The sequence below is a fragment of the Phragmites australis genome, chromosome 20 (assembly GCF_958298935.1).
Source record: "Phragmites australis chromosome 20, lpPhrAust1.1, whole genome shotgun sequence".
In the NCBI taxonomy this organism is placed as follows: Eukaryota; Viridiplantae; Streptophyta; class Magnoliopsida; order Poales; family Poaceae; genus Phragmites; species Phragmites australis.
Window position 1 is genome coordinate 20,050 of NC_084940.1, and position 69,075 is coordinate 89,124.

At 46.7% G+C, this 69,075-nt stretch overlaps 8 protein-coding genes across 8 annotated transcripts; 2 read left to right on the forward strand and 6 right to left on the reverse strand.

Moving 5' to 3' along the window:
* The first annotated feature begins 6,781 nt into the window (after positions 1-6,781).
* On the forward strand, positions 6,782-13,234 carry LOC133901299 (phragmoplastin DRP1E-like). Its single transcript, XM_062342609.1, has 16 exons — positions 6,782-7,322; positions 7,382-7,602; positions 7,724-7,787; positions 7,960-8,067; positions 8,582-8,683; positions 9,024-9,074; positions 9,171-9,232; positions 9,854-9,944; positions 10,053-10,117; positions 10,280-10,474; positions 10,555-10,674; positions 10,774-10,844; positions 11,481-11,706; positions 11,994-12,044; positions 12,161-12,553; positions 12,667-13,234. Exons 2-16 carry the CDS (start codon positions 7,474-7,476, stop codon positions 12,799-12,801), a joined length of 1,863 nt encoding a protein of 620 aa, XP_062198593.1. The 5' UTR covers positions 6,782-7,322; positions 7,382-7,473; the 3' UTR covers positions 12,802-13,234.
* An 8-nt stretch (positions 13,235-13,242) lies between these two features.
* Positions 13,243-14,374, reverse strand: LOC133901301 (pollen-specific protein C13-like). Its single transcript, XM_062342611.1, has one exon. It carries the CDS (start codon positions 13,876-13,878, stop codon positions 13,375-13,377), a length of 504 nt encoding a protein of 167 aa, XP_062198595.1. The 5' UTR covers positions 13,879-14,374; the 3' UTR covers positions 13,243-13,374.
* A 160-nt stretch (positions 14,375-14,534) lies between these two features.
* Positions 14,535-15,537, reverse strand: LOC133901300 (mavicyanin-like). Its single transcript, XM_062342610.1, has 2 exons — positions 15,245-15,537; positions 14,535-15,169 (listed from the first exon to the last, which is right to left on the reverse strand). The coding sequence occupies exons 1-2, from the start codon at positions 15,423-15,425 to the stop codon at positions 14,823-14,825; spliced, it is 528 nt and encodes a 175-aa protein (XP_062198594.1). The 5' UTR covers positions 15,426-15,537; the 3' UTR covers positions 14,535-14,822.
* A 22,831-nt stretch (positions 15,538-38,368) lies between these two features.
* LOC133901874 (probable serine/threonine-protein kinase PBL23) lies at positions 38,369-40,716 on the reverse strand. The gene is made up of 2 exons (XM_062343410.1): positions 39,650-40,716; positions 38,369-39,552 (listed from the first exon to the last, which is right to left on the reverse strand). Exons 1-2 carry the CDS (start codon positions 39,882-39,884, stop codon positions 38,504-38,506), a joined length of 1,284 nt encoding a protein of 427 aa, XP_062199394.1. The 5' UTR covers positions 39,885-40,716; the 3' UTR covers positions 38,369-38,503.
* Positions 40,717-41,670: 954 nt separating this feature from the next.
* On the reverse strand, positions 41,671-43,727 carry LOC133901339 (uncharacterized). Its single transcript, XM_062342672.1, has 4 exons — positions 43,586-43,727; positions 43,364-43,510; positions 42,257-42,444; positions 41,671-42,070 (listed from the first exon to the last, which is right to left on the reverse strand). Exons 1-4 carry the CDS (start codon positions 43,684-43,686, stop codon positions 41,895-41,897), a joined length of 612 nt encoding a protein of 203 aa, XP_062198656.1. The 5' UTR covers positions 43,687-43,727; the 3' UTR covers positions 41,671-41,894.
* Positions 43,728-43,839: 112 nt separating this feature from the next.
* LOC133901338 (histidine--tRNA ligase, chloroplastic/mitochondrial) lies at positions 43,840-48,509 on the forward strand. Its single transcript, XM_062342671.1, has 10 exons — positions 43,840-44,214; positions 44,333-44,421; positions 44,593-44,722; positions 44,854-44,946; positions 45,341-45,415; positions 46,073-46,190; positions 46,822-46,964; positions 47,480-47,608; positions 47,900-48,060; positions 48,171-48,509. The coding sequence occupies exons 1-10, from the start codon at positions 43,840-43,842 to the stop codon at positions 48,307-48,309; spliced, it is 1,452 nt and encodes a 483-aa protein (XP_062198655.1). The 3' UTR covers positions 48,310-48,509.
* A 1,134-nt stretch (positions 48,510-49,643) lies between these two features.
* LOC133902262 (glucomannan 4-beta-mannosyltransferase 1-like) lies at positions 49,644-52,411 on the reverse strand. Its single transcript, XM_062343877.1, has 2 exons — positions 52,097-52,411; positions 49,644-50,957 (listed from the first exon to the last, which is right to left on the reverse strand). Exons 1-2 carry the CDS (start codon positions 52,409-52,411, stop codon positions 49,644-49,646), a joined length of 1,629 nt encoding a protein of 542 aa, XP_062199861.1.
* A 3,708-nt stretch (positions 52,412-56,119) lies between these two features.
* LOC133902060 (transcription factor RAX2-like) lies at positions 56,120-57,894 on the reverse strand. The gene is made up of 3 exons (XM_062343637.1): positions 57,462-57,894; positions 57,157-57,286; positions 56,120-56,832 (listed from the first exon to the last, which is right to left on the reverse strand). The coding sequence occupies exons 1-3, from the start codon at positions 57,595-57,597 to the stop codon at positions 56,133-56,135; spliced, it is 966 nt and encodes a 321-aa protein (XP_062199621.1). The 5' UTR covers positions 57,598-57,894; the 3' UTR covers positions 56,120-56,132.
* Positions 57,895-69,075: the final 11,181 nt, after the last annotated feature.

Below are 69,075 nucleotides of genomic sequence, written 5' to 3' on the forward strand. Positions count from 1 at the left end.
CCAACTCCGGGGAAGCTCCGATTTGGAGATCAGATTTCGGGGTGGGCGAATGCGCTTGAGGTGAATGAACCTGCATGGAATCTTCTCCGGTGAATAGGATGAAGGGGATGAACTTAGGAAAGCCTTCAGAAAGCTCAGAGAAGTCCCCATTGTCGATCTCCAGTCATTTGGGTTGTCCTCTCCTTCGGTTTGGGTGAAGAGAATGAGTGAGAAGTGTGAGAGAGTGAGAGAGGAAGAGTGATCGATTCACTTACGTCAAGCCTATGAGCTCTGGCAGTCGGACCGTGAGAAGTACCGATCGGATCGTGAGAAATCCATGTGGCAAGCCTATGTTGCTGCCCCTGGTGGTCAGACCACTGGAAGCAATTTCCCATGTTTTCTTTCTTTTTTCTATTCTTCTTCTTCTCCAAAGTATTTAGGGCTTTCCTAAAGAGCTCTAGACCATCTCCTAAGTACTTTTGAAACACGTTTGAAACTTAATTTAATAAATAAACATGTAAAAACAATTTCCATGATGATTATGCATGCTTAATTACGTGATTAACATTTTCGGATGTGACAGTGCTACAGCCAACAACACTGACAGACGGTACTTAATCGATCCAAGCGATCTATAGCATCCGGGTTCCTCTCCTGACCTACCCCTAGCACCGCCCACATCTTGTCTCATCCTCATAACTCATACATCCCAACCTCATTATCAATTCTTTTGTGAACAAGTAAATAAGCCCTAAGCTCATGAACGATGGAACATTCCACTGCTCGACTTCTACCGAAGGCCTATGCATTGCTAAGAATCTCGTATCATTTTTAAGTAAGACATTCTTATGATTATACCCAGGCTACAAGGATAAGGATCATCATCAAGATCAAGATAGAAGTAATGCATCAACATATATTCTACCCATATAATATGACATTAGAATTCTAACATGCATAACATACATAAGCATAATTTATCAATTGAGACTTCACATGATCCAAAATATAAGGTGCAATATGCTTAGATGCTTGCCTTGCTGCTTAGGTGACCGTTTGATACTGCATGCACAGCACTCACATAACTTCGGAAGTTCAGTGTCACCTTCTGTCGGTGACACAGGAACCAGGGGTCCCCGAGTCCCGAGGCCAGATCAGCAGGTTGCCGCGTGGTGCCCTCCCGCGGGGATTATCTCCGCGAGGTACGAGAAGACCAAGTCCCGGAAGAGGGTGCTCGGGACCATGAACAGTGGTCCCCGAGTACCCGAGTTCCCCGATGACCCGAGAAGACAAAGTGCTGGGAAGAGAGTGCTTGGGGCTGCAAACAGTGGCCCCCGAGCACTCAAGTCCCCCGACGACAAGGAAATCTAAGTACCGGGAAGAGGGTGCTCGGGGCTGCGAGCAGTGGCCCCCGAGCACCCGAGTCCCCAGAGGACCCAAGGGAAGTCAGTTCCGGGAGAGAGTACTCGGGGCTGTGAACAGTGGCCCCCGAGCACTCTGTTCCCCGAGGACCAAGAAAGGGCATATCCGGGAGAGAGTGCTCAGGGCGGCGAACAATGGCCCCCGAGCACTCGGTTCCCCGAGGGTCTAAGAAATCCTTCACCGGTGGCCCCCGCAGAGGTCCAGCAGTGAGGTGTCAACTGGTGAGAGGCCCGATGCTACATTTAAGAGGACGTGTGGCCTGTCACCTCCAACTGTTCCCCCCACGCGTGCTGTCAGTCCCTGCCACGGCCTGGCAGGGAGGCGTGGGGGCATTTAATGCACGAGTCCCATCGCGCGACATCCAGCGCGCCTCGGGATAACATCACGAGGCCCAAGGCGCCCCACCTGCCGCCCTGCTGTGTCAGGCTTGCTCTGACCGGGCGAGCACGCCGGGCTGCTCGGTGGCTGCCCGATGGGCCCTCCCCGCGGCGCCCGTTGAAAAACAGCATGATGACTTACAAGACCGGACGGGGCGCGTTTTCAACCCTCCCCATCACCTCGCGCAGCAGCCCATGATGGTTGCTTTCCATTTATGGCGCCTTGGAACTCATGCCATCCCTTTCTAGGCATGCTACCGCCCCGTCTGGTATTTAAGCCGGGCGGGCACCCCGGAGAAAGGAGGACTGAGTCAAGTGGAGGCCGGTAGCCAAGTGAAGCACAGACAAGACAGACGAGCACCGAAGAACAAGGAGCACGAAGCTCTAGACTAGACAAATATTCTTGTAACCCAGTAAACACTCAGAGAAACATTCTCAGAACATTTATAGCATACACACAGGAGTAGGGTGTTACGCTCAGTGCGGCCCGAACCTGTCTAAAAATCCCCTAAGCATTTACTACTTCCTGCATCCGATCCTTCCACTCAACCTGCACCGCATTTACGCCCATTTATTTCACCCGCAAAACGAATTTAGAATCATCCCCCCGGCCGAATCTCAAAGGGGGTCCCTCCGGATCCTTGCTAGAGGAGTTCACCCTCCGACACCTTCGCTCACTTGAACCGGCGGTGCGACACTCTCTAAATAAATCACAAATGCATTGCATAGACAAGTGAATGAGGGAAAAGTGTGCATATGATGCATGCTTGAACAATAACGAAACGTCGTGTTTCGAAAACATTTGCAAAGGAACGCTAAACAATTCGGGTTGGAAAAGTTTTGAACCTCGGATAAGACATCCTAAGGTCATATAGCTTTGCATGGCTGGTGGTCAGACCAACGTTGTGGCGGTGGTCAGACCATCGGTGTGCAGAGAGTTTTGGCCTCTGGCGGTTACACCGGCGGTATATTGGCGGTCAGACCGGCCCTAGCGGCAATTTGACTCCTGACTATGGGTTTGCTTAAGGTTTTGATCTCCAAACTGGCGGTCAGACCAGCATGAGCAGCGGTCAGACCGTGAGTCCATGGCGGCAGCACCTTTGTGAGGTCACAGGCGAAGGCTCCGGCGAGATTTTCTACCATGAAGGGTACCAAAACACTCTAGGAGACTAATGGAGTGCTTCTAGGGTGGTTTGGATAACATTGACCAAGCCAAACTTGGAAAGCTCCATGGATGGGATTTAATCTTGGGTTGAACTTGAGTCTAAACGAAATAGGGATCGATTAGAGCTCCAAAACGACAGGGAATCGATTGGGGAAGGCTCACCTTAGCGTAGGGAAGCTTCCTATTGGAGGGAATCACTCCGGGGAAGCTCTGATTTGGAGATCGGGCTCCGGGGTGACATATGAGCTCGAGGTGGAAGAACGCGCATAGAAACTCCTCCAACAAAGAGGATGAAGGGGATGGACTCAGGGAAGTCCTCGAGGAGCTTAGGGAAATCTCCTCCATCGATCTCATGTTGTTGGGGTCATCCTCTCTCTTGGCTCATGCGAAGAGAATGAGTGACAGTCAGAGAGGAAGAGTGATCGATTCCTTTAAGTGTCACTACGCGCTGGTGGTCAGACCGCGAGAGGTACCGATCGGACCACAAGAAATCCATGTGGCAAGCCTATGTGGCTTCCCCTGGCGGTCCGACCGCGGGAAGCAATTTCCCACATTTCCTTTCTTTTATTTTGCTTCTTCTTACTAGATGGCTTTTAGGGTCTTCCTATCTATTCCTAAACAATCTTTATTCGTAAAAATACTCAAAACAATAATTACGTGCATGAAACATAACACCATGATGATTATGCATGCTTAATTATGCAATTAACATTTTGGGACATGACGTTATATTTTATAGGGGTATAATGGGGGACTTCCAAAGCAAGAGAGGAACTCAGTAATCTGGCCATAACTGTCGATCTGCAAATCCAATTTCGGACCACTTTGTCACTCTAAAAAGCTAACAAAAATGTTATTTTGGAAATCCATAGAACCCATTTGTTGGTCCTCGTGAGGTTCTAACTAAATACCTATATTTTATTGGGACATAATGGAGGAGTTCCGAAGTAAGAGAGTAGCTGAGTAATCTGGCCATAACCATTGATCTGCAAATCCAGTTTCAGACCACTTTGGCACTCTGAAAATCTAAGGACGATGTTATTTTGGAAATCCATCAGGGCAGGTCTAACTGTCTCCGCAATGCACCAAAAATACCGAATTTTCAAGATAATATCGTCTAGGGACCCAAAATTGGCTTGGGAGCTTGTTGTACCGATTTCTTTGATTTTTTAGCACCACAAGTGTGTTTCGAAGCACTTACTGGATGGGAAAGTAGATTTTCTTGACAAGAACCCATGTGTTGGCCTTCGCGAGGTTCTAACTAAAAGCCTATATTTTATGGAAACATAATGGGGGAGTTCCGAAGCAAGAGAGTAGCTCATTAATTTGGTCACAACCGTTGATTTGCAAATCCAAATTCAGACCTCTTTGGCACTTTAAAAAGCTAAGGAAGATGTTATTTGAAAATCCATAAGGGTAGGTTTGACTGTCTCCGCAATGCACCAAAGATACCGATTTTTCAAGGTAACGTCGTTTAGGGTCTCAAAATTATCTAGGAAGGTTGTTGTACCGATTACTCTAGTTTTCTAGCATCGCAAGTGTGTTTCGAAGCATGTACTGGAGGAGAAAGTAGATTTTCTAGATAAGAACTTGTGTGTTGGTCCTCGTGAAATTCTAACGAAAACATATATTTTATGGGGACGTAATGGAGGAGTTTCAAAGCAAGAGAGTAGCTCATTAATCTGGCCATAACTGTTGATCTACAAATCAAATTTTGCACCACTTTAGCATTCTAGAAAGATAAGAAATATGTTATTTTGGAAATCCATAAGGGCAGGTCTAACTGTCTGTTCGAGGCAGCTAAAAAACTGATTTTTCAAGATATCATCGTTTATGGCCTCAAAATTGCCTTGGTAGATTTTTCTGTACCGATTTCTTTGGTGTTCCTGCATGGCAAGTGTGTTTCGAAGCACTTACTGGATGATAAAGTAGTTTTTCTAGACAAGAACTGGTGTGTTGGTCTTCGTGAGGTTCTAACTAAAAACATAAATTTATAAGGATGTGATAGGGGACTTCCGAAGCAAGATAATAGCTCAGTAATATAGTCACAACCATTGATGTGCTAATCCGATTTTGGACCACTTTGACATTCTAGAAAGCTAAGAAAGAAGTTATTTTGGAAATTCTTCAGGGAAGGTCTGACTGTCATCGTGAGGTACTAAAAAACAATTTTTTTTAACATAACGTCGTTTAGGGCCTCAATGTTGGCTTGGGAGATTTTTGTTCTGATTTCTCTTGTTTTTTGACATCGCAAGTCTGTTTCGAAGCACTTACTGGATGAGAAAGTATATTTCCTAGAAAAGAACTGCTTTGCTAGTCTTCGTGAGCTCCTAACTAAAAGCATAACTTTTTAGGGACGTGATGGAGGATTTCTGAACAAAAGAGTAGCTCAATAATCCGGCCATAACCGTTGACGTGCATATCCAATTTTGGACCACTTTGACATTCTAGAAAGCTAAGAAAGATGTTATTTTAGAAATCCATAAGGACAGGTCTGCAGTGAAAAGTCATTTTTTTCCAAGATAACGTCGTTTAGGGTCTTAAAATTTCCTTGGAAGATTCTTGTACCGATTTCTCTGGTTTTTGGGCACCGTAAGTGTGTTTCGAAGCATTTACTGGATGAAAAAGTTTATTTTCTAGAAAGGAACTGGTGTGTTGGTCTTCACGAGGTTCTACCTAAGAACATAAATTTTATAGGGACGTGATGGGGGACTTCCGAAGTAAGAGACTAGCTCAGTAATCTGACCATAACTGTTGACATGCATATCCGATTTCGGATCACTTTGACATTCTGAAAATCTATGAAAGATGTTATTTTGGAAATCTATAAGGGCAGGTTTGACTGTCCTCGTGAGGTAGGGAAACACTAATTTTTCAAGATAACATCGGTTAGGGACTCAAAATTGGCTCGGGAGATAGTAATCAACCTGTTTAAATTCCTTTAAGATATGTTAGGTTTAGTCGGTACAAGTCTAGGTTGGTCTGAAAATTATACAGTAAATATCATTATCGTTGTTAGAGTCGGTATGTGGTCCGTATGTGGTTTGCGTTGGTAGTAATCGGTTTGTTTAAATCCTCTAAGGCATATTAGATTTATAGTCGATACATATCTAGGTTAGTATGAAAGTTCTACCGTGCATGTCATTGTCGTTGTTAGAGTCAGTATATGGCATGTATGTGGTTTGCACGAATAAAATTGTCGTTTGTCTGATAATTTATCATTTAACTATTATGCCATCTATCGTTTCCATTATAATAATTTTTGGTTAACAAAAACAATTGAGTACAAAATTCTAAGTCCATTAAATAAATAAAAATTGTCGGAAATCGGTGTACCGACAGACCTGTCAGTAATCAACGTGCCAATAGGCCTATTGGCACATTGATTGCCCATACAATTGCTGCTGACAGACTTAAGTATAGGTAAAGGGGACTTGTCGGCACACTGCGTGTCGACAAGTCCTATCGGCCAATAATATGTGTGCCGACAGGCGCTTGACCCTTTTGTTACGTAAGACCATATCGGTTGTCGGCACGTAGAGTGTCGATATATATCTATATCTGTAATTTTATTAATTTACTAATATTTTTATAATTTTTTAATAAAATAATATTATTTAAAAACGGCCTCCAAATGCGAATGGTCCCGCGATAACAACAACCCGGGAGGCTTGTGTATCCTGTGCTGTTTCATTTCATCAAGCTCCTGATCTTTCTCTTGTGCAAGGCCCCATTTCCCAGCCAATTGACGACAGTTAAAAATAGATTTCGCTTATTTATCATCCGACCCTACAGTCATAGACGCAGATAGCTTATTTGTGATTGATTTTGGCTCAAGTTTTGGATGACAAATGAAGGATTTTTCCTTTCCCAGCAGTGGCGTAGACATTAGATAAGAAGACGCTCCAAGCTGAGAATCTCGCATCTGCCCCATGTCAACATTCCTGTGTACCCTGCAAGCCACTATGGGGCGCTGCCAAGTCCTCCTCCAGCTCGACCACGCAACCATCGGCGGAGAGGGCGTAGGGGAAAGAGACAGGCGACGATGGGGGCTGCAGCGGAGGGGTGGGCGATGAGGGCGCCGGAGCGGAGGAGGCGGGCGTAGAGGGCCTTGATGCTGCTGCTGGTGTCGGCCTTTACTTTAGGCCTCAGTCAGTCCTCTGCTCTGCTCTGCTCTGCTGCCTCCAAGTTGTTCGTCATGGCGGCGGCGGCGGCGAAGCTCTTGCTACTGTATGGGCCGAGCCGGGCCTTCGGTCCAGGCTTTGGGTTTTGGGCTGGTGGAACAAACAAAGTTGGGCCGCCTAGCCTGCGGCCTGCTGGCGTGCTGTGGAATTCAAAGCGCCACCGCGGCGTGGCCTCGCTTCTTCCTTGGCTGCGAGGTTTTCTTCTTCTTCTTTCCTCCCTCCTGACGGACCGGCTGACTCTTCTCTTCTTCCAGTCGTCTTTGCCGCCGCCTCCTCTTGCCCCTCCTCTTCTTCTTCTTCCCCGCCACGCAACAAGCCAACTAGGTGATCGAGGGGGACGAAGACCATGGACGGCCTAATCGGTCTGATGAACCGCATCCAGCGCGCCTGCACCGCCCTCGGAGACCACGGAGAAGGAACCGACCTCCCCACCCTCTGGGAATCCCTCCCCACCATCGCAGTCGTCGGGGGCCAGGTCCTCCTCCTCTTTCTCCTTCGCCGATCATCCTTCCATGTTGCGGTTTATTTAGTTACCACGTGAGTAGTTACTAACTTACGACTAGTAATAGCTGTTTAATTCGTGTTTCGTGCAACAGAGTTCTGGCAAGTCCTCCGTGCTTGAGAGCATTGTTGGCACCGACTTCCTTCCCCGTGGATCTGGTCAGCTTCTTTCCTGTGTTAATTCCCTCTTTCCCAAACTCTTCAGTACTCTCTTTTCTTCTATTCTATTCAATCCGATCCAATTCAATTTACAGTACAGGAGATAAATAATCACAGACAGGAAATATCGTTCTCTGCTATGCAATTATCAGCTCTCTCTATATAATTCTAGGAATCGTCACGCGACGGCCATTAGTGCTGCAGCTGCATCAGGCACACAATGGAGCTCAAGAATATGCAGAGTTCCTACATTTGCCAAGCACTAGGTTTTCAGACTTTGGTGAGAACACCCGGCCTCTTTCTTCTATAAATCCATCATGGATCAAAATTACCACATCATATGTCTCTTGTTTTGAAGCCTTCACAGATTTTACGAGTTCTGTTAATATTTCGTTTCAGACATCACTTCATTCCGTCGTCTGTTCCCCATGAGTCAGCCCGGTTGCCTTGGATAATTGTTAATTCAGGAACTCTTAACATGATAGCTGAAAATTATTATATACATTATCACTTCTGGAGAGAGCCTTTTTCCTGAAATGAACATGGTGCCATGTCTATATTCATTTATATTTACGGCAAAGTAGCGTGCAGTGTGTAAAGTTCAGGTCTCTGGATTGGAGCATTCTTCTACAACAACTCATTTACTTCTAAAACTTTTATGTTCAACTGATTCGTATGAAAATTTCAATTTACTGAGCTGAACTGTTTTGTGTGTGCTGTCCTATTTCTTATGCAAAGTGGAAGTGCCAAAATTATCTTGGTGCCAACAATAATTTCTCTGTACTATGATGCAGCCCTTGTTCGACAAGAAATTGCAGATGAGACAGATAGACTGACTGGGAGAACTAAACAAATATCCCCTGTCCCTATTCATCTCAGCATTTATTCGCCCAAGGGTATTTACTTCCGAACTCTTTCATATATCCTATTGTCAATGTGAACCAAGTTGTACCTCCCGTGGGAAATATTTCTCATCCTTGCCAGTCAAATTGAATGATTATATCAATATGTTTCCACATTATGATGCTTCAGACAGCATATCATGCATCGTAAAGGTTTATGGCTGTCCAAATTTCTAGCCTGCTATACGGCTATACCATATACCAACTCATCCATACTGTATCATTTTGTACAGTTGTAGAAGCGTGCTCCGTTTAAATTGGCCCTTTTCAACTTCTGAATGATGTTTTCTTTGCATTTTGGCTAATAGTAGTTTTACGCCTATTATTTTTGCAGTTGTGAACTTAACATTGATTGATCTTCCCGGGTTAACAAAGGTTGCTGTAGGTATGGTCCTTTTCTTAAAAAAAAAAAAAGATACTTGTTGGCAGTTGTGCACCATCCCCACTCTCGACCTCATCTTATTGAACTACTAATACACAGAGGGACAGCCTGACAGTGTTGTTCAAGATATAGAGAATATGGTTCGTTCATATGTTGAGAAGGTAATCAACTGACTGAGTATCACTCTCTTTTAATTACCACATCTTTACAAAGAGAGCACCCTTTGTTCTTGTATAACCAGCAACTTGGTGTCATTAGTATGCAACCTGATTATTTGGTACTGCAACCATTCGCTAAATTAACTGAATGTGCACATGTACATAAAGTGAGAGAGGGTGTTAAGATTTCAATTATTAACTAACTAGACTATTCAATAACTTTGTCCAAAAGGGGTTGTAAATTCTTCCACCATACGCGTGTAATACTTACTAATTAATATATATATAGTCATATATACAACAATTGGGACCTCCCCTACTGCATTTACTCCAAAAAAAAAGGAAAATTGGACCTGCACTTGTAGCTTATCCATATTAGAAGTAGGCACCTATTTTCTTTCAATTTAATTTGAAAAGGAAAATCAGAATTTTGTTAATGAAGTTATTTACTACTAGGCCCATTTCTTGTTGCAATTGTTGCTCTCTATCACTGACTTCATATACATGACTGCATGACCAAACTTCTGATAATATAGTATTCCTAACTATGCGGGGGTTATTTTTACTGTTCAGCTTGATGGTCATTTATGTAGGTCATAATAAGTTATTTTATGCATTTTGCAGCCCAACTGTATCATTTTGGCTATATCTCCAGCAAACCAGGATATTGCAACTTCCGATGCGATTAAACTCGCTAAGGAAGTTGATCCAACAGGTACTAAAATTTAGAGCACATAAGGAAAAGATACTTTGACATTTATGCAACTACAGAGAGCTTTCAGATGTTCTCCATATAATGAAAGTAAAGTTTGTACTTCGTAAGGTGAAAGAACATTTGGTGTGCTGACAAAGCTGGACTTGATGGACAAGGGAACAAATGCTCTTGATGTAAGATGATCTTGTCTGCCTGCTCCAACAGATATACTTGATCGTTGTTAAATCACCAATTTTCTTTCTTGTTGTTTATACCACACCTTTCAGATATCTTTAATGATGACCTTCCATTGCCTAGCCTACCTTGACTGTTTTTATTCTTTTTCCCCCCCTAAGGTTCTTGAGGGAAGAACCTATAGGCTGCAGCGCTCTTGGGTTGGGATTGTCAACCGCTCACAAGCAGACATTAATAGGAAGGTTGACATGATTTCTGCTAGGGAAAAGGAAAGGGAGTATTTTGAAAGCAGTCCTGATTATGCACATCTAGCCAGTAGGATGGGTTCCGTATATCTAGCTAAGCTTCTTTCTCAGGTACCTGAAGTTTCAAGGCCCATTTCTTGAACTTGATATACGAACAAAGCTCTGTAATCTGTAATTTTATCACATTTCAGCATCTTGAATCTGTTATCAAAGCGCGCATTCCTAGTATCACATCATTGATCAATAAAACTATAGATGAACTCGAAACAGAGCTGGACACCACTGGGAAAGCTGTGGCTGCTGATCCAGGGGTTAGTCATTTCTATGCTTATATTATTTATATACTCAAATTGGTGATGGGTGTATTTTCTCTGATCAATTTTGTCTTTAACTGCTTCCATAAAACCCAGGCTCAGCTGTACACTATATTGGACCTCTGCCGAGCTTTTGACCGTGTTTTCAAGGAACATCTTGACGGAGGGTTGGCATTATCCTCATTTCGCATCTCCTGTTTAAAACATGCAGTTGGTCCACATTAAATGTTCTTAATATGTTTTACTTAATGTTTATTATTCCTTTTAAAATGTCAAGGAGCACAAAATAAATCATTCTTATTTTTTTTAACGTATTTCAGCTGCATGCTCAGTTCTTGGACCACATTTTCCACTCGTTATCTATATTTCCCACTTTTTGTTGTGCTTTCTGGACTCTTCTCGCCTTATCTTCTATGTGAACACTATGAAAAAGGAAGTTGTAAAACATGCAGTTGGTCCGCATTAAATGTTCTTAAGATGTGGGAGATATGAACAAAACCAAAAAATTCAAGTTTCTTTTAACAAATCATTTTGTGCTGTAAATTAGACCCTATAGTCATGCTTCTCTTCCACACCCCCCCCCCCACTCCCCCCTGTACCTCTCAACACGCGAGCCCCCAGGCCTGCTCGCTTGTCTTCGAACCTTGCCTTTAGGCATGTTTAATAGACTTTTAGGTGGGCGCTTTGCCCTCACTTGCTTAGTCGGAAAAAAAAATCTTGTAATGTTTTGTGCCCTCTTATGCAATTACAGTATGGTCTGAGCTTTGCTTTGTTTCCTAAACTCTTTGGATGCCTAACTGCAGGAGACCTGGTGGTGATAGAATTTACGGTGTGTTTGATCATCATCTCCCTGCTGCTTTTAGGAAGCTTCCCTTTGACCGGTATCTGTCTGTGCAAAACGTTAAGAAGGTGGTCTCACAAGCAGATGGCTATCAGCCGCATCTTATCGCTCCTGAACAAGGTTACCGTCGGCTTATTGAAGCTGGCCTTGCCTTTTTCAGGGGACCAGCAGAAGCAACAGTTGATGCGGTAAATTGACTACTTTCCATGCTTTACTGTAGTGTTACTAGTTATTGGGCTGATCTTCCATTAGGTGATTAACTGATGTATGCTGACTTTTGTCCTTCAATTAATGGCTACTAGTGTATTTTTTTCCTTCCGTTTTTGTCCTTCAGTTGTGAGTTAAACCTCCATTTTGTGTGTTGCATTGCCTGCCATGGGCCAAATGCTTTTGTTCCGTGCTTGGTGAATTGTCTTCGCTTCTGGTTCTCAGTAAGATATTTTGTATCAACGTCTCTGACAAATCTATGTTCCAGGTCCATGTTGTTCTAAAAGACTTGGTCAGGAAATCCATTGGAGAGACAGAGGTGGCTTCCATTTTCCAATACTCTCAATACTTTGGTGGTTTAACGTGATACACACATTTAATAATTCTAGAAATAAAAGAAAAGGTTGACATGGTATGCATGTTTGCTGATTGCAGCAACTGAGAAGATTCCCCACTCTTCAAGCTGCGCTTGCGACCGCTGCTAATGAGGCCCTAGAAAGATTTCGGGAGGATGGGCACAGCACAGCACTTCGTCTGGTCGACATGGAGGCTGCATACCCGACGGTGGAATTCTTCCGGAGGCTCCCTCAAGATCCAGATGCTAGTAAGGTTGGAAATCCTTCAGCCGAGTCGGTGCCGGTGCCGGTGCCGGTGGACCGCTACGGTGATGGGCACTACAGGAATATCGCCTCCAACGTGTCCGAGTATATACGGATGGTGGGAGACGAACTGTTGAAGAAGATCCCAAAGGCAGCGGTCCACTGTCAAGTTCGAGAGGCCAAGAGATCTCTCCTGAACCATTTCTACGTGCAGATAGGGAAAAAAGAGGTACGAAATTAACCTAGCTAACTTTGTCTTTTACTCGAGTTTATGGTATTTTGATAAAATTGGAGTGATTTTAAAATTTAAATGTTGTTGATCGATGGGATCCGGCCGAGCAGGCAGGGCAGTTTGGGCAGCTGCTGGACGAGGACCCGGCCATGATAGAGTGTAGGCAGCAATGCTGGAAGAGGCTGGAGCTGTACAAATCTGCGAGGGATGAGATCGATTCTGTGGCATGGAGCAGCAGCAGATGATGATGAGGAGTTCGTGACCGGATTAATTTTGCAGCGCTACCTAGCAAGCTTTTATAGGCAGGCACGAACGAGTTTTACCTGGTAGCAGTGCCAGTACATATATAGCAGTATCCATGATATATTAGTCCTAATATATATATATATGGTTGTTGTATTGCACATATATATATATATATATATATATATATATATATATATATATATGTGTGTGTGTGTGTGTGTGTGTGTGTGTGTGTGTGTGTGTGTGTGTGTGTGTGTGTGTGTGTGTGTGTGTGTGTGTGTGTGTGTGTGTGTGTGTGTGTGTGTGTGTGTGTGTGTGTGTGTGTGTGTATGTATGTATGTATTACTCGATCGGGGTCACACAAAAGGATCGGACATGCTTATGATCTTACATCAGAAATATATGATTCAGACAGAATTAATTAATAGTCAAGTCGATCTGGTACTGAGTTTATTCGTAATCTAATAAGCATGGAAATGAAAGAGTTCCGAAGTAATTACTGCTGCTGCGCGCGCTGTGTTGAGGAAGGAAGAAGAGAAGAGAAACTGCACGCAGGGAGTAGGCCTAGCCAGCTAGTAGCTGGGCGCCGTGCGGAGCCCGTAGCTGCTGAGGATCTGGCCGCAGTTGGGGAGCGGCTGATCCTTGAGGAAGCCGAGAGGGTTGGCGCGGCGCACGGTGGTGGCGAGGCCGGCGTCCTGCAGCAGCGCCACGGGCGCGCGGTCGCGGCCCACCTCTTTCTCGGCGCACCCCACGACAGGGCTGCTCACCAGCGCCACCGCGCACACCTCCTCGCTGCCGCGGTTGTCCACCAGCTCGATGCGATATCGCCCTGCCGCGTCCGTCACCCCCTCCGCCGACCGCTCCACCGCGCCGCTCGCGCTCATGAAGTGCCGGCACTCCAGTCGCACCTTGGCACCCGCGATCGGCGTCGTCGCGTTCGTCACGAACCCCGCCCGGCATGTGTCGCAGTACACCGAGCCCTCCACGAAGAAGTCGTCATCCCGCACGGCGCCAACGACAACACTAGCCGCCACCGCCATCACCGCCACTATCATCACGGACCACCGCGCCATCATCAACTATTTATCTTTCTCTAAGTATGTAACTGATCGATCCGTCGATATGATCCAGCGAGATGCTATATTTGTAAGGAACATCCATCCATATATAGCGAGATGATGAGAGCCTGAGCATGCATGGTACCAACGAACGAACGATGGAGAGCAATTGTAGCTACCTTAATTACTAGATCTAGCTCTCTATATATCTTTAGCCATGCATCCGCCTATCTGCTGATCGAATTAAGGATCGCTCGGCCGTCATTATATGTCGGATTTAGACCGACACTGACCATTCAATTCGTTGCACAGTTTCTTTCTTAGGGATATGATTTTGTTGGTTCATGCACAAATAAAACGTACATTAGGCTTTTCACGAGTCAACTATATATCACAAGTAAATGCTTAAAATTAGTACTCTCACTCTTCTATTGGAGAAGCTAGCTTGCTGCTGGGCTGACGCAATGGAGGGTTGGACCTTATTCATGATATTTCCTTTGTCGTTCTCTCCTTTGCCTCGTCATGCATTGGACCTAGCCCTCAAATATCGCGTAGGATTATCTTCCCATCACGATCTATCTAGCTAGAGCGGAGAAAATTAAGATGGGTGGAATTGGAAACCTAGATACATGTAGTGTGATCGGTAGTGTTAACAAGAACGAAGCTGATCAAAATAAAGATACGTGCATACATGCGACTCAATTTATTAGTCATCGTCACCTCTGAAAATCAATATACAGAACCCGAAGGTTGCAATAGAGAAAATAGAGAAGTAACTACATAAAGTAAATGCTAGCTGATCGACAGGTCTCTCTCTCTATATATATATATACACACACACACAGATGATAACTAATTAACAGGAACCGTGTGCTAGCTGTATATATACGTGTCCAGGCAGCAGTCTATAGCTGCTAGCACGTACGTAGTAACATAACATATAAAAGGAATAGGACATTAAACTAGGCCATGAGGGCGGCGGCGAGCATGACGGCGGCGAGACCGAAGCCGGTGGCGGTGGCCTTGGTAGCGGTAGAAAAGGGTGTTGACGGAGGCAGGGGAGAGTTTGCTTTGGGAGCACCGGCCGGGGCGAGGGAGGTGGCCCCTGGCAGGATGCTGATCTGGAGCTTCATGCCGCCGGTGCAGTGGTTAGGGAAGCCGCAGATGAAGTAGCGCGTGCCGGGGGAGGTTAGGGCGATGGCGTCGTTGCCGGAGTTGTGGGTGGCGATGGGGTTGGAGGTGGAACAGGAATCGTAGTCCGCCTTGTTCACCTCCAGCACGTCGTGCAACTGAGGCGAGTACTTGAACACTGCGTGCATGAATACAATTGATCAGTATAAAAATCTTGCTACAGGCTAGGGTAGCTGGAGAGACGCGATCTTACCGATCTGGTCACCGGGGTGGAAGCTCTTGGAGGAGACCCAGTTGCCGTAGTTGGTCTGCAGGTCCCAGGATCCGCCCGGCTCGCCCACGTTGTAGGTCGCCGCCGACGCCATGCCGAACACGGCTGCTGCCATCACGGCCATGACGGCAAGAGCTTCAGATCTGCTGGTGATTCTTGCCATGGCAGCTGCTGCCTGCTGGAAGGGGCGATCGAGCAGAGGAGGAGATTGCCTTGGAGCTTAGGTGGAAGGAATATTATGCACAAGCTGTAGCCAATTGATAAGCTCGTGATCGATTGCATGGTGTATATATAATAGGCTACATACATGGTAGCATATATGGGATCGATGCGGGCGCGCGGTAGGTGACAGATAGATCATCAGCATATGCGTCATCGCAGATGTGTATGTCGTTGTCGATGTGCTACATACTAGTATAAGCTATGATCAGTTCGCATGAAAAGTACTCCATACTACTACTTGGTCATGCATTTCATACACGCACACGTCGTAATCTGGGTGGACCGACCGGGTGAATTATATATGCATGATGTGATTTGAACAAGGCCGTACCTGCGTGTTGGGGTTGTTGGCCTTGCTCGATCGGCTGACTTTTTCATGCATGCTCTGCTCTGACCCCATCACACTACTCCTCGATCTATCTGCAGCTTCGTCGCCCGAGTGTTCGGTACACCGACGACCAACCTAACTAGTGTGCGTGTCCCGTACGTTGTCGATCGAAGACGAGGGATACATACTTTGTGGCCATCGTTCATCAATTGATTATCTGGTTATCATCTACGCATGCATGTATATATGTTTCTTAGCAATTTCTTTCGCTGACCTGATCTGTCTTGAAGTTGTTGGTGTTGGTGGAAAAATTGAGTACACGCGCTACTTTGTAGCTGATCAAGGAAGAGCTAATAAATTATGATGAACCAAAAATCCAGGGGGGCTGCTGTATCATCGAAGCTTCTGTGCTGTTGACTTGACCCTATATATGTAAGCCTTAGTCGCAAAAAGGAAAAAAATGGCGCTAATTTATTTGTGACGTACGTGCATGTAGTACATCGATCACATGGAAAATATATAGCTCATGCAAGTAAACCATATGTTGCATTAATTGAAGCCTGAAAACCTTGGAAACTACATCTGAATGCAACACATTTGACCACGGACTTTTGATCCGATTTGATGCGGTCAACCTCTTCCAAAAACGGGGTTCCATTATTTTCGCCTTTCCTTCCCCCTTTTTTTTTTTCTGTGGACCACGAACACACTTCACAATGAAATCTAGGATTAATTAAGCCTGATACTGAACAAGAGCCCTCTCGGTGTACAAAATAATAGGTCCTCTGCTGGGGGAGTCCACACAAGGGAGTATCAGCTGGCAGTAGATATTTTTTCAAAAACCGTGATCCAATTGCGCGACCAGCCCCCTGGTCACAGAAGGAAGCCCAATGACCAACCTCACTGGTCGCAAGATAGATATTTTATCTTAACATATCAAGTCGCATTAAATGTTATCTACTCAAATATTTTTCTTTCCTTAGGCACCCTCTCCAGCAAATGAAGTCTTGACCAGTGCAGATGGCGTTACAGACAGGCGTGGTGTTGCACGGCAGATGGGGCGACGGGACAGGGCATGCTGGTCGACCAGTGTAGGGTCTGCATACCTACCCAAGCTAGGAGTAGTTGGTTTCATCAGGGTTAGATTGGTCACGTTGTTGGTATGGTCTGTTTGTATGTATACCGCTCCTGCTATATAAAGAGGGGAGGATCGCGCTTGTAAGAAGAGAGGAACACATCTGTAAACAGTTTCATACTATCCATAAAAAATACACAGGACGTAGAGTTGTTATCCCACGAGAGGCCTAAACCTGGATAACCCTGATGTTTTTGAGTTCATACACACACTGAACGCGTCGATCACGCACCCATCGTCCGGTATACCCCGGAAGTATTGTTAGGGATTAACTCTCGACAGTTGGCGCGCCAGGGTGCTGATAACTTGATTGAGCTACCCATGGCTGGATCCACGACAACCGCTAAGTCCCGCTCCGAGGACCCCGGTCGCCGCGAAGTTTTTGTCATGGGGTATGACCCAGATGAGCCCGATGTGCTCCAAGCATGTGACACTGAATCGGAGTCCGAAGTCTCCGAGACTTAACGTGAAGTTTGCATGGCTGACCATGCAGCAGAGGGCAGTGGAAGCCCTCATGCTCCAGCTACTGTCAATGAGCCCCAAGCCTTGCGCCCAAAGGGAAACCGGCCTGGCACCGAACAGGGAAGTGCTCCGATACAACCCCAGCAACTGCAGTGCCGTCCAGAGGAACTCCAGCATAGGGCGCAGTCTATGGTGACATCGTTGTGAGGAATCGTCCAAATAGTATTCTAATTAATCATTAGGAGGATCATTATTCATAATCACAACCTCCATGATTAACCAGAATACCATTCCGGTAGTCCTGTCACGTGTTTTGTGCCTAAGATCGGAACACATGCATTTCCAACATAAGTCATTACAACAAAGCTTAAGAAAGAGCGAATAATTTAAATTATATTACAAGTCTTTAATCATGCAACCATTTACATCAATTTACTACAAAAGAAGCAACTAAGCAGCGGAAGATTAAACCTATTAACAATAAAAGAGCGGCGCCACATGCCCTTAGGCACCGCCTCAAAAACCTCGCCAACAGAGTAGGATGAACTACTCTCGCCCGTCACCATCGCCGATGGGCAGGAAGGAGCCAAACACCACATCTTTCTCACCTGCAAAACCTGTAGAGCAACTGAGTACGAAGGTACTTGCAAAACTTAATCTATATAGGGTACATATAAATAATCCGACTCCAAGGATTATGCATTGAGCCATTAGTAAGGAAAAACCACAAGGTTAAGTAAATTATATACGACCGCAACATACATCTATGTGTGAGCATTCTAAACTTAACCAAACTACCATCAAAGGGTGCAATATGCTTAAATGCTTGCCTTGTTGCTCTGTCGGTTGCCTGAAGCTACCTGCACACAACTCATAGAAGTGGGGTGCCTCGGTGTCACCCTCACTCGCTTGAACCATCTGTTCAACGCTCTCTAAAAGAATCACGGATGTAATGCATAAATAGGCGAACAAAGGAAAAGTACATAAATGATGCATGCTCAAGTAATAGTAGAGCGTCGAAGTTTGAAAACATTTGCAAATGATCGCTAATGGACTAGGGTTCTGAAGTTTGAAACCTCGGATAAGCTAACCTAAGTGCACCTAGCTTCAACAGGCTGGCGGTCAGACCAGCCTTGGGGTGGCGGTCAGACCGCCGGCTTGCAGTAGGTTTTGGCCTCTCGTGGTTGGACCAAAGTTGAGCTGGCAGTCTGACCGCCCACCAACAGTTAAATCGGCCCTAGTGGCGGTCTAACTTTGAATCTGGTGGCTGACTGATCTTTTTCACTGACCTACTGGTGGTCAGACCAACCTGAGCGACGGTCAGACCGCCAGACCTGCTGGCAGAACCTTTGCGAGGTTGTCGGTGAGGATTATGATGAAGCCTTCAATAACAAAGGGCACCAATGTACTCCCTAGGGCTAGGTGAATGTTTTACGTGGTCATTCAGACACCATGCATGGCTTGAACATGTAAAACCTTAAAAAGTAGATCTACATCTAGGGTTCAAAACGGGTTTCCTGACAAAAATCAAAACGGCGACCGGATCAAGCTAGGGAATGACGGGAGAAGGGTATAGGGAGGTTCACCTTGGCGTGAGTGAACTTTCTAGCGGATTGGAATCCTCTGGGGAAGCTTCGATCTCCGTATATGGCTTCCAGAAGGTGACGAAGCTCGCAGAGGGAGAAAAGGTCGGGAAAGTGAATTCGGCGGGGAGAAGAGGGGTAAGACTTGGGGAAGCCCTCTCGGAAGCTCGTGGGGGTTCCCACCTCCGATCTTCGGCCTTTGAACGCGACGAATGGATCAATCCCTCTCTCTAGGGTTTGATGGAGTGTGTGTGTGTGTGTGTGTGTGTGTGAGAGAGAGAGAGAGAGAGAGAGAGAGAGAGAGAGAGAGAGAGCTAATGAGAGTGAGAGGGACAGAGAGACAGGTTGAGGCCTTAAGTGGTGCTTATGCTGTGTTCTGGCGATCAGACCACGTGGGGCTCCGGTCAGATCGTGGGAGCACACCTGGCAAACTCACATGGCTGGACACCCGGCGGTCAAACCGCGGGTGAGCCCGGTCAGACCGTGAGGGGGTTCTTTTGCTAAAATTTTCCTAAGTCTCCCATCACCATCCTCCTTCTATTCTTTTCCTTCTCTAAAGTGTTTAGGGAGCCTCCAAGGTGCTCTAAACCATCTCTAAGGTATTCGGAATATGTTTAACTAGTTTTTGATAGATGAATACGCATAAGCACATGATATAAGGATTACACATGTTTAATTACGTAATTAGCATTTTAGGATGTGACAGTCGTCACATAGGCCGTCACACCATGTAGGCGCTGGGGGCTCCCCTCCTCGCGATATGTCTCCGCTCCGCACTCAACAGCTTGACTACGAGGCCCTGACACCCGCATAGAATCTGCAGATCGTGTGAATGCTTCATAGCCACCCCCGGTAGCAGTACCGAAGGGTTTGCCAGTAGCCCCATGGTTGCGCGACCTCGCCCTCCTGGTTGAGACCACCCAACACCACGTCCATTGAAAGGGCTGGTGAAGGTCGCAATCACCAAGACTCGCAGCAGGCCCCGCGGCAAGAAAGATCTCGTGCTCCCTCCACGGCAAGAAATGCTCGAAGACCTATTTCACGCCGGGATAGCCAACCCACCAACCTGTGTGACTCTCTTCACCAACACGACCTCCACAGCGTGATCCAGGGTCAGAGGGCTGACCGAGAGTAGGGATATCACGCTCAGCGTGAGCTGGAAAAGGGTAAGTAGCCCTACCACTCATCTTCCCCTCGCATGGAGGCATCGGATTCCTCCAACCCATCGCTCGGGCCGCGAGACCGCCGTCTCTCTCCCCGAGCACGTGCCGCCACCCATCAGCCAGTGAACCTCCCCCCCCCCATTACGGGGTGTAACTCCCTATCCTCCCAGCTATGAGATGTGCATTGGCCAGACAAGTTCCGGTTAGTCCTTGGCTCGACCAATCCCGAGAAGTTCTTGCAGATCTATACCACCATGGTGCAGGCTGCAGGAGGCCACGAGAAAGTCATGGACAACTATTTCCCGACCACCTTGACTGGCTCAGCTCGGTCCTGGCTTATGAACCTCCCTCGCGGCTCGGTTCACTCCCGGGAGGACTTGTGCAACCAGTTTTTCACCAACTTTCAAGGGACCTATGCCCGACATGGTGTCGAGGATGACCTGTATCAGGTTAGGCAGGGATAGGACAAATTGCTGTGAGACTTCATCCAGTGTTTCACCGAACGCTAGAATACCATTCCAAGGATCATGGGTGAGTCTGTAGTCATAGCCTTCTAGAGGGAGGCCAGAGACCAGAATATGGTCGAGAAGCTGGCCACCAAGGAAGTCCGAAGCACTACCGAGCTCTTCGAGCTCGTTGACAAGTGCGCGTAGGCCACCGAGGTCTGAGAGTGTCAGATCGACACAAATCCACGGTCGCCATCCGACCAACTCACCTCTTCCAAGGGGGTCGGCTGGAAGGAGAAAAAGAAGAACAAACGCAAGGCAGGACGGCCTGACATCACGACGATCGAGTGGACCAGCCAACCACTCTGGCTCTTCGAGAAAAAGGATAGAAGGAAGAGTCAAGGCGACTGCCCGATACACCAAACCAATGCCCACGACCAGACCGAATGCCTCCTCTTCGCCGATGCGCTGGACACTCTGCAGATTTCAAGGAGCATGTTGAAACCCTCTCCTCCCTTCTTTGGAATCACCCTGGCTCCTCAGCAAAACCATTAGGGCAAATTGAGCTACCTATCACCTTTGGCTCGCCGAGTAACTTCAGGACCGAAAAGGTCCTGTTCAATGTGACGGACTTCAGGACCACTTACAATATGATCCTGGGGCAACCAGCGATGGCCCAGTTCATGGTCGTGGCCCACTACGCTTGCCAGGTCATCAAGATTCCTGGTCCGACTGGAGCCACCACTGTCTTCGGTAATGTAAAGACGACCCTCTACTGCGACAAGAGGAGTCTCAACATGGTCGAGCTGACTCCTGGGTCATAGCCCGAGAACACCGAGCCCAGTGGTCGCCCAGTGAAGGTCCACATCATCGCTAGTCCAAACAATCGGCTCAAGGCTGTTTGCCTCAATGACTCTGACCCATCCAGGATGCTCTAGATAGGGGCCGGCTTGGACCCCAAGTAGGAATTCGAGCTCATCACTTTCCTATGGGCAAACGTGAACGTCTTTTTGTGGAATCCGTCTGATATGCCCAGAGTCCCTAGGGATGTGATCGAGCATAAGTTGTCGGTACAACCTGACACGCGACCAGTAAAACAAAAGGCATGTCGGTTTGCACCTGACTGAAAAGAAGCACTTAGTGAGGAGATCGACAAGCTCCTGGAAGCATGCTTCATCCGAGAGGTGCAGTACCCATAGTGGCTGGCTCACCCAGTCATGGTCCAAAAACACAATGGTAAGTGGAGGATGTACGTCGACTTCACCGGCCTCAACAAGGCGTGCCCGAAGGATTTCTTCCCTCTACCTCGGATCAACCAAATGAGATCCCCGACCAGGTTAAAGGAATCCAGAAACTAACATGATGTATGATGGCTTTGAGTAGGTTCATCTCGAGGCTAGGGGAGAAGGGGATGCCGCTCTTCAAGCTCCTGAAGAAAAGCGACCATTTCTTATGGATGCCAGAAGCAGAAACGGCCTTCCGAGATCTCAAAAGGTACCTCTTGTCCCCTCCTGTACTAACTACTCCTCGACCAGACGCGGAGCACTTTCTCTATGCTGCAGCTACCCCACAGGCCGCGAGTGTAGCCCTGGTCGTTGAACGAGAAGGTCTTCAGCAACCAGTGTACTTCAACAGTGAGGTCTTACACGATGCAAAGGCTTGGTATCCACAGGCTCATAAGCTACTATACACCATGCTGATGGCCTCTCGCAAGTTCAGACACTACTTTCATGCCCATAAAATCAAGGGAACGGGGGCTAGAGTGGTCCTGACCTCATCGACTGCCGACATTCTTAGGTATGTAGTTCAATAATATTTTCCAGCCGCTAACAATATTGTGGAATATGAGGTCCTCTTGTCCAGAATGCGAGTTGCTTCCGCGCTTGGGATAAAATGCTTGTTAGCGATAGGGGACTCGCTACTGGTCGTGAACCAAGTGCAAAAGAAATTTCAGTACTCTGATCCGACAATGACTAGCATACCTCTCCGAAGTGAGAAAGCTGGAGCGACGCTTTATCTTCTTTGAGGTCAGGCATGTCCCTCGCAAGGACAACTTCCTAGAGAATGAGCTGGCCCGTCTAGCTTCTTCTCATGAAACTATCCCAGTTGGAGTCTTTGAAGAAAGACTTACACGACCATATATCGTGGTCTCGGGCCAAAGTGAAGGGAATGCTCCGCTTGGAAACGGAGCACCAAAGGAAATACCATTTGAGGCAACGCATCCTTTGGTGATGTCGAGCTCGGGTGGCCATCATGTGGTCACCCTGCTTGATTAGGGTACGACCTGGATGGATCAGATCTTGGACTACCTTCAGAATCGAGCAGTTCCTGACGATGATGCGTCAGCAGAAAAGGTCACATGGGAAGCCCACAGATACTCCCTGGTAGAGGCATGCCTTTACCATAGAGGGAGAGCTAGCCTTTTACTAAAATGCATCACTCAGGAAGAGGAAAGCACAGTGCTCTCTGATATCCATGGAGGTATATGTGGTAGCTACGCTTCATACTGCACTCTGGTCGAAAAAGCTTTCCGATAAAGATTTTATTGGCCCACAGCCCTCCAGGATGCTTGCGAGCTGGTGAAATGGTGCGAGTCATGTCAGTACCATAGACGACATACCAACTTACCAGCCCAAGCACTGCAAACCATACCACTCTCTTGGTCTTTCGCTGTCTGGGGGGCTCGATATTGTGGGACCATTCACTAAAGCCCCTGGCAGTTTTGAAATCCTGTTCGTAGCAGTCGACAAATTCACTAAATTGATTGAAGTAGAGCCCATCAGGAAGATCACCACCGCAGCAGCAATCAAGTTCAACATGGGTTGGTAGTGCGGTTTGGCAGTTCGAACAACATAGCTACGAACAACGAGACTCAGTTCGCCAGTAGCGCTTTCCAAGACTACTGTGAAGAGATCGGGACCAAAGTATGATTCGTGTTGGTGGAACACCCCCAGAGCAATGGACAAGTCAAAAGGACAAATGGGATGATACTGCAAGGAGTCAAAACCCGAGTCTTTTATTAGCTTCATAGCTACTCAAGACGTTGGGTGGACAAACTCTCACATTACTTTGGTCACTACGAACGACCCCTAGCAGAGGCACTACCGAGACTCTGTTCTTTCTAGTCTATGGCGCTAAAGCAATGTTCCCCTCCGAGATCGCCCTCCAGTCTCCTCAAGTGGCCAACTACTCAGATGGTGACCAGGTGGCTCGACAGGAGGATGACATAAACCTGATTGAAGAGTTCTGTAATCATACTCTAATTTAAGTAGCCCGATACCAACAGAGCCTCAGGCGCTACCATGACTGCCGAGTGCGGGTGCGGACCCTGGTCGTAGGCTACCTAGTCCTAAGAAAAGTTCAGAATAAGACGGGTCAGAATAAGCTCTCCCCCAAGTGGGAGAGGCCCTACACAATGGTCGAGGTTACCCGACCTGGTGTAGTCAAGCTAGCCATAGAGGACGACTGTGAACTGCACAATTCTTGGAACATTGACCGGTTGCACAAATTCTATGTATAAGGCTGCTCGAGTGCGAGTATGCATTTTTTATTTTGCAGGATCTTCTAGGACAAGCGAGGAATAAAGACTTGTAACTTTTTCCAATTCAATAACCAGACTCTTTGTTTTGCAGGATTTCCCGAATGAGAGCAGTCTCCCGACAGATTGTGAGTGTTTTCGATTCAAGAGCTTGACCGCCTGGTTGGCAGCTTTCTCGCTGACCAGGCAGTCGGGGCTAGAACAATTTAGATATAGTACTTTTTCCCTATTTTCCCGTACTGCTAGTTACTTTTCCTGTTCATTTTTATGATGAGTACCAAAACATTGAGAGGGGATTCAAGTTGCCACTCGTGCAGTTTCAAGGATAAGAGCGGTCGGGGGTAACGACCTCGAAGCCACAAGTCCAAACTCGGGTCGAGCGATGGTCACCACCGAAGGGCTTGTCGTGCCAAGGGTTGTCCTAGGCTCCAAGAACCTGACTAGCGAGCGATATGAAAAGCCTTGGTCCCCCCTAATTGTAATGGGCACTCAAAACCTACTCGCCACTTGAACATATGGAAAGTTTACATAAAATCAAGTTCTTACATTACAAAATAACCACTCGGGTATTGCCTGAGGGCTATTTCTAATATTTTCATTCAATATCCCTAGGATCCGAAGATGCCCCTCAGCTTGTCAAACCGGACAGTCCAAAGGAGGGAGCGAGCTACGTACAAAAATGAGTCTGCGAGAGCACCGAGCTCCTCCTTCGTCCTCTGAATCCCGCCAAAGCTGGCAGCAACTACTGAAGCAAGGTCCAGGTCGGGGATACGATCACGGACGCAGACAATGGCAATACAAGCACTAGTGACTCCAACATCGAAAAGGTGGTCACCGACAGTGTCGCGAAGCCTCCGCTCAAGATTGTCGCCCTCCTCGAAGGCTCCTAAAAACCAGTCGATGTGACCAGTCACACTGTATCCAGGAGTTGGGCAGACCTGAATGCCGACGGACCGCAGCAGCAAGTCGAAGGGTGTAAAATCCCGGCTAAGATGATCATAGGAGTATTCTCGTCGCTGGTCGCTCTCTCTGATCATCCGCCCCATGTCTCTATGCGCCGCGAGCAGCTCCTCCAGACAAGCTAACCAAGCAAACAGGCCGTGAACCTCGAAGGGCGGTAGGGGTCAGCTGGTCGAGCCTCGCTTGGCTAGCCTAGGACTACACGTGACTGAGTGGTGGTACGAACGACGCACCTCGCATGTCACTCTGCATGATCTCTCGCTCAACCGTGAACCCAAACTCGCACTCGTCCACCTCTTCCCGACTGCGTTGGTCGACGAAGTAGTGAGTAAACGTGGTCGGGGCTCAGAGCGAGAATGTAACACCCTAATTTTCATTTTTTGCAATTCATAAAAATTTGCTAGATTTTACTTCGAGTTAAACCAATTTTTTAAAAAGGTTAAACCTATTTTCTAAAAAGAAACTCTAATTTGACATAGGAAATATTTGAATAATGTGCATCCATGTTGTCCTTAGACATGTAGTGTAGCCCTTGTTTGAGTTGAATTTGCTTCAAATCCAAACTTCAAATGAATTTAGAAAATCGAATAAAAAAGGAAAAAGATTAAACCTTACCTCGGGCCGCCTTCTCCTCTTTCTGGGCCATCTCCCCTGCTCGCCCCTGCTTCCCTGGGCCGCACCACGCTCTCGAGCCGACCCAGCCGCATGCCGTGCTCCGCTAAAGACGCCCGCCCGATCTCCACCTTCATCGTCTACCACGGACCAGTGGGGCCCGCTTGTCAATATCTTCGTCTCCGAGTTGAAGAAACCGTTGCTGCCGCGTCCGAGTCCGAGTTCGCTGCCAATCTTGAGTTACAGGCCTTCCCGTGTCCTCCCGAGCCCCTATAAATATAGGTCGCCTCTCCCCGAGCAAATCCAATCCAAGAAGTCACCGAGATCGAGCCCAATTCGCTGGATTCGAGTTCACCGCCACTGCCAAACTCGCCGCCTCGATCGTGCTCACCGTTCCGCTGCTTCAGAGCCGTTGAGCCTCACCCGAAGTCGTCAACAGAAGCACGCTGTCGGTGACACAGGAACCAGGGGTCCCCGAGTCCCGAGGCCAGATCAGCAGTTTGCCACGTGGTGCCCTCCCGCGGAATCACCTCCGCAAGGTACGAGAAGATTAAGTCCCGGGAGAGGGTGCTCGGGGCCATGAACAGTGGTCCCCGAGTACCTGAGTTCCCCAATGACCCGAGAAGATCAAGTGCCGGGAAGAGAGTGTTCGGGGCTGTAAACAGTGGCCCCCGGGCACTCAAGTCCCCCGACGACCAGAAAAGCCAAGTGCCGGGAAGGGGGGTGCTCGGGGCTGCGAACAGTGGTCCCCGAGCACCCGAGGACCCCGAGGACCCAAGGGAAGTCAGTTCCGGGAGAGAGAGTGCTCGGGGTCATGAATAGTGGCCCCCGAGCACTCGGTTCCCCGAGGACCCGAACAGTCAGTTCCGGGAGAGAGTGCTCGGGGCCATAAACAGTGGCCCCCGAGCACTCGGTTCCCCGAGGACCAAGAAAGGGCATATCCGGGAGAGAGTGCTCGGGGCTGTGAACAGTGACCCCGAGCACTCGGTTTCCCGACGGCCTCAGAAGTCATTCGCCGGTGGACCCACAGAGGTCCAGCGGTGAGGTGTCAACCGGTGAAAGGCCCGATGCTGCATTTAAGAGGGTGCGTGGCCTGTCACCTCCAACTACTCCTCCACGCTTGCTGACAGTCCCTGCCACGGCCTGGTAGGGAGGCGTGGGGACATTTAATGCACGGGTCCCATCGCGGGACATCCGGCGCGCCTCGGGATAACATCGCGAGGCCCAAGGCGTCCCGCCTGCCACCCTGCTGTGTTAGACTCACTCTGACCAAGCGGGCACGCCAGGCTGCTCGATGGCTGCCCGGTGGGCCCTCCCCGCGGCGCCCGTTGAAGCATTCCATGATGACGAACAAGACCAGACGGGGGCGCATTTTCAACCCTCCCCGTCACTTCGCGCAGTAGCCCATGATGGTTGCTTTCCATTTATGGCACCTCGGAACTCGCGCCCTCCCTTTCTGGGCACGCTACCGCCCCGGCGGGTATTTAAGGCGGGGCGGGCTTCCCGAAGAAGACAAGTCAAGGAGAGCCGGGTGGAGAAAGGTGAAGTTACAGAACAATAGACAGAGGCTTGGTACAAGCGCAGAAGCTCAGATCACCGAAGAACAAGGAGCCCGAAGCTCTAGGCTAGATAAATATTCTTGTAACCAGCAACATCTCTGAGAGACATTCTCATAGCATTTATAGCATACACACAGGAGTAGGGTGTTACGCTCAGTGCGGCCCGAACCTGTCTAAAAACCTCCTGTGCATTTACTACTTCTGCATCCGATCATTCCATTCAACCTGCATCGCATTTACGCCCATTTATTTCACCCGCAAAACAGATTCAGAATCATCCCCCGGCCGAATCTCAAAGGGGGTCCCTCCGGATCCCTGCTTGAGGAGTTCACCCTCTGACACACGCGCTACCGCTAAAGCTTCCCCGCTGCTTATCATCGCCGAAAGACCACCGGAGCTTCGCCGCCGATGAGATCCTGTGAGGTCCGCTGCCCCTCTTCGTTGCCGACCGCCTTCCGGTGTCTTTCCACCCTCGGTAAGACTTCCATCGCGTTCCTCGTGTGTGTCTAGCCATGTTCTGCCGCTCGCCGGAGCGCTTAGGTTGCCGGAGCGCCGTTCCGGTGAGATTCCGGTGAGTCTGCCGCCGTCTGTCCCTCGGCCCTGCCGTTCCCCGCTCCTCCTCGGCCGTCGTTCGCCTTGCGCCGTCGAATCTGAAGCCAACATCCCAGATTAGATCTACTTCATACCGGTTCGGCAACCAATCAGATGATGCCGTATGTCCCTCTTTAACCCAGTCAGCCCTGCCACGTGTGCGCCACCTCAGCACCTTTGCTGATGTGTCAGCCATGTGTAGCCCAGTCACCTACCACGCGTTAAATAAGATTTTCAAATATAAAGATAATTCTAGAAATTCCTAGAAATTGGTAATTTTAATAAGACCCTGTACTTTTCTAAAATAGCATAAAGAGCCCTATCTTTTTACACATAGGTCCCTAACTTTTCCAAAATTACATTTAGGTCCTCTATTTTTACAAAAAAAGTCCCTAAAACTTTTTGTTAATTACAATTAAGTTCTTTTCTTAATTAAATAAGCCATAATCTTGTTTTTAGCATATCTTTTTCCTCGTAGCTCTGTTTTAAGCGATTCTTGCACCGTTATATTCGTTTTCAGTGCTCTTTCTTTCTAGATAGGTTTTGTCTTGTTGTTATTTTGTTTTGTATTTTGTTCTTAGTGTATTTTGTTTATGTGCTTTGCTGGTAATTGTGCGATTAGTTGACAACGCTATGGATCAATTTCAGAAACATCAAGACCAGGAGCAAGAATACCCTAAGCAGCAACAAGGAGAAGGAGAGTGTCCTTGATCATCTTAAACCTATGTTTTTAAATATATTTTTTACAAATTGCATGCAGCGTTTTTCAATATGATGGGTAGTCACCTATGTTAGGGTTTTCCCTAGATTTTTCTTTATCATCTATTGGAACTTAGATGGTTTTTGGTTAGGTGTCTTTGTGGAGTAGATTGCTTAGCCATGCTTTTGGGATACTGTGAAGTTTCATAATCTTGACTAATGAACATATGCAACAATGGTGATTAACTTGTTAATGGTGTAGCAACATGGAACCTTAAGCCTTGAGCAAAGTGGTTTTGATGGTTGTTATGGTTATGATGTTGGTTTAGTGTTTGCTCAAGTAACCTAAGTAAGGACCTGTTCATGGAGCGACAACCTAAGAAATAACATACCAACTACGAGGCTGATATGGGTAAGGCGTGATATACTAGTTAGAGTCTATCCAGTATGTGTTGTGTTAGCACAAAAGGGGGCTTCTGGGTAGGAATTTAACTCACGTAAATCCTGGTGGTGAAACCTAGTGGGCAGACACATACTAGATTAGTCTCTGGTTAGTGGAAAATGTCATTCAATGATTTTTTAGCGGCACACCACGTGTATTAAGTGTTTCGCGAACACGGCAACATGGAGTTCACTGACTCGTAGGGAAAGCTGGACAACCTCTACAGAGTGTAAAACTGTTATAACAGCCGTGCTCACGGTTATGAAAGATTTGGATCCTCACATGATTAGTGGGTTGTGGTTACGGGTTTGGTCATGGTTTTGGTTAGTACAGGGAGTACTAGACGGTTATAGTATGTAAGGTGGGGAGACTTGTATGCTGGGTGATGGACTATTTGGGTTACATTTACTTAATAATTGTTTAATACTTTTTGAGTTCAAATATGTTTTCATTACTCGTATTTACGTAAATAAACCATGAGTTAGCCTATTCTTAATATAAGCATGCATATCATTACTTTTCCACACTTGATGAGTACTTTATGTGCTCACCCTTGCTATCTCCTACAAAATATATGATGCTCAGTGGAACTTTGGAGATTTCTAAGACGACGACCTAACATTTTAGGAGCGTGTCTTCCAGTCGGTGCCCATGGAGTGCTTGGTCGCTGATGCTTTCATCTCGCTGCCGTCGTTTAGATGCTGCCGTTTAGCTTTTGAAGTTGTTTAGGTAAAGTCCTTATTGTAAGAAGTGAACAATTATAAGTTAAAGTATTATTTTTGTTACTTCACCTATGACGTCCTTATGTGTGTTAAACTTCCTGGGAACACATAAGCCGCACTTGGTTTTGTCCGTTAAAACCGGGTGTGACAGAGAAGGTTGCCGGATATTTCTGACTGCACTCTGTCTACAGGCGTGGTCGGGGGCTTAGAGCGGGCAGCTGGTTCAGTCAATTCAGGGACCCTACCACTACAACAGTGACACAGGCTCATCAAAGAAGTTGAAAGCCTCATTCATACAATATACATGCCCAAATTAAAATTCAAGGTTTACTCCTCTTCATTGGCTTCCTTGATGGTCTCCACCTGAAAGATGGACCCCATGTAATCTGCCGGCCCTTGGCACTTCTCTTCCAGCCTCTCCTCTCCTATGGGACCTGCTGTCGCGATCCCCTCATGAACCATCTCAAGGTTGAAGTTGGGGTCGCGGCTGCAATAGCACTTGAGGATGTACGCCGACGTGGCCTTCACCGCATTCTCCACGTCCTCTGACATCCTCTCTGCCAGAATGCCCGAGAGCTGGGCAAACCTCTCCATCAAGACACGGATGGCGAAGGTCCAGCCCTCAGCACTCCTTTCTTCCTTTGGGTTGGGGGCATCCAGCCCGACGCTCCTCAGGGGCCTCCGAATATCCTTAAAGGCTTCCTCAAGAATACTATAGGTCCTTCATTCCTTCTCCTTAACCTCAACATGTTCACCAGTGAGCACATCTTTTTCCCGTTGGAGCTTGGTGTTTCCTTGTTGAAGTAGGAGTCGCACTTTCTTCTCCTCGACCACCCGCTTCTCCAGCTTGGCGCACCGGCCGTTTGGTATAGGTGCTTTTCTTCTAGTATTCAAGGCTCTTTATTTTGGTGGCGTATATTATACCTGGGCCCCAGGGGGAGATGTAAGAAAAATTACCAACAAATCAATTGGAAGATGCTTCTCTAGAGTGTCCCATAGAAGTTTTCCATCTTCCATACGAAAACTGTCAATCCAAGACATGTATCATTTGATGATGCCATGTGAATCACTAGAAACATGTGAAGTGTATGGCTAACCCAATAACGAAATTATTGTAAGGGGTCCCATTACAAAATTGGAAATTTTGAATTGAATCCATTTTCTAATCTATTGTATATTTTTTCGAGAATGCCGCCACTCGGACTTGAACCAGTATAAAGATCTTCATTGCTGTGCAATCCAATTGTATACCACTACTGATAAACCCTAGAATAGGCGATATTCACTAGACCAGTAGCACCTCCTCGAGTAAAGGCTTCCACGGTGGGTTGACCAAAATGAGGATCCCAAATCGCATGCCACCTCCTTCTTGACAATCAGCTTGCGGATGGAGATGAAGAATCGATCGACCAGGGAGAGCAAGTCGGAGGCCGGAACAGGATCTGTGACCGGCTCTACACACCTGGAACTCACAATCAATGCTCCTAGCGTCGGAGCTACACTTGGCTGGGGGCCGATAATTCCTTGCTAAGGCACCAGTGGAGTAGGCAGGGCCAGGGTCGAAGGTGGGGTTAAGGACCTACAGCAACCATGGATCACAAAGTTGAGGAAGAGCTTGAAGGATCCACTCCTAACCGAAGAACTTACCATGTCGGCAGAGGAGTGAGCACAAGTCTGTCAACAAGCCACCAGGGATCGGTGTCCCACAAACACGTTTAGATGTTCCCATGGAACCCGAGTCTTCTGCTGGTCTCTTCCCCACATGCGCGAACACTTGGCCGATGACAGCCCGATCGCCCCCGGTCTGGTCGGGTCGAGGCTGGTCGGGGCGAGGCTAGTCAGAGCAAGGCCGCTCGTGGGAATGCTGGTCAACCCTCTGCTGACTGGTGTTGCTCCCAAAATCACCACTTGCGATTGATACCCGGCATCGAGCAGTCTGGTCACCTTCGTGTCCAGCTAGGTCAACTTCACGACCAGGTTGACGGCCGACCAGAGCGGCGCTGGGAGGCAGAGAGGACATGCGGGCAGCAAGATCAACTTCCCGGGCTATCTCTGTGACCTCGTCTATGATCGGGCGTAAGACATCAACCTTGGGAAGACCCTGCGGTGACACAAACCGTGAATCTCTGGCCCAGTTGAAGGCTTGGAGGTGGAAATTTCGAGAAAAGGCCAAACATATCAATCTAACCTGAGCCCTCTCCAACGAAGGGAGGTCACACAGTGGTGGAGTGTCTAACAGAGGGCCATTCTTCCTTGGGGCACCAGCCATTAGGAATTTGACCCGCGAATTGATGACCTCGTCAAGGAGATCTGAATAAAAGAGATACCTAAGATACCACATGATTAGCAACAAGAGCCATGAAAACGGTTGCAGCGTTTCCTAAGGAGCTCTGCCGGGTGTCGTCCTCACTCCCGAAGTGCAGGTAGGCTTGGTGTGCTCTCCTCCGCAAGGGGCAAAGTCAGCGCTTGATGAAGTCACAGACGACGTCTCATCCCGACAGCCTGGTGTCCATGAGTTGCATAACCCAAACAGCGAGGCTTAGCAGCTCTGGAGTTGCCACAGGGGTGCTCCCCTAGTTCTCGGTGACATGCGTCGGACAACTGGTAAGCGGATGTTGTCCAAGAATTTTTCTCTCTGGAGGTAGAACCACTCGTCCCTCCAGCCTGACCACGATGACTTGAGGCTCATCTCAAGGTAGGAGCCCGCGACACCATCGTGGAGACGAAACGCGCAGCTCCCGGTGGCCGGCCCAATCTGTAACCTGGCCATGTAGAAGAATCTGAAAAGATCAAGGCACGGCTCGACCCCTATGAAATTCTTGCACATGTGAGCAAATACGCTTAGCATGATGATGGAATTATGGTTGAGATGGAGGTGGAAGATATCATAGAAGGTGATAACGGTGGTGAAGAATTCAGAGAAGGATGGCATGAGGCCGGCTAGGAAGGAGGCAGACATAACGATCTCCCCCTGGCGGGGAGCAGGCGCATCTTCCCCAGGGTGGTAACCCGAAGACAGGTGACGGGGGAGCAGATGGTTCTCGCGCATTTGCCTCATCTTCGCCGCAGTGCACTTGGACTTGGGAAAGTCAAGTTCTTTACCGAAGCGCAGCGCTATTGGAATGTGGCAAAGGCTGTGGCGAGAGGATGGGCGGTGACTGAGAAGAGGGGCTCTAAACAAAAGGGCTGGGGGCTTGGAGAATGACAAAAGGATCTACGGGGAGCAATCGACGCCCCCATTTATAGGACAGTTGTGGTATCTCAACCACCGCGGGGTCCGGCCAGTTCGAAATTCAAAAAGTCGCGCAGGAGAAACTAAAATTCTCTTGGGTTCGATGACCATCATTGTCTCTCTCTCCCATGTTCCCCTTTTTCTCTCTCCCATGATCTCTCTCTCTACTTTTAACCTCCCCTCGGGATGCAGTTTCTTGGGCCCACCACGAGAGAAGACTGTGTCGATGAGCACTCCCGGGGTAAACTCTTGTTCACCTGGGGCCCAAGTGGTGTGGCTAGGTCCGACCACAACCACGTGGCGAACCGCACAATCGACCATATCCGTGGAGGAGCTTGGGGGCTACTATCGTTGTATAGGATAAGGGGGTCCCCTGCCAGGGGGAGTCCACACAAGGGAGTGCCAACTGGCGGTAGATATTTTTTCAAAGATCATGGCGACGATGCTCGAGCGTATGGGGTACGAGAGCAGGCTCAAGTGAGAGGAGAACACAGTACCCACCGCATGCGAGAGCGAGATGATAGGAGGCCGGCAGTGGGCAACGGGCCGTGGTCGATGATAGCTAATCTTAAAAAATTTATAACTTTTTCATACGAAGTCAGATGAAGACAAACTTTATATAAAAATTATAGCTCTTGACGAGATCTACAACTCTATAGCTGATCACCTTTTTTATTTTGAAACATATAGATGTACAAATAAATGTCTAAAACTAGTACAGAGGGAGCCACATACTTGACCACAAACTTTTGGCTTAGATCTAGTGTAAAACTAGTAGAAATCATTGAAAAAGCCACACACAAGACCACAAAGTTGAAAACTGCAAATTCAAAGATTTTTATTGCGAGTTTGGTAACTCGGATTGATGAAACGTTTGCACACTACTGACTTTCAGATGTAGCACTATGTCTCCAAAAATTATCAGGCAAATTGGAGAAGGACAGTTTTCGCCCAAAAATTTCAGAGATCCTGTTGAGGGTCTTCTAAGCCTTTTTTGAGGGTCAAGGAAGGTACAAGTCTAAATACGTGTACTTTTTCTTCGGATGCGCCTCCTCGTTAGCTTCGAAAGTAGAGGTCAAACGTCGAAATCGGACTCTGTATGCAAAAGTTATGGCTGTTTTACTGAACACTGCACAGATTAGATACAAACTCTTACATATAGAGTCGGTTGGAGTCAAACTTTATATGAAAATGTAGAACTCGATGAGATGTACAACTTTGTAATTGATAACTTTTTATTTAGGGTCATTTAGATGTCCAAATAGCCATTCAAATATTCGATGAGAAGATGTCAAAAGGATTGATTTTTCTACTATACTCAAAGAACGAATGAGAGGTGAGATGGTTAGAGGGGTCACGCCGAGCTGCTGAGGTCATGAGTTCGAGTCTTGATCCACACGCGCATGAAAAATCGACCGACTAGGCACAAATAAATTTTTTTCTCTTTTTTCGAACCAAAAAATGTCGATTCGGGGACTTGGAGGGTTGAACTATCACTGCTAGCTGAAGCCTTCAGCCGACAATGATAACACCTTTTCTATTGGTCCCTAGACCGGTAGTGACAGTCAGGGACTATCACTGCCCGTTGCCCACTGCTGGCTCCAAAACCGGCAATGAAGGCCACTTTAGAGCCGACAGTGAAGGCATTTTTATTAGTAGTGAGGCAGTCAATCTGTCTGATGTCAATAGTCTGTTTTGGATTGCAAGCCAGAAAAAGAGCTTACATTTCAATGGCACCCAGGGTCTCCATATGAGGGATTTTTAGTTTGCGTCTAGCGACCCCAAGAATTGTGCTTTGTATGCTGAGGATGCTGTATAATCACTGTGTCCAGTAAATTTCCAGGTGATCTCATCCGCCTGTCATGTCGTAGATGTACCTTTTGGATTGCCTCCCATAGCGGTACAAATTCAGCAATCCAATGTGTCATGATGTCCTACGCATAAGTAAGGTTCCGCATCCATGACCCTCCGGTGATAGCCTCACGAAGCAACGAGCGTTTGGAGGAGGATGTGGAGAAGACCAGTGGTGCTAGATCCTTTGGATGTTGCCCTTGTAACTAGGCCAAATGCCAGAAGGAGGTGCTTTCACCGTTACCCACATTGATTTTGGTGCAGGCCACGAATAGCAACTGGTCAGTGTCACTACATGGCGTGTCAGTACTTTGCCACTGTACGGGCTCGGAGCATCGTTCATGCCATAGCCATTGCAGCCTAATGGCTCTTGCAAAGTTGTCTAGGTTGAGGATTCCCAAACCCCCCCCCCCCTCCTTTTATGTTGGCCTGCAGACACGTTTCCAATTCACCTTGCACTTCCCTCCTGTTAGAGGCTTCATTTCTGCCCAAAGAAATTCCATTCTCTTGCGGTCGATGATTTTGAGAATGTATTTTGAATCCTTTAGTGCGGTGGGGAAGTAGACCGGCTGTGCTGTGAGAATAGATTTTACTAGTGTTAGTCATCCGCTGGCAGCAATATTCTTTCCTTTCCACCCCGCAAAGCTGGCTAACACTTTATCTATCTGTAGTTGTAGATCCTCCCTTCGTAATCGGTGTGGGGTGAGCGGTAATCCAAGGTACTTGATGGGGAAGCCTGAACGCATAGCTAGTAAATCTGTTAAGATGTCATCTAAGTTAAGCCCCCCCCCCCCCCGCACTCAATCGGAATCACTGTTGACTTTTGGAAATTAGTCTGTAGACCGGTTGCGTTGCCGAAACGGTTGAGGATTTCTGCAAGGGCCGAGACGTCACTTCTATTTGGAGAGACGAAAAGGGTTGTGTCATTTGCATACACGGAGATCCGCACTCTTGCAGTGGAGCCTCTGAAAGGAGTTAGCAGTCTTCCCACCACCGCGAGCTCAAGAATGCGTTGGAGCGGGTCTATGGCCAGCATGAACAAAAGTGGGGATAAGGGTCACCCTGCCTGAGGCTCCTTCCATGGTGGATTGGGGCATCGGGGACTCCATTTATCAGGATCCTGGAGGAGGAGGTTGTTAGTAGCAGTGTAATCTAGTCTCGCCATCTGGCGGGGAATCCAAGGTGTTGTAGCCGAGAAAGGAGGTACTACATCGCACGGAGTTGGAGGCCTTAGTGATGTCCAGTTTGAGGAGTAGGGATGGTGTCCTATTCTGTTCCAGACATCTAGTGGTGCTCCTCACCGCATATAGTTGTCGTGGATGCTTCGTTTTTTTAATAAACGCACTTTGACACAAGGAGACCAGGCTATTCATATGCGGAGCCAGACGTAGTGCGAGGACTTTGGAGTTGATCTTAGCTACGGAATGAATTAAGCTTATTGGCCTAAATTCTTAAATCTTCTTGGCTCCCTCCTTCTTGGGGAGTAGGATAATGTTTGCTAACTTCAATAGGTGCATTCCGACACCGCGCAATTTGTAGAAGGCACGCACCGCCACCACAATGTCCATCTTCACAATATTCCAGCACTTTTTTAAAAAAAGGCCAGTGAACCCGTCTAGACCTGGTGCCTTGTCCGGAGGCAGTTGAGTTATAGCCCGTAGGATCTCCTCTTCAATGAAAGGTTCCCCAGAGGTTGCAACTCATTTAGGGGGGGGGGGTGGCCAATTAGGTCCCAGTTTAGGTCATAGGTGCGGCTTGAAGGGCGCGGCAAAAAATTAGTGAAGTGCTCTTGTGCAACCGCCACAATCTGCTCATGGGTAAATGCCCATCCTTGGTCACTCTGCAGCTTTTGTATGGTATTTTTCCTTCTTCATGCATTAATCGTAAGATGGAAAAATTTGTTGTTTGCATCCCCTTCTGTCAAGTAGGTGACCCTGGAGACTTGCTGCTTTCGGGCTCTCTCAATGATAGCGAGACTCAATACACGCTTCTTAAGTTGCCCACGAAGTAGCCGCCTCTGTCAGATAGATTTTTAGTCTCCCGAGCAGTGTCTAGCCATAGAATAACATCAAGGGCCATGATAAGTTGTAGTTTAGTATCCCAGAGAAGTTTGGTGCATCAGCTCCGTAGTTGTTTTGCAGTAAGCCTTAGCTTCGAATGCATTTTTTGATGAAGCATATGCCCTTCGTTGATCTTTGCTGCCGATCGGTTGTGCAGTGTTATTTTAGATTAGCTTTACTTAGTCAACTATATTATCTTATAAACTTTTTTAGCTCCGATGTAACACACGTGCATTTAACTAGTAAACCATGCAAATATACTTACTCTGCAGGCAGCACACTGAAGCACCATTGGGCTAAACTGGGGCACGGTGAACGGCAGGGGGGAGCACAGGTAGCAGGAAGGAGGTCGCTGGTAGCAGGGAGGTAGTAAATCGCAGGCAACCAACGTAGCTGGTGGGGGAGGCGGTGAAGGCAACAGCTGGGTGGATGGGGGATCTGGACTCGAGGGGTCCCGTCATGGACACATCGCTTGAATGGCGGGCGGGTTGGCGCATCAGGAGGCTAGCTGTTGCCGGCGCGGCGAAGGAGGCGCAGGAAGAGCGCTCGTGATTTGTGCGCGAGGGGGGTGCATGCGGATACGGTGGAGAGCGCGCGTGATTTGTGGGGGGACGGAGCCAGAGCCCGTTGAATGATCGAGCAGACCATGGATCAAATTGATATGAGCCCTCGGATGAATGACTGCCAATCGTCCTTACTAGCTTCTCTTCTTTTCAAGTAAGTACTCCAGTAGAGATAGAGAAGAGAAAGAGATGTGGAAAATATTTGGTGCAGTATTTTTCAGGACGATCGATGCCAAAAGACATGATCTCTATGTGTTCTTTTTTCTAAAGACTAGATCGACTAGAAAACACTCGGGCCTTCTTTGGAACGCGAGATTTTTTATTTGAATCTTGCGTTTTTTCTACGAAATTGAATAATTCCTATGAAATTCATGTACGATACTTATGAAATTCCTACGCTCCAAAAGAGTCGTGTTAGCCATTTGAGATAGACTAGAAAACACTTAGCCATTTAAGAAAGTTTCTAAAGAAGAATAATAATCATCGGCCATTCGCAAAACGACACTCGGAAAATGTTAGAGACCAAAGCACTCATGGATCCTGGATAGGTGTCAGAATATAGGTACCAGTCGGTTGGCAAGTATCTTAGAGAAGGTTTGTTGCTATGCTATGTACTGCAGCTAGGTAATTGGAGGAGTATTGCGCCAACACGACAGGCTCGATCCGCCGTTGTGAAAGGCGAGGCGGGATAGCTGATTTCGAGAGCGTACGCCATCAACAACAATGGTGGAGTTAAATCTTGCTTAATCCAGAACTCATGCATCGCCCATCGTCATTCCACACGTAAGCTAGAAAAAATAACGGGGGTGCAACACTGATCACCGTATATACTGCATACAGTAGCATATACATTCTCAAAGTAGCATTAATTATATATGCATCGTGCATGCCTTGATGCCATGTAACAACATATATTCGTGTTTTAATTAATTCCTCCTTTCACGATCAATAGGATATACACATGCAACATAGTATGTATGTAATTACGTATATGCATATATATATATATAGTTAAGACGATGCATGGGTATTGCATGCATTGGAATTCCTTTAAATTTCCAACCAGACATATGTTACGCTTGCGCGTCGTCCTCGGTTTGCTGCTGCTTCTGAATCAGAGCCGGATTATTCGGAGCAGGTTCGTCATCGCCCGCGCCTCCGCCTGCGACGGTGAGGTACTCGAGTGCGGTGACAACGTCGCTGATGGCGGGGCGCATGGTGGCGTCCTCCTGGAGGCACATGGCCGCGATGGCGAGCGCCTGGTAGAGGCCCTTGGTGGGGTAGGCCCCCTGGAGCAGCGGATCAGCCATCTCGGCGAAGCGTCGTTTGTCCTTGAAGCGCGGGCTGGCCCAGTGAACGAGGTTGTGCTGGTCGGGCGGCCTGGCGGTGTCGATGGCGCGGCGGCCTGTGACGATCTCGAGGAAGACGACACCAAAGCTGTAGACGTCGGACATGGTGGTGAGCTTGCCGGTGAGCGCGTACTCCGGGGCGCAATAGCCGTAGGTGCCCATGACGCGCGTGGAGACGTGGGTCTTGTCGCCGACGGGGCCGACCTTGGCGAGCCCGAAGTCGGAGAGGCGCGCGCGGAAGCCGGCGTCGAGGAGGATGTTGGAGGCCTTGAAATCACGGTAGATGACGGGCGGGCGCGCGGCGTCGTGCAGGTACTCGAGGCCGCGCGCGGCGCCCTGCGCGACGCGCATGCGCGTGGCCCAGTCGAGCGGCGCGCGTCCCGGGGGCAGGTCCAGCAGGTGGTCCTCGAGGGATCCGAGCGGCATGTACTCGTACACCAGCATGCGGTGGTCGGAGTCGGTGCAGAAGCCGAGCAGTGTCACCAGGTTGGGGTGCTTGAGCAGGCTGAGCATGAGCGCCTCCACCAGGAACTCGCGCGTGCCTTGCATACCGTTGCGGTCCAGCTGCTTGACGGCCACCTCCGGCCCCGATGACCTCGGGGGGAGGCGCCCCCTGTAGACGCGGCCAAAGCCGCCCTCGCCCAGCAACGACTCCGCGCGGAAGCCGCCGGTGGCCTCCGACAGCTCGGCGTACGTGAAGGCGCGCGCGGTGACCTTGCCCGCCTTGCCCATCTTGAGGATCTCCTCCGCCACGCGCTTGTGACGGTAGCTCACTGCATGCATGAATGGTGCCATTGTCGATCATCGATGATCACGCCATGCATGCAAGCAATTGCATGCCCATCTTGAGGTGATTAAGCAGGTTGGTACCTGACTCGGCGACGATCTCGTTGACGAGGGCGACGAGGTTGCTGTTGTCGACGTTGCTGTTGTTGCTCTTCTCCTCGCCGGCCCGCCGCTCGGTACGATCACTATTGTTATTGCGGCAGGACGAAACAGAAGACGAAGAAGAAGCCGACGACGAGGAAGAAACAGCGTGCTCTCCTCCTCCATGCTTCCCGCTCCCGCCGCCGGAGTGGGACTGGAAGCAACATAAGATGCCCATTGTTGCCTGCTCCCGCCTTGATTTCCAACTTGTAGCCGGAATGGAAACGAATGCTTGAGCAAATTCGATGGACGACCTGATCGAATTTGCCCAAGCATTCAGATCAATTCAATTCAATCCCAATGCGATGCGATGCAATGGAACTCGACCAGCCGGCGAGGGAAGGTGATCTCTGGCAGCGATCGGATTGGAGCGAGACTTGGCCCTAGAAGAGAAGAAGCATCCCACCCAACAAGCACGCACGCACTGGATGGTCGATCGATGAAGACAAGAATCAATCTACTATCTAGAGAGTGAAGGCCAGAACGACTAATCCTCCTATGAATTCGAACAGTAATCTCTCTCCTCTGATCCTTTCATTTCCTTGTCTAGTACGTTGTCGTGGTGCCAGATCATCAGAATGACCCGGCCGGGCCGGGCCAGCAAGCTGTTCTTGGCCAAAACTAGACCAGTATATATAAATAGGAATTAGTCGCTGGCTACAATTGGATGCATGATTGTGCGCTTGGAGATGGCCAGGTTAGCTCCCTTTGCTGCTGTTGCTAATTTTGGAACGGAAAAAACTGCTTCTCTTTGGTTGGTCCAACCAAAGACGAAGTTAATACTAGCTAGGTAGCTAGCATGGAATCCAATTATTCAATTCAGATAAGAATTTCTACTCCGATATAAATCGATGGAGTCCCCTCCCCCACGGACGGACCGTGTTATTTGGCGCACGCGCGCAACTAGTAACTTTCTCTTTCGAAAAGTTAAGTTTTTCCCTCCGTACTTTTCTTTTTTTAAAGTTTTTCAGAAAAGTTATTGAGATATTAAGATAAGTTTTATGAATAAGTTTTCCGAAAAAGTTTTTCGAAAAAGTTAACGAGAAAAATTTACTCAGAAAAATTATACAAAAAAGTTTTTAGAAAAAACATCCAAAAATGAAAAGTGAGTCTCTCAGGGAGGCGGCCTGAGTAGAGCAACGCACTGCTCCCCCACCCACCCAGCCGCCTTATCTTCCTCCCCTCCGGCTGGCCACTAGCAAAGCGTATCGCTCGGCCCCTAGCAAGCTTGCTCACCTTACCCACCGCCACCGTCCATCCACACACTCGGTGACGGACGTTCTGGCAGTCTAGCTGGATGAATCCCATGGAGCGTGCGCCCAAATTGTTCAAGCTGGCAGAGGAACTGCAAAACCACAATTGGACTCGAGGCTTGTTCAAGATGTCAACTGCAGAGGAGATGGTGGAGGGATTTCTACTAACAAGTCAGCCTGACTCAATCCGCTGGAGACGGATCAAGTCAGCGTAACTGATTTGGTTCCAGGTATCGTTCTGCTCCTTCGATAGCAAAGCTTTACAGAAGGCAAGCACAAATTCTTTGGGTGGCTACTGATCCAAACAAGATTCTGACGGCCGACAAATTAGCGCTCCGCAACTGGGCGTGCAGCCCTGAATGCCCCGTTGTGTGATCAAGACCAAGAAACGGCGGCACACATTTGTCTGCATTGTGTATATGCAAGAGAAATCTGGGAGATGGTCAGGGCATGGTCAAACGATGCAATAACTCAAGCGGAACAAGGACAATCCATCCAAGACTGGTGGAATGGCTCCATGTCCCTCGGCCACAATCATCATGTACACAGGAAAGAAACCGAAGACTGTTTGAAAATAAGGCGTCGCCCGGTCTTCTGCCTCATCCCTGTGGCTTACCGATGATAGTTTAGTTTCCTATGCCAATCCCTGAGGCGTTATTTCATTCGATTATGCACTCACAATCTATGTAACTCTTGAACCTCTCATTCTCCTTAAGTGAAAGAGCAGTGCTCCTTCTCATGGTTTAAAAAAAAAAAACACTCAGGCCTTGTCGACAAATCTTGTTTGCTGCATTACCCTCCCTCTGAACTCGGTAACACATTGACTTCAGTACATATCACAACGATTGACCAGACACTAGCTTACCCAAGATCTTCTTTACAACTGAGGCCACAAAGGTAGCATTCAGATGCCGCTGATCTGAGAACATGGCAGCTTAACTCTCACTCTCAGGCTGTTCATATTCCCCACTAGCACTGGGAGGATTGCAACTATCAAGATTCACCTTAACTAGTGTCTTCTGCTTGTCATGATCTGAAGGTACATGCAAATGAGCCTCCATGGTAAGTATCTCCCAGTCATGATGACGCAAAAAGGAAAGCAGACCATCCTCTGCACAACAGAACAGATTCCGGCTTCGCACTTATTTCAGGTAGGCAACTAATCAGGCACAGCAAAGGAGAAAATTGAACTTAATAATCCAACCAAACAGAAGCACTAGTTCACCAAAAGATGGATGCAATAAAAACACTAATGCAAAGACACTGATAATACATGGTACTGACGATGAGAACTAACCTCCATTTCGGATTGCCTTAATTTGCAAAAATCCTGACCCGTGTGGACCAGATACAGGGAATGTGCATGAAACAGATCTCCGTCGTTGACCCACGGCAAGAGAAGCATCATACCATGGTCCTCTAGCTATAGGCACCCCAATTGCTTCCATAATCTTTGGGTTTTCAGTAGCCTTCACAATTGCCTTACTGAAAGCATTCACGAATGTAAGTATCATATACTACTCATAGAGTAGCAAACAAAATGCAATGTTACATCAATGTAAAATTCTGCAATTGCATGGGGCCAAATAGAATATATGGATACTTATGTTCATATGCACGGCTAATATTATTAGGGTAACAAGAAAGTAGGGTGGATGATGAACTGCAAAAGAAAAGAAAACCTCGAAGATTGCTGTAATTCAAGTGCGTATGTCATAAATATTCATGGTCACATGTCCTAATGCAGCAATGGAGATCCAAATAGACAAGGCACGCCATACATGTGCGAGGACTCAACCAGATGGGTTTCCATTCACCAAATGAAGCATCATTCACTAAACCAACAAATTAGCATGTAACCAGATATCAGGACAACCACAGCAATTGTCCCAAATAAAGTCAGAACTCATGGGTGTCAGTTCACCATGGACATATCATGTAAACACATACTATGGTGGAACATGTATTTTTTCTGTAAGAAAGAAACTAGGATGGAATAAATATAGGAATAAATATAGTGAACACAGGCTTCATCAGCATACCTATTAGTACTAAATAACATCAATATCGATATCCCATTCACCCAATGGTGGACATCTATCTGTAGATCCCACATACTTGAATCTTCCTTGTGTATTTCCTAGTCAGGATACTGATGCATGATGAATGAAGAAATGCGAGATGGCCTTCAATAGATATGACATTGTGTCATGACCATTGATGTGAAAGAGAATCACATCTTTTGCTCTTGAGCAAAGACCAAAGCTACCGAGGTCTCACATGTTCATTCCTTTCGCTGGTTGCATTCCATTCCATTCCCTCCGGTAACTAAGAAGAGTAGAGGAGCGAAGAAAGGGGGAGAATTGACTTTGAATAAAGGGAGGGAACTAAAAAGGAAGCTGACGTTGTGCATCCATGGAAGATGGCGAGGTCGTTGACGGCGCTAAGCGCGAGGCCGCCAGCGAGGCTGATAGCCCCTATCGACACGACCCTCCGAACCAGCGACCTCTCGCGGAAACTGGCGGCGCTTCCGTAGGAGCTGAAGCCAGGGCTGGCATGGCATGGCAAAGAAGAGAGATCGGGTCAGTTCGGGCTTGGAAGGGAAGAGTTGGAGATGAGTCCCTACCGGTAGAGAAGACCATCGTCCGAGACTGAGACTGGTGGAGCGCGCGACTGGGGGATTCTTCGGAGCTTTCTCGCCGCCGCCGCCGCCGCCGCCCAATACATTTTCTCCGCCGACGGAGGAGAAGAGGAGAGGAAGGGTGGCCCAAGGCACGGTCAGGTTTCGGCCCGGCCCAAAGGTGCATCGCATCGGCCTTATCTCCACTCCACGGCCTGCCCTCCTCCCAGCCGTTGCTGCAATCTCCTCCAACGGAATCGATGGCGGCGTGCTGGTTGTCACCGTCGCCGTCGCTTCGCCACCTCCTCCTCCTCCGGCCGCGCCTCCCCCTGAGTCCCACCTGCCTCCCCCGCTGCCACAGCCGCAGCCGCCACCTCCTCTTCTCCTCCGCATCCTCCTCGACGCTGACCCATGGCGACGCCGCCTGGCCACGTGGTGATGGTGATGGCGTCGTCGACGTCAACCCGCCGCGGGGCACCAGAGACTTTCCGCCGGAGGACATGCGCCTCCGCACCTGGCTCTTCGACCAATTCAGGGAGGTCTCCCGACTGATGGCGTTCGAGGAGGTGGACTTTCCCGTCCTCGAGTCGGAGGCGCTCTTCATCCGAAAGGCCGGAGAGGAGATCACGCAGCAGGTCTCCTTAGCTTTGCTTTGCTTTTCTTTTCTTCCCCAATAATAATAATAATAATAGTAATAGTAATAATATTGATTCTGAAAAACATGGGATTGAATGAATTGATTCTGCACTGCAGCTCTACAACTTCGAGGATAAAGGGGGTCGCCGTGTTGTTCTCAGGCCCGAAATCACCCCTTCCCTGGCGCGCCTTGTCATAAAGCAAGGGTATGCCGGCTATTTTCACCACTCTCTTGCTTGGAGTCTACTCATCGTATTCTCGCAAATCTAAATAGCATTCTCAGTTCACATTTTTCTTGTCAAACTCACAACATTATCTCATCTTATCCAACTACTGCTCGTCAAAATGTAATTTTCGCCTACTCTTCTTCTGTCTAGAAAATCAGTCTCCCTTCCACTGAAATGGTTTACTATAGGACAATGCTGGCGATACGAACGCATGACCAGAGGAAGAAGGCGTGAGCATTACCAATGGAATTTGGATATTTTTGGTGTGCCTAAAGTTCGGGTAAGTCCAGTCCATTCTCAAATTAGTTTCCCTCCCTTGTACGATCCTTTTCCTTCTTTACTGATTCCAGATGCCGCTATGCTTGTATGTTTTCAATTGATTCAGCACTGAGTTCCCACTTTTGAAATCAGGCTGAGGCTGAGCTTCTTCAAGCTATTGTTCTCTTATTTGAACGTCTTGGAATAACATCTTCAGATGTGGGGATCAGGGTGTCCAGCCGAAAGGTAAACCTTTCACTCACTCACACCATTATCCATATAAATTCACCTTTTCCAATCATCATAACCTTTTCTCAATTATTTTCTTTTCATGTTTTGGGTTCTCTTGGCCATATGCCTTCAAAAAGTAAATTAGTATGTTTGGCGTTGATACAGTATTCATCACAGTTAACACTTAAACTAGTGTGAACTAATTGATAATCATGACCATGTTGCTTTCATGGCAATGGATATCTTTTTATTCCTTAAATATTTCATTAAGAGATGGAATGCAACTCCGCTGGGAATTGGAATACCTAAATAATGCAGTGGCTGAAACTTGATAACAGCTTTATATATGTCACTGCATGTGCTTTGTATCTTCTCTATTTTCTTGCTGACTATTATTTATTTTCTCCAGGTTCTTCAGGCTGTCTTGAATATGTACTCCATACCAGAACATTTGTTCACTGAAGTTTGTGTTATTGTTGATAAAGTATGCTCAAATCCTGCTAATGACTTCGCACCTATTCTTTGTTGATATTTGACTGCTGTACCATGTTATCTTCTTGCCTATTGTACTCTGATGTAGCTTGGCAGCTGGCAAGTGCTGGTAACTGGTAAAATCAAACTGCAAACCAAAGTAGGAGGATTTTTATATCTTCTTCAGCTTATTACACTTTAATTTACGGATCAGAGGACCAAATTTTTTGTAAACGAACAAGTCATTTTAAAACCCCTCAATTCCACAACCGTTTTCCTGTTTGGAATTGCCACTTGCTACCAAGAGCACATGTTAGTCCATTAGATGGTGACACAGACCATTCTGCCCATGCTTGCCCAATGCATGTGAAAAGCTGCATAAAAGTCCTCAGTCCTCACCAGCTCATGTATACTTCTATGTTGAAATCGGAAGTAACCGGTAATCAGTTATCATAGAACACCTGTCCTTTTATATAATGATTGTACTGTGCAACAGATCATCACTGCTACTCTTTTGTGTTTCCACACTGTTTATAACTTTCGCTTAAAAAAACTGTTTATAACAATTAGATAAATATCCAATTACCCATGCATTAATGTAATTGTTTATTCAGTATATATTTGTTGGCATAATGTCTGTGTTGCGCAATCTAAGATAAGCATTATGCAGTTGGGAAAACTGACTAGGGAAGAAATTGAGAAGGAACTTATTTCAACTGGGCTGTCATCTGAAGCTGTACAGGGTATCATTGAAGTGCTTTCGCTCAAGTCGTTGTCCAAGCTTGAAGGTTTTTCCTAACCTTGGTGATTGACTTGTTGCTATTCAATGCTGTTTATGACATCAACAATCTCCTGCACATCATATATATATATATATATATATATATATATCCCAAGAGTATATACTCCCTACTATGGTAACTATATTTTCTCAAAAATTATTAATAAGAGTTATGCGCTCACATGGGGTCTTTGTGATGAATCGCTTGTTAAGCTAACAGTTTTGGCTTCCTTTATCCATATTTTCATGTTCTTCCATTTATTTTTAATTGATGAACCTTTTTAGATAAAAAGGGACTAGCCCACCTTATATTGAAAGCAAAGTTCCATACAGAAGAGGGGGTGGAAGATCAAATTTGTCTTACTATCCTATTGCAACGCATTAGGCTCCTATGAGAGCGAGCACAATTCCAAAAGCCCTACCAACTACTGCATAAGAACACGATAGAGCCACTACATAACTTTTCAAACTCGCAAAAGCACCAAAAGCTGCTAGACACCACAAAGAGCCCAGGTCGACCATTATGTTCTTCCTCCAGCTTCACACATTAGCTTTGCTTTTTCCTGAAATCGTTACATTGATGAAACTTTTGGCAAAGGTGGTCGCTGTTCATGTTTAATCTTGATATATTCATGCAGAGGTGCTAGGCTCCTGTGATGAAGCTGTTGCTGACTTGAAGAATCTCTTCTCATTTGCGGAGCAATATGGTTATGCTGATTGGATTTGTTTTGATGCATCAGTGGTCCGTGGCCTTGCATACTACACAGGGATTGTATTTGAGGTTGTTACCAGCTCATATCTTTCTCTTGTCTGACTTGTGGAGTTTCTTGATTCAACAGCAGGACTGCGAACAAGCAGAGAAGTGGCTATATCATCAAATTGTACATTAAAGCTTATTTAACAAGAGATGATGTGTCCTTCATTTTCAGCTAATAATGTTTCATCTATTAACAAACAGTTACTCCAACCTTGAGGTTCTGAGATTTTGCTACATCTCTGTTAACTTTTTCTCAAGTTATCTGTTGTGATTTCTGTTCCTAGCATCATATTGAGTTCTTAAGCTAGATTTGATGACAGTCCATGCAGATGTTAAGGTATCGATTTGATCCACAATTTAATATTGATGCCTGGTTAGACAGCCTATTCTGTTCAGAGTATATTTGGCTTGAGAGTATATTTGGCTTCTTTAAGGTTGTGTTGCTATGGGATTCTTTTGTTTCTCCTTTTTTTTTACCAAATGTATTCTACATTATCTTTTCCCTGCTACCAACTCCTGGTTCATTTCATACCTTGTAGGCATTTGATAGAGAAGGAAAACTGAGAGCGATTTGTGGTGGTGGAAGGTACGATAGGTTGCTTTCAACATTTGGAAGTGAAGATATACCAGCTTGTGGCTTTGGATTTGGAGACGCTGTAATAGTGGAAGTATGATATGCCCTATCCCATCTTTGTTTTCTGTCTTTGTATAATCAAGCAAGCTGCTTGGTGTAAGATTAAGTTTTTTTTTAGACTGATGTTTAATGAAGATAGGGAAAGTATCTGTTAATACGAACTTAAAAAAAGAAGGCATGTCAATTGCTAGCCACATGCTAATTCATACAAAGTTGAGTATGAAAATAACGTGTCTAGGATTATTGCAGTTTATACGTCATTTTGAATCTGTGGTACTGCTCCGAGTGAGTGACATTACCATTATTGTAATTTGCATTCTTACAGCTGCTGAAAGAGAAGGGTCTCTTGCCTGATATGTCACGTCAGATAGATGACATTGTCTTCCCATTGGACGAAGAGCTTGAAGGACCAGCATCTAGTATTGCTTCCTCTCTGAGGAAGAAAGGCAGAGCTGTTGACCTTGTAGAAGACAAGCGTCTCAAATGGTATACCTTTTATTCCTTATTTGTATGGACACTGAATTTTCTGGAAGTATGCAGGTGGCTGATTATTTTTGGTACTGTTGTGTATCAAATAATCCGTTTACTACTACCAGGGTATTTAAGCATGCGGAGAGGATCAACGCTAGTAGGCTGATACTGGTTGGAAATTCTGAGTGGAAGCGAGGTATGGTTCGTGTAAAGATACTATCAACCAGGGAAGAATTTGAGGTCGAGGCAGGCGAACTAGAGTGATTTCTTGCTGATTAGATGGTGTCACTTACAAACCTAGCGCCCTTTTTTGCCATTTCTCTTGAAAGTTTTGTAGATGCATACATCAAAACCCCTGTCATTAATAGGAGAGATACAAGTCACTGTACAAGCCTTTTCTGTCGGAACTGTATCTTCAATTTGCTTGGTTTCAGTATGATTGGCTTTGGTAAGGACAAGAATAAGCTCTGCTGCTCAGGTCTGTTAGTGAGAAATATAGCTTGGTGCTGAACTCAACCCATTTAGATCATGTTAAGAGTTCAATTGGAATTTGGGGATTAGGGTTTATGTGCTACCATCACACACTCCCCCACTCTTTAAATTAGCAGATTTTGCAAAAGATGTACCTATAGGATTACATAATTGCATAGACTACTTTCGCCAACACTCCCCCTCAAGATGGGCTAAAGATATCAATCATACCCATCTTGTTACATAATGTTATGTTTTTACTAGGACCTAACCTTTTAGTGAGACAGTCAGCCAACTGTTTACAAGATTTTATGTACTCTGAATTTACCATTCCACTATCTAGCTTCTGCTTGATGAAGAACCTATCAATCTCAATATGTTTGGTGCGATCATGTTGTATCAGGTTGTTTGCAATGTTCATCAATACCATTGTTTTATTCCTCAGCACTTAGCTCTGATAGTAGGCTCTTCACCCATATCATCTCACTTAGGCTTAATGACATCACCCTGTACTCAGCTTCTGAGCTACAACCTCATGCTTCTTTCTTTTCCATGACATGATTACCTTCCACAAACACGCAATATTCTGAGGTAGATTTCCTGCCAAAACACCGAACTGGGAAAAATAATGGCAGCGAATGGGTGGTGAGAGGGGTGCGAGTTAGGGCTCTAATACCAAATTGGAATTTGCAAATTTTGCACACTCCGATCCCCTCTTTCTATTGGCAGATTTTGCAAAGATGTCCCTACAGGATTACATAATTGCACAGACTACTTTCACCAACAAGTTCTTTAGTGTTCCTTCCCTACTAGTACTCCAATATTTGTTCATTACCTGAATACGACACACAACATACATGGCAGCTTGGTAAGGAATTTTTGTTGGGCTGTCTTTTCCCACCTGAACCTGATTTGTTCATGATTATTCCCAACAAGGCTACAAACAATTAGCTAGTACTAGTGTGGATGACAATCACTAAGATGAGAAAATATGCATGGTTGATCTGGAACCATTAATTGGATCTGCATCGACCATGTGTCTTTTCTCTGGGTGGATGATGATGAGTATGTATGTATGTATTTATGGCCATTCATTCGTTCATATGATCCATGGAGGCGTCGGTCGGTCAGGAGGCTGCGGCGGCGGGCACGAAGGTGCCGACGTAGCCGAAGCCGACGATGAAGGCCGCCGCGGACTGCAGAAGCAGGTAGATGTAGAAGTGGTCGTGGCCGAAGAAGACCATGTCGTAGACGGCGCAGTAGAGCAGGCACGCCCCCATCACGAGCTCCAGCACATGCACCTCCCGGCTGCATAACCTCTTTCTCGCCGCCGCCGGCTTCTTCTTCTTCCTCCTCGTTGGAGCGACGACACCACTGGTGGTAGACTTGCCGCTGCCGAGCTTGTCGGTGACGACCCACTCGTTGGCGCGGCTGGCCCCGAGCAGGCCGATAACGGCGGCCTTGGAGCGGTGCATGGACATGACGTTCTCGAAGAGGATCCAGAAGATGAGCAGGTGCCAGGACCTGGGCGTGCATACGGCGTTGAGCAGCGTGATGACGGCCGGCACGTACATGGCCACGTACTTGGGGAGGCGCACGTCGCCCTGCACGAGCACGCAGGCCGGGATGACGACGCAGTAGAAGAGGAAGGTGACGAGGTGCGCCACCACCTTCCTGACGAAGAAGAAGCCGTAGATGAGGTGCAGCTTCTTCCACGGCGACACCCGGTCGCTGTGCAGGATCTCTGGGAGCACCTTGCGGAGCAGGTTGGCGGGGCCGCACGACCACCGGTGCTGCTGGTAGCGGTACGCCCTGAAGGTGCTGGGCAGCTCGTTAGGCACGTCCAGGTCGCCGGCGTAGACGAAGCGCCATCCGCGGAGGCTGGCCCGCACAGCCAGGTCCATGTCCTCCACGGTGGTGCGCTCCTTCCAGCCACCCGCATCAGCCAGCGCGGCTATGCGCCACACGCCGGCGGTGCCGTTGAAGCCAAAGAAGGCGTGGCAGGCGGAGCCCACCTCCTGCTCTACGGCGAAGTGGTAGTTGAGGGACATCTCTTGGATGCGCGTGAGGATGCAATCGTTGGCGTTGACGAAGCGCCAGCGGGCCTGCACCAGCGCCACCCCGGGGTCGCGCTGCAGCAGCGGCACGGTGCGGCGGAGGAAGTCGGCGTCGGGCTGGAAGTCGGCGTCGAAGATGGCCACGAACTCGCACTCCTTGACGTATTGCTTCTTGAGGCCCTCGCGCATGGCGCCGGCCTTGTACCCGCTGCGGTTGCTGCGGTTCTCGTACCGGATGCGCACGCCCTTGCCTGCCCAGCGCGCGCACTCAACCTCAACAAGCTCTCTGATGGCCGGGTCCGTGGAGTCATCAAGCACTTGAATCACCAACCTGTCAGATGGCCACGATATCCCGCACGCCGCTCCTATCGACAGCCGATAAACCTGCCATCCATGCATGCATGCAGAATTGAAGATGCAGTTATCACAAATCCTTTCTTAATAATAGTACTACTTAGGTCTAATTATATATGCATGGCTAGCTAGCTCGATCACGTATGTACGTGTACCGACAGTCACAGAGAGAAGAGAAGAGCCAAGAGAGAACGCTGGACTGCTTGTCGTTTCTGACAAGATCGACAAAGCCAAGCGACGATCGACTGCAATGGCTAGCTATATATACTTGTGTCTTCTTTTGCACCGATCGAGATGCAAAGTATATGTACGTACAAAGCTAGGAAAGCAAGCAAACAAGCAGCATGACATAATATTATAATGCACACCGATATATACAAATATATGGAAGGAAACCAGCTAATAAGAGATATATCTATCGATGATAAATTACAAAGTACAAGTGACGCCAGCATCTCAGAATACTGACAATCACTAGAGTTGACCTGCACCACCTCTTTCTGTTAGTACTAGCTATTTGTAAATATTTAAGCAACAATCAAGCTAGTGTGTGTAAGAAATCGAGTAGTGATGCATGCTAACATATACTAGTATATCTTGTACTCCAAATTAAAACCCATACATATATGCAAACAAATAATACTGCCTATATATAGTACCTAGATAGCACTTCACTTAACATATAGTAAGATCGAGTTCCTATGTGTGTGTGTATAATTATATATGCATCCTAAGTTCTCAACTAGCCAGCGCTAAGTGCAGTGAAGAATTTTTGTTGCTTTTGACGTGGAAAAACACAAGAAACACTTGCAACAAGAGGGAAAAGCAAGTATACAAATTAAAAGTAGCTTTCTGTTACATGAAGAAACAAAATTAGAATGCTGCACGCAGCAACAACCGCATATATCAACGGGGGAAAAACGCTGATCTGAGCTAGCTTTCCACAGGCATGAGCATGAGCTTCACACGATCATGCCATCATGGAGTGATCATGCGCACCATGCAGCCACACTCAGTGCTAGTACAAACAATACCAGCTAACTGTGGGCGAGGGCAATAATGCAAGTAAACCGAATCGATCGGAAACAAAGACAACAGCTGTAAAAGTAGAACGATGAGCATACTCAATCTCTCTCACGGCACAGGAGAGGTGAGGAGGGTGACATCACCTGCTTCTCGTTGAACATGGGGATCTGGACTAGGACCATGGGGTGGCAGTGGTCGGCGGCGGCCTCCACCAGGTCGTCTTGTTGTTGGTCACCGTCCCTGCGGTGGGCGCGCTTGCGGCCGCGGAGCAGCCACAGACCGGCGACCACGACCGCCATGTAGAGGCGCTCGAGGAAGAGCATGAGCGACATGGCGGCGCACACGTACACGGCCAGCTGCAGCGTCGGCACCACTACGGACCACCGCACCGCCCGCCAGGCCGCACGCATGGTCGCCGGCGACCCAGCTGCAGCAGTACCGAACCCGAGGCTCCTCATGGTTGTTGTGCGTCGACGACGACGGTCAGCTAGCTAGCTAGGAATTAAGCTCGATTAATCAGCATGATCCCATCCCCTTGTCGTCGATCTTCTCGATCGATCTGCTGAATTGCAGGGTGCATGCATGTACTACTGGAGTGGACTGGAGAGGATTGCGTGTACGTAAAATATGTACTAGGCTACTAGAGGGTACACTACTGATTTACTCCATTCGACAAGTATTTGGCCAGCCGGCTGCTAGGTGCGACGACGACCGGCTAAGTACTACCTCAATCGCCGCTTAAAAGTGCTTTGCTTTCTTGGCTGTGCATGACCTACAATATATATATATATATGCACAAGATCGCTGATGTGTGCTCCAGCCGTATATATATACTGGAAACTAGCTAGCTAGGTGCAGTGCGTACATAGTGTACACGTACACATGCACATCGATCGATCAGTGGCAGTTGTAATAAATAGATAATATTGGGGTACAGCTGACACATATATATGCATGCACGCCTCTCCCTACCTACGTACCTAAAACCGACTGGTTATCGATATGTGAGTGATGCTCCTGCGGACATATGTACAAGATGATATATAGCCACTGTGACGTGCGCAGCCTCTGCCTGGCATATCTGCCCGTCCGTCCGGCTAAACTAATCAATTAGTATTTTTAGAACCATGCATTTAATCCTAACATACTATTTAATTTATTTGTTAATTGAAATTAAGAAACATGCAACCGATCTAATCGATTAGTAATTTTAGAGAATAGCTAGGCTGGAGGACCGCGTACCTTTAATTTTCGTTAATAAAAGTTCAACAACAAATTAAATATATAGCAGGAAAAAGGCACAAATAACACTACGACATCTACAAGAATTGTTATAGTTGAAGAACATAATCCATTCTCAAATTGATGTTGTTTAGAGATACGTACAGTCAAACTTTCGACCACTAATAAACATAAAAGTATGAAGATTTGTCACAGGAAAATGTATTAGTAGACTCATCGTGACAAATACTTTCAAATGGTTATGTTTTGGATAAATTTTAATCACAAATGCTTAGAAAAAGCAACCGTTAATTAAAGGCATGCACAAGATACCATACCGATATACACAAGTAAAAAAGAATAGACACAACATTATAAAATACATAGGAAGACCAAGTCGACGAGAGGGCATGAAAGGAGGTCAAACAAAACCTAGCAGAGTTGTATAAAATACGTGTCTGCTTGCTAGGTTTTTACCAATTAATCAGTTTCCGATAAAGAAAACTGCAAAGGAGTTTGAGATCCAAAACTGCATTCCTTGCTTGCCTTGTGGAGAAAGATCAATCGATGTGAGTAACCACTAATAAAGAGTCAAGAGTAGGTGTGAGTTGAGTGGATCTAAATGTGCGTTCACATATTATAGCTTATTATATCACTAATGTAAGAGTAGTGTATATATGTAGACGCAGATGGATTCGATTGGATGGTGGTTTGATGGCATGTACCTGGACAGTTAGTTATGCTGCTAGGCCCGTGACTGATTTGATTAGGCCCATTCAATTTATATACTTGGATTTCGATGTAGGATAGAATGGACCAGCCCGTGGTGACGGTCCGATAACCCATTAATTGAGGTTCCATCATCATAGAAATACAAGACAATATGTAGTTCTGAGTCATTAGTTTTTTTTATTTACTTTCTCAGTTTAAGTAGGTGAAAGTGCATCTTTAATTCAATTGAGTAAGTTATGGTTCAATCTAATAAAAAAAACAAAACTTGAATCAGTCAGGGTCCGTCTCAATCTTCTTCTTTTAATTTCTTTTTCTTTCTTTCTTTTTTGCGATCAATTTTTTCTTTCTTTCTTGTATATATAATTTCTTAGCAAGCAAGCAATCCAAGCCGACAAATTACGACTGTACTAAGATGACGCAACCAACCCAGGCCTGCATGCAGCCATGATCTAGCTAGTTCACAATCGATCGCGCGAGTACGTATACGTACCTAGGTACCTTATACATACACACTACTTTGTACTCTCTCCAGTAACAAGTATAGTTTTGGACATCGATACGATCTTCAAAACATATCTTTTAACTACTATTTTTTTATAATATATTTATAAAATATAGTAAAGTTATACTATATGAAACTATATTTTAAGATAAATCTACCTGTATCATTTTTAAATATCTAAGCTTAATATATAAAGAGTAATTTATAACTAAAATTTGAAAATATTAACCATGTATAACTCAAAATGACACTTAAATTAGGCATCATCCATATAATTAATGTACGTATGTACTCCCTCTGATTGCAAATATAGATCGTTTTAGCCTCCTCAACTATTCTCTAAATATAAGTCATTCTCAAATTTCTATGCACTTTTTTCTCTTTTATTCCATTCTTATCCCTGTTTAATAAATACTATCACTCTTATAAATGAATGAGTTATCTTCTCCAATGTAGAATAAATAAGAGGCAACAAGATCATTCGATCTACTTTCTTAATTCTTGTGTATAAATCTAAAACGATCTACATTTACCATCGGAGGGAGCAGTAATTAAATTTATCCATAATTGAGTTGTCATCCATCGGTCGATGATATAATAATGCGCATGCATGCTACCTAGCTTGTAGAGTGTACGATTGTACATGCATGCGTGCACTTAATGTTCTACTCATCAATCGTACAGTCATCGATCTATTAGCAAGCAAGCAACGTAACAAGCACTAGCATATACTGCTGTATCTGATCACAAATATAAGTTTATTTAGATTTATTCGTAAGTAAAAAAATTTATCTTTGATCATCAATAGTTTAAAAATCATATAAATTAACGACACAAGATTGATGTTACTAGATTTATCATGAAAAATACATTTATAATATACAACTCTTTCTATTTAAAACAATATAGTTTTATAGATATTATTAATTAAAGTGATATATTACAGACCGTATCAGTGTTCTAAATGATTTATGTTTGTGATAGGAGGGAGTAACAGTCAGGGAGGATATACAGAGGGATTCATATTCTATTATATTTACAAGCGTATAATTAACACTGCATGACTGCAAGATTTAATTTCAAAACATTCCCGACGGTAATTTTGCGAGTGGCCCACGATTATTCTTCTCTTTTATATTATATATTTTATGCATGGCTGACGGCATGTCTAGTTTAATGTGGATATTTCCCACGGTGAAACAAATTAAATCAGGGATAACAAAATTACCGACACAGCTAATTCTCAACAAAATAAAAGCATATAAAAAACGGAACAAAAAATGGTCGTTGAGCAGAGGTTATATAGTATAGATATCGTGGACCATCCATCGATTTCATCGTCTCAGCTGCCCTTGCATATAATGCGCTACTACAAATGCAAGCCAATATTGCGTATCCTCTGACCGATCAGGCATCATATCGCGTCATGATCGAAAAGGCAAAACCAAAACAGTGGGTCGGAGACCGGAGCATGCATGCAACGATAGCGATCGATCAAGGCCGGCCGGGATGGTGGGAGGCCAGACGAACATACCCATGCCAAGCCGGTATCACACAATTGCTAATCCACACAGCAAAAGTACATGAAGTAGTACAAGTCAAGAAACAAAGCCAAATTGATTATAATTAATGCAGATAATAGCAACGTAATCGCAATAACATAGATAGATAAATAGATACATATACATACATAGCTCATCGAACTGCTGCAACTCTAGGCTTGGCTACTCGTCGTTGTTGCTGTACGTCTCCTCGCTGTAGCTGTGGAAGAAGCTGTTGCTACTTGCATCAAGGCCAGTAGGCGCTGCTGCTACTGCCAGAGGGAGACCACCATGGCCGCCACTCGCCGCCACAACAAAGTTAGGCTTCGTTTCTTGCTCATAGTCATAACAGCAGGCCGCGGGGCTGTAGTACTGATATTCCAGCTGCTGATCACCGGCAAGCAGTAGAGCCTGCTTTTGATGATCCTCCTGCTGCAATTGCAAGCCGCCGAGGATGAAGCTCTCTAAGCCCGCCGCAACGGAGCTGTTGTTGCACAGCTCAAAGCACAGGCCAAGGCCACCGCCATTGTCCGAACACGATGAGCTCATCTGCTGCTCACCATTGCCTCCGAACTCGAGGAGTTCGGACGTTGAACAATATTTCTTGGAGTTGTTGCTGCTGGTGGCATGCTGCAGAGAATAATGAGGAGAGGCAGAGAGATGCTGCAGCAACAAGGGAGGAGCTTCTGCTGGTGCTGCTGCTGATGACGATGCTGCGGGGAAGAAGATCTGCTGGTGCTTGTTGGACCTGTCGTGGTGGTGGGTGGCAGGAAGTGGCTGCTGCTGGAAGCCCATGATAAGCTTCTTCTTCAGCTTGGTGTTCCAGTAGTTCTTGATGTCGTTGTCCGTCCTCCCAGGGAGCTGCGCTGCGATGATGGACCACCTGCATGCATATAATATCCGTGCATGCATAAACTAATGTATCCAAATCACTATGCACAGTTTTTTTTTTTTCTAGAGTTGTGGGAGCGAGGCCCCAGTCACCATTGCATAGCAAAAGAGACCAGACCGTTTACAGTATTGTGTTTTATCGGTTACATCACTTGGGCTATATAAGAGCAAAGCACTACAAAACATGCACAAGTATTTCTATAAGAGACCATAATTATTTATATTACCGATAAGAGACCATGTACAATTATTTCTATATAATCTATATATGCACAAGTGACAAGTCGCTACGCTAGCTATGCATGCATATTATTACCTGCTTCCAATGGTAGCAAAGAGGTTGCAGATGATCCTATCCTCGTCGTCAGAAAAGCCGCCATGCTTGATGTTTGGCCTCAGGTAATTCAGCCACCGCAACCTGCAGCTCTTCCCGCACCTCTTCAGCCCTGCAGCATGAATGCATGCACGCAGTTGATAGATCATATAGCTATATATAGCTTGATACATTAAGATCGAGCTCGATTGCTACTAGCTAGCTGATCTGATATTCTGATCTCGATGAAAGTGGAGAGACTGGATAATAAGGAACTTAATTATATATATATAAATCAACAACTATACCAGCTTTGTGAGGGAGAGCGATCCAGTTGCCGCCGGTGCCATGCTTGTGGATGTACTCCTTGAGCTTGCGATCCTCCTCGGGTGACCAAGGCCCTTTCTTCACACTCGCCTTATCGCAGCATGGAGGCCTCCCCATTTTTTTTTTTTGCCGGCCCTTTTTGCCGATCCGATCCCTTTGCTTAATTGTAGTAGTGATCAGAGTGGATGGGTGGAGAGAGAGAGAGAGAGCAACACAACACAACACAGAGGGGAGGTAGGAGTGTTGAAAAGGAAGGATATATGCACAGCATCACAGGCATGGCCTTTTCTTGTCAACAATACAATAAGCTAAATCTCACATGGATGATGAGACAACTAGATCTCACCATATAACCCTGCACTTTTGGAGACTCTTATTGGCCCATGCAAGCAGCCTGTCTCGATCCCCGGCCGATCAATCAGTATCCCTCTCACCTGTCTCGCATATTTAAAAACTACGTACGTACGTATCAATTAAGGCCAGGCGTGGTGTAACAGTACAACAATTAAGAAATGATCGATCGATCGATCGCGATGCAGGAAGTGAGATCTTGGTAGAAAAGATTCAGTTAGTGTGCGTAGGAACTAGCTAGATAGCTAGCTAGCTAGCTAGAGTTGATAATATTATTATTGCAGGGATATATAGAGAGAGAGATAGACTAATCAACATGCATGACAAGCTGCTAGCTAGTTAGTGCTCGATGTCAGTTAATCTGTCATTATTCATGTTAATTAAATTGGTTAACGTGGAGAACATTAGAAGCAAGGCCACGTAAAATATATTTGCATGGATGCATGTTTTAAGTATATATGTAGGCTTAACTTCGTCAAACAAAAGACCCTGATGACTAGAAAAACAAGACATATGCGTCGTACGAAATGCTAAAGGATTAACACATCTAGGTAGGGTGGTGGATGCATGAGGTGAGGGAACGACTTCACTGAACAGACTTCAAATTCTGATACTAGTGAGTGCATGCTTTAAGTGCTGTTATGTATAGACATATGATAGGAACACATTCGTAGGTGTAAGAGTGACGTTTGTGTGTGCAAATGTAATCCTTGTAATTGAAAAAACTAATAATTTTTAAAAAAACATGTAGTATGTAAAAGCATTTGGATTTGGATCTGAATAATTAAGGTAGCGAGCGAGCGCGAGCACATATAATGTACGTTTCACGTACGCAAGCGAGTACGCATGCATGCACGTGGTTAATTTGTACTTACGTGTGGTAATAACGTACTCGTGATGATCTCTCTCTATATATAGAATAATAAGAAAAGTACGTAAAGCGTAGGACACAAATTAAATGTATATATATGATTTAACAGCTAGTACAAATGTATGTACAAAGGTACTCACCAATTTTAAGTTGATAGATCCCATGGCTAATTAACTAGCTGATCCGATCCCATGCGATGTTGTTATGCCAAGGTTTTCTTTAATTTTCTCCGACCAGCAAGCACCAACAAAATTAACAGTACGCCCGTACATACTGTTAGTTTCTTGTTCTTGCAAATATTATTTGCCTACACTTTCTACATTTCAGTACTTGAAATCTCATTCCTAAAATCTCCTGTGAACAAGCGCACGCGGGTGAGGTTTCCGGTTGGGGGTTCCTTTTTCGCCGGCTTTAGAGTTGATATACCAAGTTTTCGTTGCAAACCCCGAGAGATATTGTTACTACGAAGGATGACCAAAGATCAAAACGTCTGGTTCAAAACTCTATTGCTTCATCCGATCCAGGCAAGCTTCGGGGGAGGCAGGCCGACCCGGTAGAGGAGGTGGGCGAGGCGGCGGGGCGCCGTTGTCCGCCGGTGGTGGAGAACGACCGGTGAGCCAGGGCGGGGCGGGGGAGCACAAATCAGTCGGGTTAGCGCGGCAGGGGTGACGGGCACAGATCCGACGACGGGAATGCCACTGAAGACGGCTGGGGGTGGGCGGGAGGCGGGGGCGTGGCGAGCAGGGTAGGACGGGCGTGGGTGAGAGCAGGAAGATGGCTATGATGAGCTGTTGGACAGCCGTCGCTTGAAACTTTATACAATACCAGGTGTTTGAAATTTAGCAGTTGCCTTATTTGCTTTATAGTGCAAACATTAACTCCTCCTTTTGTTTGTGCCTATATATATATCTATATATATATATATATATATATATATATATATATATCACTTATAAAGAAGTAGGCACATCTCAGAAAATTGTATATATGGATCATCCTCGTGTGAAATTGATATAAGTTGTGTACCTACGGAATACGCACAGACCGAGCGTGTGCGTCCGACTAAACAACTAACTAGGCTCTAATGCACGCGCCAGCCCCACTGACCGAGCACACGCCACCCGCGCCCCGAGCGTGCTCCCACCCACCAACCCCGTGGGCCCATGGAGACCAAGCAGCGATTGCAACGAGTTGCACCTTCATGCATAAAGGATTTACATTTATAAACGTAGAGTGATTGCGACTACATGTTGTAACTATAGATAGCGTGATCCACCCACCAACCCCATGGGCCCATAGGACTACCAAACACGTTTCCACCTTACGAGCAGCGATTGCAACCAGTTGCAATTACGTACATAGAAAAGTTACAACATATAGTATAGAGTGATTACAATTATTAGTCGCAACTATAGATATAGAGTGTTTATCATATTGTAATTATAGTATTCATCATATTATAATTAGAGTGTTCACTATGTTGTAATTAGAGTGTATACTATGTTATAATTAGTATTCACCCACTAATCCGTGAGTCCACTAGGTTACCGAACGTGTTCTCATCTTGTAAACAGCGATTACAACTGGTTATAACTACGTGTATAAAAAAATTACAACATGTAAACCAATTCACGGTCGAGATTTGTTCTGCTCGTATGCACAGAATAAACTAGCTGTTGGTTTGGTGCACTGCAGGCTGGAGCACAGGAGAAGGAGAAGAGAATCTTGTCGATCTTTTTGACCATGCAAATTGAAGGTCTGGTATATATGAAGATCGACGACGTGACAACTTCTACTAGTAGTTGTGATAGTGCATAGTGTGAGTTGGGATGATGTGACACTTGCATTGGTTTGGTGCACTGCATCATGTGCATGTATTATAATTATTACTTCGTCTCATCTTATGCATCGGGGTTTGCCGTTATCAATCGAGCAACTTTATATATATATATATATATATATATATATATATATATATATATATATTGTCGGTGTATCAAGAACCGGGGGTCCCTGAGTCCCGAGGTCAAGCTAGTCATCCGCCACACGGCGCCATCCTGCGAGATCCCTCCTGTGGGGTGAGAAAAGTTCAAGTCCCGGGAGAAGGTGCTCGGGACCACAGTCACTAGTCCCCGAGCACCCTAGTTCCCCGATGATCCACGGAGTCTAAGTACCGGGAAGAAAGTGCTCGGGGAGGTGCCCGGTCACCCCCGAGCACCCTAGACCCCCGATGATCAGAAGAGCTAAGTTCCGGGAGAGAGTGCTCGGGACTGCGTGTAGCAGCTCCCGAGTGCTCGGTTCCCCGAGGATCCGCGTAAGAGTGCTCGGGAGAGAGTGCTCGGGGCTGCACGTGGCGGCCCCCGAGCACTCGGTTCCCCGAAGGATAGAGCCAGAGTGCTCGGGAGAGAGTGCTCGGGGAGGTGAACAATACCCCCGAGCGCCCGGTACCCCGAGGGCAAGGATAGGCATTTTCGGGAGAAAGTGCTCGGTGAGGTGAACAGTACCCCCGAGCACTCGGTGCCCCGACGACCCAGAAAGACCCCCGAGGGACCCGCCGATGAGGTGTCAATCAGTCAGAGGTCTGAGGCCGCATTTAATGAGCGTGCGTGGCCTGACATCCCCAACTGCTCCCGCCGCGGTGTCAGTTCCTGTCATGTTTTGGCAGAGAGGCGTGAGGCTATTAACTGCACGGGTCCCGTCCCGTATCATCCGGCTTGTCTCGTGATAACATCGCAAGGATCAAGGCGTTCCGTCTGCCGCCCTGCTGTGGCAGAGGAAGAAGACAGGGCGGGCACGTCGGGTTGCTCTGCGGCTGCCTGGTGGGCCCTCTCCACGGCGACCGTTGCCAGGGCGTTTATGGTGATAGGTGACCGGGCGTGTGACGCATTTTCCACCCCCCGGTCACTTCACCCAGAAGAAATGATGACGCCTTTCCCAGTCATGGCGTCTTGGAATTTGTGCCCCCCTCCTTCCTGTTCGGGGCATGTCGCAGCCGGCGAGTGCTTAAAAGAGCCGGCAATACGGAAGAGAAGAGGATCCATGGATAGAGAATCCGAACAAGAATCGTAGCATCCCAGCATCCAACAGAGGACCAACCCAATCCAACAAGTCCAAGGATCAACGAACATAGCCAGAACCGAACCATAGACGAACACAAAGCACAAGGCACAGTCCCTGCCTAAGAACAAGGAGCCTCAAGCTCTTAGTTAGACCAATATTCTTGTAACCAGCAACATCCTTGAGGGACTTCCTCAAGACAGTTATCGCATCCATACAGGAGTAGGGTATTACGCCTCTGTGCGGCCCGAACCTGTCTAAATTCCGGTGCATTTACTTCTTTCTGCACTAGGTCGATCACCCCCACCACCGGCCGTTGCACTTACTCTCATTCATTTCTCCGACGAACTTATTCAGGATCATCCCCCCAGCCGAATCTCTAAAAAGGGATCTCTCAGGATCCCTGCGACAGGAGTTAATCCTCCGACATATACATATACACATATATATGTGTATATATATATATATAATGTGTTATATACCGATAAGGTATATTGTAGATCTATTTAACAAATCTAGATATTGTGGATTCGAATCTACATGACCTGATACTCCCGAAGATTACAAAGACGTATATTATGAAGGTCTCGATCGAGTTATTCAACTCGAGTAAGACTAGTATCTAGGCTGGATTTGACTGCTTTAGCTTAGCCGACAAGATGAATAACTCCCTATCGACTACGACCGGGACTAAGATGACAACAGGACCTCTTTATAAGGTGGGGACCCTAACCCCAGGAAGAGGTAGACACATCTCAATGCAAGCGTCTGCAAGACCCTAGCAATCAGAGATACTCGATGACTTTAACTCTAGATTAGTCTTGATTCAATCCCCTCCATTGTAATAGGTCTAGCCATATTGTTCATACTCGAGATACTTATATATAACAGCATCAATACAGGACATAGGGTATTACTCCAATTGGAGTGTCGAACCTATCTACATCGCGTGTCTTGTTTACTACTCGATCCCTGATCTCAAAGGTACCCCTATTTAATTACGGTATATTGTCAAGCACTAATATTTGATAGTTGGCGCGCCAGGTAGGGGCCTTCATCTATTTTTCAGGATCGTTCATGTCTCAAGTGCACGTCCGCGTCGGATTCTCCTACATTGGCTTCTATGATCACTTCGAGTCGGCAGCAATCATCTTCGCATTGCCTCCTACTGGCTTTGAGATCACCTTCGTAACTATGGTATACCGCTGGGATGATCCAGATGGACTGATCCACACCGGTATCCTCGAGTCCAACCTATTGGACACATACCGTGAGGTGGGACACTTCGACTGGGATCCCAAGGAGCCTAACGTTCTTCAGTTCATGGACACCGACAACGACGGTGAAAGTCAGGACAGTGGCGATGATGGCTCCATTGACGGCCAAAGTAGCCGAACAGATCGATTTGTGTTCATGGCTGGAGCCGACAGCACCCGCTGAGCAGAATGTGGAAGATCTGCGCGCTGTGGTAAGTAATGATATAAGAATCCCTAAGGATCCGATAGGGGCAGCCGTTGCCCAAGGTACCAGCATCGCTGGAGGGTTACCGCTAGGGACGTCCACGACTAGAACCTTATATGCCACTAATACCACTCATCATCGATGAAATATGGATAATTAGGTAAACCCTGATATTCCATGATGGCTTGTCGTAGGGATGCCTTTTGATCAGGCGATGCCTCACCAACAACAGCTCCAAGATCGAGAAACGAACTCCCTCAGAATAGCAATCATAGGGTGACATCGGCTCGACCACAGCTGAGCGTTGGTAGCGGTGTCTTCAGTGCTCTAGAGACCAACGTCCAAGGGACTCATCTGATTCTAAGATCCTTTTTTTGAATTGGATATGACGAATCCTTTAACCCCAATGGTCAATCAGTTGAAAACTTTGCTCGAAGTGGCTCAAATCCAGGCTACTCGAGCAAATAACCCTAACAACTCTAGGCTCCCCAGCCGGCAAGGTGCAGGTTTGAGGAGCCACGAACACAGACATCCCCGAGTCGAGGGATCGTAAACGGGAAGCTCGAGTGGTTGAGCTCGAGCACATCCCTGTAGGTAAAACTGTAATTGCCCCATGCACAGGAACTAGGAAGACTTGAGGAATCTCATCCCTCACGAGAGGCGCGACTTACGAGAAGTGATTGACAACCATATGAGGAATGCTGTGAAGATGATCATCGTTATAACGGCCGCATATCTACAGGGCAGAGCGATCTAAGTGACTCCCTCATCTCCTCCTGAAGACTTCGATGGAGGCTGTGAAGCCTTCGCACCCAAGCTCTAGTCGATACAATGGCCTGAGAAGTTCAAAGCGGGTCCAATCCAGAAATAAGGTGGGAAAATCAACCCCAACAAGTGGTTATGGATTTATATCACTATTATTCGAGCAGCTGGTGATGACAACAAGGTAATGGCTAATTTCCTGCTAACTGCTCTCGATGGACTGGCAAAGTCTTGGTGTTGAACCTGCCCCCCCCCCCCCCCCCCAACTCGATCCGATCATGGGCCGACTTAAAGGCTCAGTTCATCGCCAATTTCCAGGGTATGTTCAAACGCCCGGGAATGAAAGACGATCTCCATCAGCTGAACCAAGGCAAGGATGAATCTCTTTGAGACTTCATCCGAAGGTTCAGCGACAGGCGTAATATGAATCTCCATCGGGTCGGCCATCATCGCCTTCAAGAGAGGCGTCAAGGACAGGGACCTGGTCAGGTAGCTAGCTACCCGAAAGATCCATATGGTCAAAAAACTCTTTGAGTTGGCTGATAAGTTTGTGAAGCGTGCTGAAGCCTAGGTACACGCCAAAAACCCTCCGTCCAACAAATACAAGCTGGACTCTTCAAAGAATGAGGGGAAGAAGAATAAATCCAGTGACAAACGTAAGGGTCCAGACACGGCCGTAGCCGCGGTCGAGAGGAACAAGTCACGCAACACTAAAGACAATAAGGGCTAGAGCCGTGGTGGCGGGAAGTGGTGTCCAGTTCATCGGTCCAACCAGCATGACTTTGACGAGTGTCAGGTTATCAACAAAAAGCTTGAAGAGAAGCTCAAGGTCGTTGTCGCTAACTATACTAGAAAATAGGCCAAGCCAGGTGCTAATGAGGACGAGCCCGATTTCTGCAAGGCCGATCAGAACTTGGCACACATCTTCGGAAGATCCACCATTTACGAATCCAAGAGGCAGTATAAGGCTGTCCAAAGGGATGTTAACCTGGCCTTGACTGGGCCTCCCTGGTACCTCAATTAGCCAAAAGTTCTGATTACCTTCGATCAAGCTGACCACCCAGTCGCGGTTTCACATCCAGGTCATTACCTGGTCGAGGTCCAACCTACTATCCTCAACATCAAGGTATCTCGAACCCTGGTCGATAGGGGTAGTTCGCTCAACCTTATCTTTGCTAAGACGTTGGACAATATGGGAATCCATAGGTCGGAGCTCAAGGCAGGGGTTGAGCGTTTCCATGGTATTACCCAAAACTCATAGACCATACCTCTTGGTCAAATTGAGTCCTGTCATGTTCAGTGCGCCTGACAACTTTCGCACAGAGAAGCTAACCTTCGATGTTGCAGACTTTGAGATGGCATACATTGTAATCCTAGGCCGCCCAATGCTGGACAAGTTCTTGGTTGTGGTACATTATGCGTACGAAGCGCTCAAAATCCCAAGTCCCAAAGGGGTCATAACTACCAAGGGAGATCAACGTGCAGCGGTCAAGTACGACAAGCATAGCCTGGAGATGGTCGAGCACTTCTGCCGAACAACTACTACCGCAAAAGACATGGAGTCTAAGCGTCAGAAGTGTCAAGCTGCCAGCAAGAGCAATGATAGTGCCAATGACTCCGAGCTTTTGAGTCTTGTTGATACTTCCAAGTCTGACGACACCACCAAAGGTGAGGCCGACGACGGTTCCAAGGATAGGAAGGTTGGTGGTGGTACCAAGGCAGTGCCCCTCAACTCGTCTGAGCTAACTAAGATGGTCAAGATTGGGGCTAACCTTGACCCCAAATAGGAACTCGAGCTCATCACTTTCCTCCAGACGAACCAAGGCGTGTTTGTATGGCAGCGATACGATATGCCTGGGGTCCCTAGGGAGGTGATCGAGCATCGATTAGCTGTGGAACCTGGCACCAAATCTATGGTGCAGAAGTAGTGAAGATTCATGGAGGATAGAAAGCAGGCCATTCAGGAAAAGGTCGACAAACTCCTTAAGGTGGGCTTCATTCGAGAAGTTCATCATTCTACATGGCTCGTGAATCCTATCCTCGTGAAAAAAGCCAACAGCAAGTGGAGAACGTGTGTCGACTTTACCAACCTCAACAAAGCTTATCCAAAGGATCTTTTTCCCTTCCTCGCATCGACCAGATTGTCGATTCTACGACGGGTTGTGTGTTACTGTGTTTTCTATATGCCTATTCGGGGTATCACCAAATTAGCATGGGGGTAGAGGATGAGGAAAAAACAACTTTTATTACTCCCTTTGGTGTATTTTTCTATGTAAAAATGCCATTTGGTTTGAAGGATGCTGGTGCTACTTATCAACGGTGTATTCAAAATTGTTTACAACTCCAGATTAGGCGCAATGTTGAAGCTTATGTCGATGATATTGTAGTTAAATCTAAAACCAAAGATGCATTGATTGACGATCTCAAGGAAACATTCGACAGCCTCCGAAAGTATCATATGATGCTCAACCCCGAGAAGTGGACGTTCGGCGTTCCATCCGGCAAGCTTCTTGGTTTCTTGGTGTCAAGTTGGGGCATTGAGGCCACTCCACATAAAATAGAGGCTCTCGACCATATGCGGTCACCACAAACACTAAAGAAAGTTCAAAAACTGATAGGATGCATGGCAGCCCTTAGTCGAAGCATCTCCAAGATAGGCGAGCGAGGATGTCTTTCTTCAAGCTACTAAACAAACAGGACCGTTTCGAGTGGACGGAAGAAGCGAAGAAGGCTTTCCAAGACTTAAAAGGGTATTTATCATCTCAGTTGATTCTAACCCCACCTAATGACAAAGAGGAGCCCTTTATGTACATTGCAGCTATTCCACAAGTTGTAAGCACGGTCCTAGTGGTCGAGTGGGAATATCCCAATAAGAAGGCCAAGATCCAGAAACCTATTTACTACGTGAGCGAAGCCCTACACTATGCTAAGCTATGATACCCGCAAGCGCATAAGTTGCTCTACACATTCATGATGACTTCTCGGAAGCTGCAACATTATTTCCAAGCACACAAGGTCACCATTGTGATGAAGTACCCACTAAAAGATGTTATACGCAATAGGGAGGCAACTAGACGAATTGTGCATTGGGCGGTCGAACTCAACGAGTTCGACATGTGCTATACACCGCGTACAAGCATTAAGTCGAGAGTACTAGCAAAATTCATCGCCGAGTGGACAGATGTTGAAGAAACAAAACCAAACGTGGTCGAGGATGACTAGACACTTTTCTTCGATGAATCGCTCACACTTCAAGGCTCGGGGCTGGCATTGTATTCAATTAGATTTTAAAGCTTCCAACAATGTTGCAGAGTACAAGGGACTGGTAAACGGGCTCCGCATAGCTATGTCACTTGGAATAAGATGTCTACTCGTGAAATTGGACTCACAGCTAGTCATAAACCAAGTGTGAAAGGAGTACTAGTGCTTGGACGATAACATGGTGGCTTATCTAAATGAGGTACGAAAGCTCGAGCAAAAGTTCGAAGGGCTGGAGGTCACACACATTCAAAGAGGTGACAACTCCACTGCCGATGTACTCACTAGGCTCACTTCCTCTCGTTCGCCAACACCTGTGGGAATCTTCGTCGAGAAACTCCTCGAACCATCTATCTCGATAGACTTGAGCACAGATGTTGCCTAACTCTACCAGTAGTATGGTCAGGTTAGTAAGGCAGAACCCACAGACACGTGCTACTCGAACGCGAGCCGACTTGGATGACCCCATTTCAAGCCTATCTCGAAGGTCGAGTGTCACGTCCCAAAATGCTAATTACATAATTAGGCATGCCTAATCATAATTGCATTATGTTTTGTGCAATTGATTATCAATTTGAGTTTAAACGCGTTCCAAAAGTTATGCGTTTTGAATCTTCACATATTTCCCCCACATACACGTGAAAATGGCTTAGAAGCTAATTAGGAGAAACCCCATAGATATTATAAAAGAAAAAGAATAAGAACAAAGAAAAAGAATGAGACTTTCAGCACCAAACCGCTCCCGTGGTCTGACCATGGCTCCCCGAGGTCTGACCGCCAGTACACAGAGCGCCCATTAAGGGGATCGATCACACTCTCTCTCACTCTATCTTTTCTTTTGCTCTCTCACTTTCCCCCTCACTCAATCCTTAGAGAGAGAGAGAAGAAGAAGAAGAGATCACCTCAACGGCTTCGACGACTGGAGATTGACGAAGGGGACTCCCTTAAGCTTCCAGGAGGTTTCCCCGAGCTCCTCCCCTCTTCTCCCTCACTAGGGGAAAGTTCATCCAACCGTAAGCCCATACACCACCCTGAAACCCGGTCTCCAAATCGGAGCTTCTCCAGAATGGATTGGTCCATTAGAAAGCTTCCCTACACTAAGGTGAGACATCCCCTACCATTTTCCCGTCATTCCCAAACTCGTCATTTAGACCCTAGTTCAACCTTAGCTAAGATCCCATCCGTGGAGTTTTTCAAGTTTGGCTCGGTGAAAGTTATCCAAACCACCCTTGAACCACTCCACTAGTCTCCTAGAGCATTTTGGTACCCTTCTTAGTCGAAGGTTTCGCTAGAGTCTTCACCGGTGACCTTGCAAAGGTGCTACCGGCATGGACTCATAGTCTGACCGCTGATCAAGTCAGTCTGATCGCCGTATTGGAGATCAAAACCTCAATCAAACCCATAGTTAGGAGTCAGACCGCCACTAGGGTCGGTCTGACCGCCAGCTGCCAGTATGACCGTCGATACACCTTCGGTCTTATCGCCAAACGCCAGAACTCCCTGCACACTGGCGGTCTGGCCACCACAATACCTGCGATCTGACCACCAGTTACTCAAAGCTTTATGAGCTTAGGTCGCCTTATCCGAGGTTCAAATCTTTTCCAACCCGAGTCATTTGACAATCTTTTGCAAATGTTTTTGAAACTTGGTGCTCTCTTAATACTCAAGCATGCATACTATGAACACTTTTCCATCGTTCATTTATTTATTCAATGCATTTGTATTCTGATTAGAGCGTGATGCGCCACCATTCTTCATGGTCGAGTTGGACGCCGGATTGGTTCTTATCATGAGCGAAGCACCGGGAGCAGCAAGGCAAGCATCTAAGCATATTG

Excerpts from the sequence above, each read along its gene's own strand:
- LOC133901339 (XM_062342672.1), bottom strand. The coding sequence starts at position 43,686 with ATGTATTGGGCGGCGGCGGCGGCGGCGGCGAGAAAGCTCCGAAGAATC. Across the intron at positions 42,445-43,363 it reads ATCTTCCATGGATGCACAAC|TAAGGCAATTGTGAAGGCTA; the intron begins GTCAGCTTCCTT and ends GAATGCTTTCAG. Across the intron at positions 42,071-42,256 it reads TAAGGCAATCCGAAATGGAG|AGGATGGTCTGCTTTCCTTT; the intron begins GTTAGTTCTCAT and ends TCTGTTGTGCAG.
- LOC133901338 (XM_062342671.1), top strand. The coding sequence starts at position 43,840 with ATGGCGGCGTGCTGGTTGTCACCGTCGCCGTCGCTTCGCCACCTCCTC. Across the intron at positions 46,191-46,821 it reads GTCGTTGTCCAAGCTTGAAG|AGGTGCTAGGCTCCTGTGAT; the intron begins GTTTTTCCTAAC and ends ATATTCATGCAG. Across the intron at positions 47,609-47,899 it reads GAGACGCTGTAATAGTGGAA|CTGCTGAAAGAGAAGGGTCT; the intron begins GTATGATATGCC and ends GCATTCTTACAG.
- LOC133901874 (XM_062343410.1), bottom strand. The coding sequence starts at position 39,884 with ATGGGCATCTTATGTTGCTTCCAGTCCCACTCCGGCGGCGGGAGCGGG. Across the intron at positions 39,553-39,649 it reads CGAGATCGTCGCCGAGTCAG|TGAGCTACCGTCACAAGCGC; the intron begins GTACCAACCTGC and ends TCATGCATGCAG.
- LOC133901301 (XM_062342611.1), bottom strand. The coding sequence starts at position 13,878 with ATGATGGCGCGGTGGTCCGTGATGATAGTGGCGGTGATGGCGGTGGCG.
- LOC133901300 (XM_062342610.1), bottom strand. The coding sequence starts at position 15,425 with ATGGCAAGAATCACCAGCAGATCTGAAGCTCTTGCCGTCATGGCCGTG. Across the intron at positions 15,170-15,244 it reads CCACCCCGGTGACCAGATCG|TGTTCAAGTACTCGCCTCAG; the intron begins GTAAGATCGCGT and ends TCATGCACGCAG.
- LOC133902262 (XM_062343877.1), bottom strand. The coding sequence starts at position 52,411 with ATGAGGAGCCTCGGGTTCGGTACTGCTGCAGCTGGGTCGCCGGCGACC. Across the intron at positions 50,958-52,096 it reads CCATGTTCAACGAGAAGCAG|GTTTATCGGCTGTCGATAGG; the intron begins GTGATGTCACCC and ends CATGGATGGCAG.
- LOC133902060 (XM_062343637.1), bottom strand. The coding sequence starts at position 57,597 with ATGGGGAGGCCTCCATGCTGCGATAAGGCGAGTGTGAAGAAAGGGCCT. Across the intron at positions 57,287-57,461 it reads CGCTCTCCCTCACAAAGCTG|GGCTGAAGAGGTGCGGGAAG; the intron begins GTATAGTTGTTG and ends TTCATGCTGCAG. Across the intron at positions 56,833-57,156 it reads TTTGCTACCATTGGAAGCAG|GTGGTCCATCATCGCAGCGC; the intron begins GTAATAATATGC and ends ATATGCATGCAG.
- LOC133901299 (XM_062342609.1), top strand. The coding sequence starts at position 7,474 with ATGGACGGCCTAATCGGTCTGATGAACCGCATCCAGCGCGCCTGCACC. Across the intron at positions 8,684-9,023 it reads CAGCATTTATTCGCCCAAGG|TTGTGAACTTAACATTGATT; the intron begins GTATTTACTTCC and ends TTATTTTTGCAG. Across the intron at positions 10,118-10,279 it reads AGGGAACAAATGCTCTTGAT|GTTCTTGAGGGAAGAACCTA; the intron begins GTAAGATGATCT and ends TCCCCCCCTAAG.